The 72,089-nt window shown below is 43.7% G+C and overlaps 1 pseudogene; it reads right to left on the reverse strand.

Moving 5' to 3' along the window:
- Positions 1 to 15,126: 15,126 nt before the first annotated feature.
- Positions 15,127 to 49,978, reverse strand: LOC136543886 (uncharacterized; annotated as a pseudogene).
- Positions 49,979 to 72,089: the final 22,111 nt, after the last annotated feature.

The raw sequence follows: 72,089 nt of genomic DNA on the forward strand, positions 1-72,089 counted from the left end.
CTTGCCAGCTCCACCCCAAGTCAGACCATACCATGGAGAATTGCTGTGTTCTCAAGTCTATCTACACGTGTCAACAGGCTTCAGATATGTCCGACAAGCCTAACGACGCAGGGAACAACACAATGAAGACAATGATGATGAAGATGCAGATCCCTGTCACAAGTACGTCAAGCCAACCGATCGCGTCCACACCATCATTGGAGGCAAAGTGTCCATTGAGACCAAATAAGAACGCAAGCTGCTCGCCCATGCCTGCTTGAATGTGGCCAACACCGACAACCTCATCGCCGATCCGTGGCTCCCTCCTTGGTCTCACTGCGAGATCTCCTTCAGCAGAAAGGACCAATGGGTGGGAATACCTGAGCCAGGACGTTTTCCCCTGGTCCTCAATCCTTGTATCAACAAGGTTTAGTTCGATAGAGTGCTGATTGACAGCGGTAGTTCCATCGATATACTATTTAAGAATAGTCTACCAGCCCTGAAGATAACCCAGGCGGATCTCAAACCATACGAGGCACAGTTCTAGGGTGTTCTTCTCGGTTAGAGCTCTACACCTCTCGGGTAGATCACGCTACCTATGCAGTTTGGTACCCTAGACCACTTCCGCACTAACTACGTCAACTTCATGGTCGCTGACTTCGATGGCACCTACCATGCTATCCTTGGTCGACCATCGCTCACCAAGTTCATGGCCATACCTCACTACAAGTATTTGGTGCTCAAGATGCCTACCGATAAAGAAGTTCTAACTCTCAGGGGCAACGTATACGTAGCTTATACCTACGAGGACGACAACTTCAAAATAGCAGAGGCTCACGACCTCTCTATTCGCATGGTTGAGACCATGCTCGATGCCAAGAAGACCTTAGCCGACCACCTAGAGATCCCAGAGCTCGAGGCTCCACGCAAGAACATCAAGTCCAAGGAGCACAAGGTGATCCAGCTGGTCGATGGTGATCCTAGCAAAACAGCCCTTATTGGGGCCAACCTAGATCCCAAATAGGAAGACGTGCTCGTCAAGTTCTCGAGGAGCAACATGGATGTGTTCGCATGGAAACCTGCTGACATGCCCGGTGTACCTCGGTACTTGATCGAGCACTCCTTGAATGTCAATGGCAAGGCCGAACCTATCAAGCAGAAGCTACGATGGTTCACTCGCGACAAGAAGGAGGTGATTAGGGTAGAAGTTACACGAATTTTGGCAGCCGGATTTATCAGAGAAGTGTATCATCCGGAGTGGTTAGCCAACCTGGTTCTTGTATGCAAAAAGAATAATGAATAGAGAATGTGCGTTGATTACACTGATCTCAACAAACACTGCCCTAAGGACCCCTTCGACTTACCTCGCATAGACAAGGTCGTAGATTCAGCCGCCGATTGTGAGCTGCTTTCCTTTCTCGATTGCCACTCTGGTTATCACCAAATCGCTCTAAAAAAGGACGACCAGATCAAGACATCTTTTATCACGCCTTTCGGTGCCTACTGCTACACGACCATGTCGTTCGGGCTCAAGAACGCCGGGCCTACCTACCAACGCGCTATATAGGCCTGCCTCAAAGACGAGATAAAAGACAACCTCGTCGAGGCTTATGTTGATGATGTAGTTGTCAAAACCAAGGAAGCACATACCCTTATTGACAACCTAGAACGCACCTTTGCAGCCCTTAATACATTCTAATGGAAATTAAACCCAAAGAAGTGCATCTTTGGTGTTCCTTCTAGTATACTACTTGGCAATGTTGTTAGTTATGATGGCATACGCCCTAACCTAGAGAAAGTCAAAGCTGTCTTAGACATGAAGCCGCCCAAAAAGGTGAAGGATGTCCAGAAGCTTATCAGATGCATGGCTGCTCTCAGTCGTTTCATATCAAGATTAGGAGAAAAAGGACTACCGTTTTTCAAGCTGCTCAAAGCATCTAAGAAGTTTGAGTGATCGGAGGAAGCAGACGCTGCCTTCACACAGCTGAAACAATACCTTACATCACCTCTGGTCCTCACTGCTCCTAGAGAAGATGAAACTCTCCTACTTTACATTGCGGCAACTAATCGGGTGGTCTCCACTATCATGGTGGTCGAGCGTGACAAGCCTGGCCACGCCTACAAGGTACAACGACCAATTTATTTCATCAGTGAGGTACTCAATGAATCCAAGACCAGGTACCCATAAATTTAGAAACTGATCTACACCATATTGATAACATCCTAAAAGTTGAAACATTACTTCGACGGATATCGTGTGGTGGTCATGACTGAGTACCCTCTGGGAGACATCATTCGTAACAAGGATGCGAACGGGCGCATCGTCAAATGGGCAACAGAGCTATGCCCTTTCTCTTTGGAATTTTCAAGCCGTACTACAATCAAGTCTCAGGCACTCATCGATTTCATCGTCGAGTGGACAGACTTAAGCACACCTACCTCTCTGGGGCCCGATGAGTATTGGAAGATGTACTTCGATGGCTCTCTCAACATCGATGGCGTAGGAGCAGGAGTCCTTTTTGTGTCACCATCCAAGGAGCAGCTTCTGTACGTCCTCAGGATTCATTTCCCAACATCTAATAACGCCGCCGAGTACGAAGCATGCCTGCATGGTTTACGCATTGTGGTCGAGCTCAGTGTCAAATGTCTCTATGTCTATGGAGACTCGGCTCTGGTCATCAACTAGCTCAACAAGGACTAGGACACGACCAGCAAAAAGATGGATGCATACTGCAAATCAATCAAAAAGCTGGAAGACAAGTTCTACGGCATCAAGTACACACACGTGGTCTGGGACAAAAATCAAGCAGTAGATGCATTGTCAAAGTTAGGATTATCCTAAGCCAAAGTCCCACATGGCGTATTCATTCAAGACCTACTCACGCCTTCCATCGAAGAGGAAGATCCCACGGTCGACAAGCCTCTAGACCAGCTATTGGTGGCTATGGTTCCAGCGTCAAGCACCACCGAGCCACCTCCGACCACTAATAAGCCTGACTGGAGAGTACCTTTCATCAAGTACCTAATAGATGGCAGCGGTTACACCAATCGGATGGAAAACGAGCGCCTAATGCATCATAGTAAGCATTATCTGCTCGTCGATGGCAAATTATGGCGCAAGAACGCAAAGGAGGAAATCTTGATGAAGTGTATAACCCAAGAGGATGGCGAACATCTCCTGGACCAAATCCACTCTGGCTCCTGCGATAACCACGCGGCCTCGAGAACGCTGGTTGGCAAGGTTTTCCGTGCAGGGTTCTATTGGCCGTCAGCGGTAGCCGATGCAGAGAAGCTAGTCTGCCACTGTGAGGGTTATCAGTTCTTTGCCAAGAGAATCCACATACCAGCACACAAGATCCAGACAATACTAGCCTCTTGGCCCTTCACATGCTGGGGACTGGATATGATTGGGCCCTTCAAACCGGCCCCTAGGAAATTTACATGTGTCTTTGTGTTGATCGACAAATTTTCTAAGTGGATAGAGTACATGCCTCTGGTACAGGCATCCTCAGAAAATGCTGTCACGTTCATCGACCAGGTCATCCATCGCTTTGGCATACCCAACACCATCATCACTGATCTAGGTACTCAGTTCACCGGGAATGCTTTTTGGGACTTCTGCGATGAAAGGAGCATAGTAGTAAAATACGTCTCGGTGGCGCACCCTAGAGCTAATGGATAGGTCAAGCGAGCAAATGTTATGATCTTGGATGCACTGAAGAAGAGGATGTATAGAGAAAATGACAAAGCTCCCAAAAGATGGCTCAAAGAATTACCAGCCATGGTCTGGGGCCTCAGAACCCAGCCCAGTCGCAATACCGGCGTATCACCATACTTTATGGTTTACGGTGTTGAGGCAGTCCTCCCATCAGATATAGCCTTTAGATCAGCATGGGTAGAAAACTTCGACGAAGGCAAGGTCAATGAAGTGTGGGAGCTAGAAGTGAATAGTGTAGAAGAGAAGTAGCTTGATTCTTGCGTACATACAGCCAAATACCTTGCTGTTTTGTGCAGGTACTACAACAAGAACATTAAAGAGCGGTTCTTCATGGTCGGGGACCTGGTCCTAAAGTGGAAGATGAATTAGGCTGGTGTCCACAAACTCGCAACTCCATGGGAAGGGCCCTTCATGATCAAGGAAGTCACACAACCAACGTCTTATAGGTTAGCTCACCTAGATGGTACGAATGTACCCAATTCATGGCACATCGACAAGCTTAGGCATTTCTATGATTAACTACTAAGATATGTACTCCTCTTGTACTTTCGATTTAATTCAATAAAGCTATTATGATTTCTCCAACCACTCTAATGTGTCACTTCGAAGTCTATGGTTATTCTAACTCAACCAGTCAAAACCGACCACCATTCCTTCCTGGGTTTTCAGAGCAGGCCCTATCTCTGGTTCCTCCCAATGCGTGCATGGGATATGCTCTCTACGCTACGGGTGATCGGCAGGTCCCCTCTGGTTTGGCTTGTCTGTGTCTACGTGTGCATAGGCTATGCTTCTCACACTCCGACCATAGGACAAACCAGGGCCATACAAACCTGTTAGGATGACGTGTCGACTAAACTGGTACAACTAAACAGAACGCTAACATGTTCTCACTTAGTTACACCAACAAGAGATCCAAGCTTAAATACGTTTTCTACAAAACAAATAAGCTTATGATAATATACAGTTACGTTATTACAAGCTTGCCTGAAAAGGTCTAAGTTTACAATAACACAACTACATCTTCTTCTACAGCTATAGCCTATCCTATTGGCTGGTCGGGGCATGCGGCACCTACTGCTCGCTGGTCTTGACATCGTGCTCGAGTCTCAGGGACTCTTGTACTTGTCGAGCTGAAGAAGATGGCCCTACCGATGCCTGGCTAGTTGAGACCGCAGGCTTCGCTGGTTGGCTTAAAATTGATGGTGCTTTTAGCTGACTTGTTGATGGCGTACCCTATACAGGTGTTGTCCCACCTCCACACAGGTTAATGTCGCCAATTATTTTTGCCAACAAGTTTAGCTAGGTCATCCGAAGCTCCTCAGCCTTGTCTAGATTTTCCTCCTTCGGGTATCCAGCCTCTAGGCGTTTGAGATCGATCAAGGGGTAGTGAGCACGCACCATGCTTAGCACATGTGCGCCTGTGTACTCACCTGCCTCCTTCATGAACTCTTGGAACCATCCCCATGCCTTTCGGCATCTATCGACCAGTCCGAGCTGTGGCGTCCTTGGCACGTCCTTTGTAAGTGTCGGATCGATAAGGTTGAGGACCGACAAAATGCTCATTGCCACTTCATGACACCGATTTTTCCATGTGTCCCGATCCTCGGTGATCTCTTGGCACTGCGCCTTCTAGCCATCACGATCTTTTATCACGACCTCCAGATGCTTCTTGGCATTGACTTTTAAAACTACAAACCACACAAGACATTAAAATGTCATACCACGACAAGACAAGGTGGGCAACAAAAGTGAGCAAAGGGGTCTGGAACACTTACTTTTTAGTTCCTCTTTCATCTTGGTCATGTGGTCCTGGAGCTATGACTGGTCGTGCGCTAGTTTGCTGTTGTCCTCCTTCAGGCGATCACACTCTATGACCGCATGACTATTCTCCTCTCGGAGATGGACTACTTCGGCTTCTAAGCCTGCACTACGGCTGTTACTACCAACAACGCAACAACACTTGTCATGCAATCGTTGTGATAAAGTAAATACTTACTTGTTCTTTTTGTTACTGAGCTGGATGACCAGGTTCTGGTTCTGCGCCTCTTGCTCCGTCCTCTCATGGTTGATGGCTTCAAGTTGGTGGCTCAAGCGTTCCACTTTGGCCGCCAGTTCTTTATTGCTTGCTGTGATCCCCTCAATCTGGTCGAAGCATTTCTTGCGGTACCTTGCGGTCTTCATTAAGTCCTACATGCAAAAAGCTAAGTAAGATAGTATGACTAGATGGCAAGATCAGGTGGTCAAGCAAAGCATACCTGGACTTCCATCACCAGTCGTTTCGTTGCCCATTCAACTTTCATGGTCTCTTCGACCTCTAGGATTTCCTCATGAACAACCCATTGGTTGTTCCACCAGCACGACACATATACATGTTGTCGTCTGTCCTGTGGATGGCCCAGGACCTCTTCTACTTTGGCCTCTTCGGCCTCTTCTTCGGGTATTGGTGCTGGTCCGGAGTTAGCAGCTTCTGCGAGCACTATGGCCTTCGCATGGGCTGTAGCATCGACAAACATGCTCTATGCTCTTGCCTCCGTCCGCTGCTCCTCGGTCTGACCTATTACCCTTGGTGCTAAGGTATCACCCCCCGCAGGGTTGGTGCTTGGAGCATTTGTGTTTGGCTCGGCTCTTCCCTCGACCTCCTGCTCAGGGACTATTATCTGACTGCTAGTGGGCTGAGGCTCTAATGGTTTTTCTGCTATGGGTACCTCCATGGATGGCTGTTGCATAGTCTTCTCTACAATTGCTGCCAGAGCCACGCTGCTCCTGGCTAGTTGATTCGGATTTTTGGTGGACGCCGACCTAGTACAACCAAGATAAGTTCAGAAGGCAACCATATTCAATAAAATTGCAAGCTTACATCAAAGTTACAAATACTTACATGTTGGAAGCACAGAATGATGTGGCAAAGGCATGTCTCTTTGGCCGTGCTTGCTCCACATGCTGTGCGGGTGACACCTGGTCTCCCTCTACATCTAGCACTAACACCGAGGCTTGGTGCTCGACCCCTTCACTGCTTGTCCTCCGTGCTATAGTGGTCGGTGATGTGGGTCCCACCAGCACGGAGGAGCCACCTTGCTCCATCAACTCCAGTTGCCTCCTCCTCTTTCGAGGGACGAGTCGAAAGATGTCTGCATCCTCTGTGTCATCGTTCGACAGAGTAAAGATTGCCTAACAACGCTTGCTGGCCGCCGACCGCTTACCACTAGCTTTGGCCGCTGCCTCCTCCCCAACTCCGAGCATGGCCTAGTCGACGTCTTCGATCCCAGCGCTGGTCTGGGCGGTTGGACCGACAACTTACGGCCAATCTACACTAGGGGATGGAGACATGAACACTATTGCTCTATCCCGACCATTAATCTGGGAAACACAAAGGAGATAACATAGTAAGTTTCTCTTATAACATAAAACTATGGGTACAAGGCAGGATGATTTACCTTTGGGGGAGGTCGGGCGAGCTTGAAAGCATGCTCGATGTCGCTTAATCTGACATAATTTGGATAAGCTAAGTTAAATAGCTCTCCAATTCTGGCTCTGACTTCGATCTTGTCAAGCGCCTCTTGCCTTGTCCTCATTGGGTCTGCGCTACCTTGGTACTTGTAGCCGGGATGTACCCTCCTTTGGCAGGGCTAGATCCTTCGGCTGATGAAGTTCCTGACCATGCTCGGACCATCCAGTTTCTTCCATGGGATCATCCCATGTAGTTCTAGGATCTATTCTAGGTGCTCGGGCTTCTCCGACCAGCTGGTCCTCTTCTCCAAAATGAACCCCACGTCGCACAGTGTGACCGTGTTTGGCTCTTCGTGGATGTAGAACCACTTCTTGTACCAGTCATCAAGCGACATGTTCCAAGGGCAGTGTAGGTACTAGGCCTTCATCCAGTCACAAAGGTTGAGGTACACACCTCTGGCTATCTTCGAGCCACCGCTTCCTTTCTTCTGCAGACAGAAAAGATGGCGAAAGAAGTCGAAATGGGGCTAGATGCCGCCATATGCTTCGCAAAGATGAATGAAGGCAGAGACAAGAAGAATCGAGTTGGGATGCAGATTGCAAATCCCAATCTCGTAATACAGACAGAGCCCCTGAAGGAAAGGGTGCACTGGAACCCTAAAACCCCGCTTGAAGAAATCTTCGAAAACCACAATCTCACCTGGTTGTGGATCGGGGTACCCCACGCCCTCCGGCACGTGCCATCCTGCGAGTTCCTTATTGTGGAGTACTCCCATGATGACAAGGTCTTTGATGGTCTGCTCATTGCTTCTCGACTTCCACCACTCCTTCTCCATGACTCCGGCTTTCTTCTAGGCGTCACTTTTCGCCATGAATTCAGCCTTGCTGATGAAAGCGGATACGGTGGAGGAGTGATTGGTGATGATTTCAGAGGTATTAGGGTTGGCAAGAGGAAGAAGGTTGCAGCGGCGAATGGTAATGGGGTTTGGTAAAAAGTAACTTACCAATTCTATACTATATTTAACCATGAGTTCCACCGTTCCGTCTGCCCGAGATTTTTGAGAGACGTGCGCACGCGCCGCAGACGGTTGTTTTCACAACCTCAAGATCTATGCCAATATATGCACCTCTTCGTTATTAGTGTATGCGCCTCTTCGTTACCAGTGTGAGAGGGCCCACACTGATGCACCTCCTTACAGGTGCTAAGTGACTATTTGCTTGAAAGGACAAGAAGGCAGTATGATGTGTTATACCTGTCTACTTTTTTGACCAGACATGTCAGATTGGACTGGACAGAGTAAGAAGATAAATAAATACACCAAATAATAGTACAAGTGGCATTTGTTTCTTTGTCGCACGTCTCGTGCTCAGGGATGGTCCAGACCACTATCATGCTTGGGGACTGCCCAGACCACTACCATGCTCGGGGACTGTCCAGACCACTACCATACTCAGGGACTGCCCAGACCACTACCATGCTCGGGAACTGTCTAGACCACTACCATACTCGGGGACTACCTAGACCACTACCGTGCTCAGGGACTGTCCAGACCACTACCATGCTCGGGGACTGCTTCGACCACTACCGTGCTCAGGGATTGTTCCGACCACTGCTCGGAGACCGCTCTCCTCGGCTACATGTGATTTGTACTTACATACAGTCGAGAGGCATTTATTTGGACCTTGCTACAAGGCTTATACTTTGCCTTCTAGTAGGCTCGGGGACTACATCGGTACGATGCACCTACCGGTGCATCCCGTATTGCTTGTACGACGATTGGATTCTTAACTTCAGTGGAAATTCTTTTTAGACCCTAGCACCACGTGCCTATGTCACCTACTATCAGGCTCGGGGACTAAGTGGGCACACTTCACCTTGCGGTGAATGTGTTTATCTTATTGACCCTTACACTTTGACTGATTGCCAGAATTACTATTGTCCAAGGGTCACTTACATTTCTTTTCAGAAATACAAGTTGGCACACTTGATAAGGAAAGAAATCTTTTTCTTTTTTTCTTTAAGAGCACCATGCATTCTTCGGACAACCAGAATCTTCGGCTATAATCGTGGTCTACTACTCTCTATTCTAACTAGAATGCTGGCACATTCGGTTGGTCAATGTTTCAATCAGTTGGAGATGATATGAAGATGGATTGCATTAGTCGAAGAAGATCAAATGGCGTGTCGCAGCTTAATACATGGTGCTTGGGGACTAGCTGTGGGGGTATTAACCCCTATACCCTTACGGCTAGGCTTGGGCCGGCCCGGATCAGGGGGTCCGGTCCACTAGAAGACGACACGTGGCCCAGCCAACCTGTTCGGAATCCCGCGCAAGGAATCAAGGCAGATTTGAAGATCAAGCAAGATCCTGGTCGGTTAGAATAGGAATCCTTGTCTGACCACCTATGGCAATTGTAACTAGCTAGGATTAGTTTCTAGATCTGTAACCCTGCCCCTCAGACTATATAAGGTGGGCAGGGGACCCCTCTAAAAAACATCTCTCATTGATATACAGCAATATAATCAGACGCAGGACATAGGTATTACGCCTTCGCGGTGGCCGAACCTGGATAAAACCTCGTGTCTATCTTACGTCACCATCTTGTTTGTGGCTTGTGCATCTGTCTGCCAACAATCTACTACCTTGGGCATACCCCTAGGTAGACTGCCGACCATATTTCATCGACACCCCCCAATTTTGGGATAAAAGTAATTTTATTCCAAAATTATCATGCCTGTACCCCCGATAGGTCTGTGTTCATGGGTAGAGAATCTTGATTTGGGGTCTACTATCTATCACCGTCTTTGCCAGCTGATGAGCCCATGCTTCAAAATTTTACAAGAGCATCATTGCTTCATGGGCGCTTGGATCCATCTTTTAGGCCAACTATAAAATGTCTATCTGACTCTCTTGATAGCAATTCAACAACTTAGTTATGTTTCTCTTCTGCCCGCTTTCTCGAGTGCCTCTGGCTCGGCTAGACCCTCCTGGTCAGATTCCTTGCTATGAGGATCTTGAGTGGTTAGAAGAATTCTTGTGCATAGGGTGATTGTGTCGCTCATCTTAGCGCCTTGTCAAGCAAGAGGATCAGCTACTACGGTTAGAAAAATTCTTGTGATATCACGTAAGTCTTCTCTCCATGATTATAGAGTTGTTCTAGTGTTTGCAAGGGCTAAAATGTGTGGACACCTTCTCCTTGTTCACTCCATCAAATGCCTGTCAAGGAAACCACAAACTTCTTTCCCATAGTTTTCCAGCCACTGAGAAATGGGCATCTTTTAGTAGGCGGCTTTCTTTCCCATTGTTTCCCAGTCATCGAGAAATGAGTTGGGCATTTGTTAAGCAGGCAGCCTTTCCCATTCTCCTGATGCAATTTTATCAATGGGCCGATGTGACTCGATTCATGATGACCTTCAGCCTCATTGGGATCCGGACTCCCTTCAATCCAAACAAGCCTTGGCGGGTTGATCGCTTGGTCAATGTAAACCTTTCATATCCATCCCATGATATTTTGTGATTATGGGAAGCAACAAGTCTGAATCTATTATCTCTTCGTGATCCATCCCCTAAATTTCCAGAGTGTCGATCCATTTCCATATCTGACTTTAATTTCATAACCCGGGTGAAATCTATCCTCTCACCTTCCCAGGCTATATATACGGGCCACGGCTGTGGATTGAAAAACAACCTGCTTTGTCCCAAACCTTTCATGTCTTTAGTGCAATTTCTGCTTTCCCATAGGTTTGAGATCATGGAGAACAATAAGAGGTCTGCTGAGGAGGCCCTCAATAGATCTGCGTCATCACACCAGCGCCTTCGTCATTAGGAGGGTGCAACTCATGATGCCCCCACCATCCTAGGGCATAGGGATGACTCCGTTCAGCCTTCAAGGTTATCATTATCAATAGCTCACTGCCAGCTCCCCTGCTATCTGAGGAGATGGATCAACAACAACAATCTGCTCGCCTCCATTGATCGAGCTAGCTAGAATCTTGCCGGCTGCCTCTCCCTCGTAGAATCAACTCTGGCCATGGTTCGATGCTGATCGCCCTCCAAGGCCGATCCAGTGGAGGATAGGCTGGTTGAGGCCGAGGCTAGAATCATGGGTGAGATGCCTACCACAACTTTCTGTCTCCTCTTAATTTTATCTTCAAGATCCTGATCACCTCTCCTTTGAATCTTTTTAGATCTATCGGCTTAGCTAGAAAGCCTTTGATTAGCTACGGAGTATGCAGTAGGATTTGTTAATGCCAGGGGCACCGTACCAGTGGTTTGCTTGCATGACATCCCAAACCATGTCAGGGAGGTCGCTCTTCATGGTGTTCATCATGGTGCTGCCATGGCGCTGGTTGCTGCACAGGCCCGCTCTAGCCACGAGCTTCGGTTTCTTCCCCATGGTTTTCCAGCCACCGAACACCCTAGGGATCATGAGCGCCTGGTTGAGGACTTCTTCGACACTGCCAACTCCATAGGCCTCACTACCCAGGCCGAGGACATAGTGAATAGGGTGTTCCCTGGCCTTTAGTTTGTAATAGGAGAAGCTAGCAAACAACTTATTCATTTTAATTGGTTGCTTGCACTTTTATTCCATGTTCCAATCTATGTCTGTTCTTGCTCTATAGACAATACATATCATACCAGCTTTTATCCCTTCGAGTAACCAAACAAATCGGCTGTCAAGTGTTAATCCAAACGCTAGGATAATATTTCTTTAGATATTTACCACTGATTGCTCTATCAAATTCCTCTCCTCCTCCTAGCATTTCTAAAATATAAGCATTGCTAGGCGCATAATGTTTAATCCGATAAGGTGCTTCCCAATTAGGTGACCATTTGCCGAACTTGCTGTCCTTTGATCCGATCGGAAATTTTACCTTCCAGACCAAGTCTCCTTCAGAAAATTGCTTGCTCTTGACCCTTTTGTTGTAATATTTTGCAACCCTCAGTTTATTGGCTTTGATATTCTCAAGAGCACGTAGCCGATGACAACTTAAGTCCTCCAAGTCGTCTATCATAAGATTCTTGTAGACTTTGGCTAACAAATCATTTTGCAATGTGATACACCTCGATCCAGTTTGAACCTCCTAAGGAAGGACTGCATTGTGACCATACACAAGTTCATAAGGGGATGTTTTAATCGATCCATGGCAGGCCATCCTATATGCCCATAGTGCCTCATTAAGCATCGAATGCCACTTCCTTGGCTATTCCTCAATCCTTTTCTTGATCAGCTTAATCATAATCTGATTGGATGCCTCTACCTGGCCATTAGCCTAAGCATAGTAAAGGGAAGAATTTAGTAGCTTAATTCCCATACTAGCAGCAAAATCTCTAAACTCTTTGGATGTGAACATTGTCCCCTGATCGGTAGTGATAGTTTGAGGAATCCTAAAATGATACACAATATGCTCCTTGACAAAATCAACCATGTTCTTTGAGGTTACCATCTTCAAAGGAATTGCCTCAACCCACTTAGTGAAGTAATCCATTGCTACCAATATGAACTTATGTCCTTTACTTGAGGGTAGAAAAATCTAGCCAATTAAATCAATTCCCCAGCCTCGAAACGACCTTGGTTTGATTATTGGATTCATAGCCGATGCAGGCGATTTTTGGACATTACCAAAATGTTGACAGTCCTGACACTCCTTATAATATTCAAAATAGTCTTCTAATATTGTTGGCCAAAAATATCCAGTTCCGCGAATAATCCATTTCATCTTATAAGCCGATTGATGAGCTCCACATATCCCTTCATGCACTTCGCCCATCAACACCTTAGCTTCCTCTTGGCTTAAGCACTTGAGCAACACCCCATCGACTGTTTTGTAATATAGCAGATCATCTAGTAAAACATACTTAGTCAATTTATACCTTAGCTTTCTGGTAACTTTCTATGATGGATTCCTAAGGTAATCGGCTATTTCAACTCTCCAATCATTATTAAAGGTTTCACTACTCAAGACTTTTTGAAACACTCAATAACCTAATGCACTTTGAGCTAAATGATTAGCCTCTTGATTCTATGCCCTCGGAATATGTTGAAAAGAGACATGAGGAAATTCCTTGAGCAACCTTTGGCACTCATCATAATATCCTCTTAGAGTATCTTCTTTGCACTCATATAGGCCGATCAACTGATTAATAATTAACTATGAATCTCCAAATACTTCAATTGCCTCGGCCTTTACTTCATGAAGAAGTTGAAGCCCCTTAAGAATAGACTCATATTTCACTTGGTTGTTGGTAATCATTGGTTCAGTTGGAAGAGCAAACTCAAAACTTGACGCCCGAGGTGAAATAATAACAATACCAATGCCACCACCTTACTTGCATGGTGACCCATCAAAGAACAACATCCAGGGTACTGGCTCCACATAGCCAACAACTGGCTTATGATGCTGGGTGACAAAATCAGCTATTATTTGTCCTTTGACTGCTTTAGCCGATTCGTACCTCAAGTCAAATTCTGACAATGCAAGAATCCACTTTCCCATTCTTCTATTCAATATTGGCATTGATAGCATGTGCTTGATCACATCAGTCATGGAGACAACTGTACACTCAGCCAACAACAAGTAATGTCATAACTTAGTGCAAGAGTATCACAATTAATATATACATATAAATCAGACTAGCAGATCTCACAAAAATGACATCACATTTCAAAATTATTCACTTAATAAGAACATAAATTGTTACTGATGTGTTCATCACACAAACAAATTAAACAGATTCATAGTAGCTCAAACCAAACAGATCAAGCACCCAAACACCCATACAAAGTCATGTGCCTATGATTCCAATGCATCTAAACAGCTGCTTTATGAAACTCACCTTTTTGGTCGATGATCTGTGACACAATGAACATGGCGATCTTCTCTCTAATGTCCTCTAAGTTGATTCGAGTGGTCAGCACTTCAAATTCCTGTAATGTAGCCATAAGATGATGCTGCATAATTAGTTTACGTGCATTGAAACATACATCTAAATACTATGGAAAAGGCTATTTATCTAGCACATAACTATATATTCAGACTAATATATACGCAACGATGATAGCAGCAACACATTAATTGTGCACAAGGCTATTCCAGCAGCAGCAGTAGTAGTAAACATCAGCACCAAACATCAATTTAGAGATTGTTATGGCGTCCTCAATGGGATGAAAGAATTTGCTAGCGACTTAAGCTCCAGAAACAATAAAAAAGGACATCGAAGTGTGAGACTAGATATTATTCCCTCTTGTCCTCTGTCTTCCTTTCGTCCAATAAAATCTCATTAGACTATCACTTTGGTCACCCTTTGGGAGACCCTTAAGTTTAGTCTCCTTACTTCAGTTTAGGCTCATCCAAGTTGTTCAGTTGACTTAGGGGTTCTTCTCAAAAATACTTCCTACGTGTTACTTACCTATTTAGATGCATGTTACCTACTAACACACATACACAGCCTAGCTAGCAGTGGTTAAACAACAACATAAGGTGGCTATGCTTTCTCCAAGACAAATGTATAGTACCATCTAGATCAGACCTAGCCAAAAGACAAGGATGTTGAGCCTTGGAGGTTCCAGCATTGGAGGATCCTAGTGTCACAATCAACGTCAAACAACAACTAATAAGTAAATATATATCTGTTGTACCTCAGGAGAATCCAATTTGGTCTGCCCCATCGCAAGCATCAAGTTGTGGGCCGTATAGAACCCACAAGTGTTGTCCAGAACTTGCTGCTGGCATTACAAACATATGAAACACATGGTAAGCTACGGAATTGAAACACTAATTCGATCACATTTGGAAATCAAGCACTACTTACTACAAATTTGGTGGCATGGGTCAACTTAACATTTTTCTGCCTATTCTTTGCTTTGGGTATGGATTTGCCAAAAGCCCTACATAGACATGAGTTTTTATCACATTTTTTTGACTTTGAATAACATAATTAACAAAGAAACACATGTGTAAATAGTAGGTTAGAAAACACTCACTCATCTATCACAGATTTCAACCCACTCAAATATGTCTTCCTGCCTCCATTAGAGTCGAGGTACAACACCTTCTGCCACATGGAAATGATGATGACAGCAATCTAGTGCACACCATAGTTATGCGCAAACGTCACATAGTCTTTCTTGGCATGTTTCTTTAGGCTTTCTTCCAGGTATGACATGCTAAAACCTCTATCCCTGGTCATGATGTCAATTGATAATGGATTTGGATAAAGAAGGCCAACAGACATAGACGTGTCCCTAGCTTCTACAATCCAGCATCTAGGAATAAAGAAGCATACAAAAGCAATTTAGCAAGGAAATATATGAAGAGCATCCCTACATAACAATGAACGAGTCTAAAATATAAGAAATTGTACTTACAGTGTCAAGCAGCAAAGAATGGACATATCCAATGCATCTAGTGTGAAGAGGTCAAACAAATCATCTAATCCCACAACAAAAGGCTCAGTTTCTAAATCACGCCCAAAATGTTGGAGCTTCAACATACCGACTATTCCATCCGTTCTATTCTTTGAACATGCTTTCATGTAGTAGGCATGAAGAGCAACACACCTAGGTCTTGCCTTCTCAACATCTATTGCTGATAGAATTGGCTATCCAAATTGGAACATAGGGTTGGCCTTTATCCATAAAGTTCCATGTAACACCTCGGGTGTTAGCCTTGCATAACTTGACTTGCATAGCATGAGCATGATCATAAAGCATTCATATATAAGCTTTGACACTTGAAACATTTGATTGAAACATATGTAACATTCTTATTATCTCTTGTTTCCATGTGTATGTGCATATGATCATGAGTGTAAACATGTAGATGATTGTGTGACCTTGCAAATAGCTTAAACATGTTTAGAATATCATCATGAACAACTTTGGTATTTAGGGCTAGGGCTAATTTGGTCATTATGTCATAGTTTAAGTATGTACCATCTTTTGAATGTAGCTTGTTTGACCAAGTTTGAACTAGGTGTTAGAGACCTTGCATGGAGGTGATCACTAAAGCAAAGTTGTAGTATTTGACACAAGGAACAACTTTTATTTTTGGGTCATTGACTGATTTAGCTTCTAACATGCTTGAATTGGTCCCACAAAAGTTAGAAGAATCAAGACTTCAACACTTAACAAAATTTTTCTAAGTCTTGATCACTGACAGTGCTGTCAGCCCAACTTTGGATTGATTTTACTCGATGTTGGTTGGGAATTAGAACACGATTATTGAACAATAGTTGAAGCTGGTACATAGGTCTACCAATTCGGTTTAGGATGTTTGCACAATGGAGCCACGGATTCTCAGTTAACTCGATTGAAAAACTCGTTAGGCTCGGCCTTGCTTAACTGAACCGACTGAATCAAAATCTTCAGTGGCCGACACCGGCAGGAACCGCGCACCGCGTGGAGGTCGCAATGGCCGCACGTCGCCATTGCCCTAATCGCGCCAGCCACGATGCGCCTAAGCGTGGCATTATCACACCAGCACCCGCCCGCTCCTGTCCGTGCCCTCATTTTGCATTTCCTGGCTCTCCTTCATCACTAGCAGCGCCCGCAGCAATAGCCGAGCATCTCCTCGCCTCCACCGTCGCCTTAGCCGTGCGCAAGCTCACGACGAGCCGTCCATTCTTCACCGCAGCAGCACCACTAGCTCCCCAGCAACCTACTACCTCCTCCCGTGTCCGCTGGTAGCACTTGGTGAGCAACAGCGCCGTGCGCTAGCTCGTCGAAGCTCCACCGCTAGCCCCGTCTCCGTGGCCACGTCGCCACCATCCACCCTAGGCCACGATAGGGCGCTAGCTAGCTCCGCCATAGCTCAGTGATGCTCAGCGTAGCATTCGATCGAGCCACCATAGCCCCCACCGGCGTACCGCCATTGTCTCGCCTCGCCGATCCGCCATGGCCGCCACCGTCGTCACTGGCGTCAACCATAGGGCTGGCCAAGTGGTGCGATAGATGCGCTAGGTCAAGTAGGTCTTACCGCATAGACGTCACCGCCGGCAGACTCGCCGTCACGAGCTCCAGCCATGCAGCGTCAAGCGGTGCCGTCGTGCTCTATTTTGTCTCGCTGACCGGTGGGGTCAACTGACCAGTGGGCCCCGCGTGCCAGCGACTCCATGTTTTAAAGCTAGTTCATTTTGAATGCAGATTTCATATGTTTTGTAAATTTTTGTATCTTCAGTTTGGTAGCTTCAAAAATTGTGAAATAAATTTGTTAGTGTTCCTTAGGAAGTGTAGTATTTAGGAAAAATATGTTTTTAACATTTACAGTAGAAATTTTTGGAGATTTAAATAGGGATTTGAAATGTGCTTTTGAATGCATTCAAATTTGTTTATTTTATATCTAGAGTTCCTGTGCTCCAAAAATTATGAAATTTTTGTGGTAAGCTAATCTTAGCATATATGAACTCTGGTAAAAATTTGAGGACCAGTGCATGTGTAGATTTATAGTTATAGATTTTTCTTTTATGAATAGTTAATCCTTGCATGAATTTTTATAAATTATTTATGAATCCAAAATTCATGAAATTTGTTGGAGGTAATCCTAGTACCATATGGATGCTAAGAAAAATAGGAAATCTGTTGCTTGACACTTTTCAATAGGGTTTTCCATTTATGCTATTTCAAGCCTTGCTTCCTTTCCATTTTTGTATAGGATGTTCTACTTGGCAAAATGGCATGAAACTTTTACAGTCGTCCTTTGATAGCATTAGTAAGGCACTGCAAATTTTTGAGAATTTATGAAGTACATCTGGTATATGTTTATTATTTAACCTATGTATCCAAATAAAATAATAAAGGCATATAAATAATTAGTTTAGGCTTCACCATTATATTTTCTTGGATGTATTTGGTATGCTTAAACTATTGGTAGATTTTATGTTGTCAAATTTTGACTGATTACATGAAGTAGAAGTATTGTTACTTTGTATTGCAAATTGAATAGTTCCGGACAGATTCTGGAGTTTGATGAATTGCATGTTGAAAATGAAGTGTACTGTAAAAATGGTTAATAACAAAGTTGTAGAGAATTTGATAAGCTTTCCATAAAGTCCAGGATCACTACATTTGGATTAGTAGAACTCTAGTTATGAGTGAAACAAGTAGCTGATGTTTTGTGGTATAATCGATGCATTGTGGAAGTAGATAATTAAATAATCGAGAAGAGATATGCACCTACTCAATAAACATGATGCACTTATTAAACAGATATGCATTCATAATACTTATGCCATATTCATGCATCTAGGATCGGAGGAAGAGATAACGTTGCTGGAATTCGAAGAAGCAGAGGAAGGGGACCCACAGGAGAATCCGCAAGCCGCAGCTCCCGAAGGCGTGGAGCAGAACCCTGAAGAGCTTCCGGAGTGTCCTGACCACCGCCCTACCTCCTTTCTACGAGGCAAGCCCCGGAGCATTATAAGTCTCCTAGTAATTTACAAATATTTACTTAAGTACTTATGATTGATGCATTAGGTTATAAGAGTTGAATGGAACCACTTGATGCATATACATTCCTTGTCCAGATATTACACCTTTAACCGGTATAGGTCCAGGATCGAATATATGCTTAGCCATGCTTAGACTGGTAGAAGTTGGGTGATGTCCTGTCACCTGTGAGATATAGGTGGATACCAGAGCACGGTTGGCTATATCTGCTATTGTGGAACAGAACCATGGGGTAAAAGTAAATCAAGACCGGGCGGGAGATCGATAGAGAAGCAACAAGGCATGGAGGTCTTGGGTGTGGATCTACCCCCGTCTATGTCAATCAAGGACCGTACCGTTGTTGGAACTTCTGACAAGATTGAACGCATGCCTCTCACTTAGCTGGCCGGATAACTCGTTCCGATCGCGAAGCCGAGTAATTCAACTCAGGCCGGGACCCATTCTATTGTGCGCTCCTTTTGGGGAACGATCAGACTGAGCCTAAGGGCAGGCTTGGCCTAAGCATCCTGGCATCTAGTGTTCTAGATTGTGCGGCATGGTATGGACCCATGAAATGTGTACCTGAGCTGTACCAAAGGTGACCTAAGGCTATCGTGGTTGGTAGACCTGGGTTTGTGTTAGGAATAAATTCCCAACTGGTTGAAATCAATTCGAATCGCCATCTCTCTCGGATAGTGAGAAACTTGACTAGCTCCAACATCATAGCAACTGTGTTATGAAACATGATGGTTCGGATGAAAATGGAATTACAATACCTGCTATGGTTACTATTGTATGCTTTTAAATGATATACCACATGTTTGGCATAGGATAGTTGCTAATCTAGAAATGGATAGTCATAATTAACTCGATAAAGGAATCAAAATTTTACAATGAGTTAATTGCTTTTATGCAAAATGTTGTTGAGTTATGTCTACTTATACAGCCTTGCATAATCTTTGGAGTCATTTTATTTCTGGTTCGTGACGGGTAAGTCTAGCTAAGTACCTTCTCGTACTCAGGGTTTATTTTCCCATTGTTGCAGATGGCACTGTGTATCATGGTTATTGCAAGAGTTGCTTCTATCCCACTATGGATGAGGAGTAAGCCTTGGGCAGCCTTCTTTATTAATTCCTATCCTTGCTTTTGTGGACCATGATCCTACTTGGCACTGTATCAAACTATGTTGGAAACTTTATTTTTGAACTTAATTGCTTCCGCTTTATTTATCAAACTCGGTTTGTAATAACTTTTATTCATACTCTGATGATGAAATGTATCTGTGAACTTTATGTAATATGTGGCATGTATGTTGAATCCTGTACGATCTTGGTTGTTGTAAATCATTTATCAAGACCCGTCGTGGTACTCGACGGACTACCGGGTTTATATGGGTTCAAGTATGATAGTGCGACCGCTTGCGGGCTGCCATTGTACTTGTACTCTTATAAATTGGTCGGTTCTACGACATTCCAATAGGGGCACTCTTAGATGGTTTGGTGGGTTGCGCCTCCTGCTGCTTATGCTTGCCACCCACCTGCTGTTCTATGTCACTCTTTGCTTTTCTAGGGGCTGACGAAGGTGTCGTTGTAGCACGTGAGGACTTAGTTGGCTTCTTGTCTTCAACACTGGCACTCTTCGCTTTCCCATCTTGTGAGGATGAAACATTGGCTACCACATGGTCCTTTAGATTGCTTTTGGCTGACCCATGGCCATGCAGTGGAGGTCTTGGTGATCTTTGAGAAGAGAGCCCCTTTGGTGATACCACAATGCAACCCCTACTTCACTCGACCCTCTTGAATAGAGCCTCTCAAAGATTTGTTATCTTACCACTTGGGGACGAATTCAACACAATGCCCTCATGTTCCGGATATACAAAATCAACATGTACAATGGCATATCTATCTTGTCCATCCTGTACTAGAAGTGAATAGAGCTCATTTTGCTTTAGGAATACATGACCTATTGCTACTACCGCCATTTTATCTCTAGGGTTGATTACAAGTGTACATGTTGTTGGCTCTATAAGAACGTCCACAACATTTGGATCTAGAATTCCACCAAGTCCATCCAACTGTGCATTGCAAACTGCATCTGAGGTTGAGGCACAACTACTCTACCGACCACCTATAGAGGTAGGGGTGTTGGAAGGCGACCTCAAAGGCACTCCTTGTTCATGCAACATGTCCAAGATATCCTTAGTGACCTTCGCAGTAACTTCTTGTGTCACTTGGCTTCTAACTTTTTCTTTAATGGCTTCCACATCCACATTTGAATGCTTCCTCTTTCTATACATGCTGGTGCAATCCAGCCAATACTTCCACCAACATTAACTAGACACACCACGCACGCGCCCTATCTATTCTGGTTGGCCCAAGACCTCTGTGAGCACATCTCTTTCCCTGACCAAAGTGAGCCCTGAAGCTTGAAGTTCTGCTTCCTTCTCTAAAATTTGTCAAGCGACACTTTCAGCTATTTTTGTCGCCCAATGAATCTCAGTAGTACCTTCTGAAATAACTAATGGACTCTGTGCATGCAACCAATTCCTAGGTCAACCAGGAGGATATTTGTCCCAAGGATTACTTATGCCTACGGTGGCTAATTCCCTATCCTCCTACTCCCACTTTTCGGCCATCCCTATCACAGAACCGACCAATTTATAAGAGCACAAGTACAAAAACAATCGCTAGAACGATCAAATTCTCGCACTTGAGCCCATATAAACTCGGTAGTCAACTGAAACCTCAAAGGATTTCAAACCAACTTGCATACAACCAAGATCACAGTAATTCAACATAACATATCATACATTACAACATTTCATAGACGGTTTGCAAATAGATTGCATCACCTCAGAGTCATTGTTATTACAAAACAAGTGTTGTAAAGTACGCGGAAGCAAATAGTTTAACTTACACACTCGAGTTCAAATACAAATACTGGTTTGCTGATCACAACCCGCAAAAGCATTCAGATAAGAGAAACATAGATCATGCCCATGATCTAGTCTTCGTCACCCGTCGGGTGGAGACAATACTTACAAAAGCCCTGATATAGAAGGTCATCTGCAACAAGAGGGAATAAACCCTAAGTACGAGAATGTACTCAGCTAGACTTACCCGTCGGAAACCAAAACAAATGACACCAAGGATCATGCATAGCTTAATTTAGTGGATCTGGCTGACACTTTCTTTTTGTAGAAAAGCATAAGTAATAATGATCAACTATTAACCTGAGCTAGCAGTGACTTTTAGCCATTAACATGTCATCTATAATAGCACCTGTACTAAGCAATCATTTGATTAAGATGCAAACATTAATAACCATAGCAGGTATAAATCGTGGCAACATTATCATCATCATCCATTTAACCATATCGTTAAATTAATTGAATCTACGTTGTCGCTGCTCAGTCAAGCTCTCACTATCTAGGAGAGACGGCGATTCGAATCGATTCCTATCTAGCTGGAGGGGTATTCCTAACACAAACCTTGCTTCCCCCGTCTGGGTCGCAAACAAGTCACCTTTGGTACAATTTAGGAGTCATGAGTCCGATCAGTGCTGCAAAATTAGAGAACCACTCTGCCATGAGTGCTCGGTGACTTAACACGCCCTTGGGCTTACGCCAATGGCTCTTCGCACATCCTTACTTCCATCCAGATTGCGAACCCCTGCTCGTGTCCCTGGCCTAAATCGAGCTACTTAGCTTCACGGTCAGAACGAGTTATCTGGCCAGCTAAATGTTAGGCTGCGTTCAACATGACATAAGGACGTATATAGATCGGTCCTTAAACGATAGAGAGGGAGTCACCATGACCAAACCTACACAAGACTCCGCCCGGTCTTAATTCATTATTAACATGGTTCTTTTCCACGATAGCAAATATAACCAACTGTGATCCACCTCATCCTAAAGCTCGCAGGTGATAGGAAATCACCTGACTTCTACCGCACTAAGCATGGCTAAGCATTAAACCTGTTCCTGAACTTAAATAGGATTCAAGTATGATATCTGGACAAGGATGAATATATAATGCAACAATTGGTTCCAACAAATTCCTATACTTAATGCATCATCAACAATAAGAGATACTCAAGAGGTTTGTAAAAACATGGGAGACTTAATATGCTCCGGGGCTTGCCTTTCAAGAAAGAGGACGGTTGGTGGTTAGGGCACTCGGGCAAATCCTCCTCGACGGCTGCTTCATCGATTTCCTGCACCTCCGGCTCCTCCTCCTGGCTCGCTCCCTCGAATTCCAGCAGCGTCACTCCCTCCGGCACACCTATTGCATGTATGCGCACGATAAATATCATGGATGCACATGAACAAAGTTAGAAATGCTCGGGGAATACACATGCTTACTGCAGTCCGCATTTTCTGACTTAAGCTCTATTCAAATCACTTTAACTTACCAAGTTTATACAATCTAATGTACAATTGCTCATCTTCAGTTAAGGACCTAGCACCTGCACCTAAGCATGTTCTCAAGTAAGGTTAGCACCTAAACAATCAACAAGAACATTGCAACTGAGCACACACACAATCATTCATATTTCAGCAAAATAGGAACTTATTTAGCGGTATAGTAAACTGACCAAAACTGGAGATCTTCAAATCTAAATGATAGGCAACAAGACAATTTGGAAAGCTTATGAAATTTCCTACAATTCATTTTCAGACCTCAAGGCATGATTCCAAATTTTACCAGGTCCAATTTACAGAACCACATACTCAGGTCCAACAAGACAGAGAGCAAGCAAAACTGTGATCTAACTTTGAACAGCTGTAGCTCCTAAACTACTAGGCCAAATACCACCAAATTTTGACAGGAGCTAGATACATAAGTTATCTACAACTTTTGTATTCACCACATTCCCAGCAAACCAAAATATCATGGAGAACTTTGTAAAGTCCCGAGAACTGTCCGGAAAGACATAATGCCAGAAAATATTTATTAACTTATGTTGCAAACTAATAATTGGACAAAACCAACTCTACTCACTTATTACACATGTCACAAGAACACCAGAAAGTAAAGTGTTCACCACCAATTCATTTCTTTTAATGCCTTTCTTAATTTATTTAGTTAATTAAGAGAAATGATAAACATATATGAGAACTACCCCATTTAATCTACAAAAATTACAGTAGGTACTACATGCTCCAAGTAGACCGCTATAAAAATTTCACATCATTTGAGCAAGTATAACATCCTACATAAAAATGACAAGACATAATAGCTTAAAATGACATAATTAGGAAACCCTAGTGAAAAGTGTCAAGCAATAGATTCTATATTTTTCCTAGCATCCTTAAGGTACTAGGACATTCCCCACAAAATTTCATGGTCATAGGACTCATAGATAAATTACAAAAATTCACACAAGGATCATTCAATGATAAAAGGAAAAATCTATAACTCAAAAACCATACATGCAATTACTCAAATTTTTACCAGAGCTTCTACTAAGCAAGAATAGCTCACCAACAAAATTTCATAATTTTTGGAGCACAGGAACTCAAGATATAATTTAAACAAGTTTGCATGCAATTAAAAACACATTTCAAGTTTCAATTTAATGCCTCCAAAACTTCCACTACAAGTGTTCATGTTATATTTTTCCTAAATACTACACTTCCCTATGATTCTAACAAAATTGGAACCATCCAATTTGAAGCTACCAAACTCTAGATATAGAATTTACAAAATGGTTTCAAAACTGGAATAAATGAGCTATCCTATCACTCAATAGACGCTGACAGCTGGGGCCCTTCGGTCAGTGGGACCCAAGCGTCAGTGAAACGAAATAGAGGAGGCGGCTTGGGACGGCGCGGGACCGGCAGAGCTCACTGACGGCAGTGTCTTCGGTGACGGCGACGACACCAACATGACCGCCTCGGCCTCCCACGTTGAATGGTGCCCTAATCACGCTCTCTATCGACCTCTAAGTACTCCGGCCACGGAGCTTGGTGGCTCGGCCATGGCGCACGGCGGCGTGTGGCCACGTTCTGGCCTGACCGGACCAGCGAAGCTGGCTACATCATGACACGAGCAACGGTGAGTGATGGTGAAGCTAAGACGGAGGCTAGGGAAGGAAAAAGGGGAACCGTGCAGTGCTGGCCACGATGAGTGCCACTCCGGCGAGGTGACAGCAAGGGCGACAGCGGCAGAAATGGCCAAAGGCCCTCACCTACGGCTCGTCTGGCTCAGCGAGGGTGACGGCGAGGTACGTGGGGTGCTAGTGGAGCTTTGGGCGGACGCTTGCTGGCTGTGGTACTGCGGCAAGCATGCACAAGCGCGGCGGAGCCGGTGGCGACGACGACGGTCCGCTGCGGCCGCTGTGGGAGAGCAGAGGAAACAAGAAAGGAAATGTGGCGCTGGGGGGCTCTCGGTCACGTGCAGGGGCTTCATTTGGCGCATGGCAGCCCAACGTGGCCCGCGAGGTTAGGGCACTGGTGACGCATGGCGTACACGCGGTGGTGAAACTCTATTGCCAGTCGGACACTGTAGCTTTGATTCAGTCAAGACATCGATGCCTGACAGCGTTACTTGATGACCGTCAAACACCTAATCGGTGGCGAGTTAGCAAAACCTCCTTGAAGCAATCATGTAGAGCTATAATAGGGCTACAACATTGCTTTAGAAAGTATCAGCTAATTCTCAAAGAATCATGAGTTACATCAAGCCAAAGTCAGCCACAGTAATCGGTGAATGCAGTTAACACTTAGAAATTTTTCAGAGTTTCCAAATCAACCCTAAAACTGACTTGTGGGTCCCTTTAGAGCATCTTCTGCACATTTTCATGACTTGGCTCCTAAACAAAGTTTGTTCCTTATAAAATTTGCTACAACTTTGCTTTAGGTTACTCAGACATGCAAACAATCTAAGCTACACTTTTTAAATAGTCAAACTCAGGAGCTCTAGGGGTCCATAATAGTCAAACCATGACTTGGAAACCTAATTAGACAAAATGATCAACATGAACATTGTTCCTAATGAAATTCTAAGTATAACTAAGGTTCTTAGGAGAATAATTAGCCACACCACACATTGGTCACACCAAAATCAAGCATCACATGTACTGAAACAAGGACAAACAAGTGACTTTGTGACTTCTGTTTCCAAACCATGTTTCACTAAAGTTTGTGACATGTTTCAAGAGTGAGTTGTACATGTTGCACTTGAGTGTTACACACTAACCATTTCATAAAACACACACATGGAATATAAACATATGTTGCAATGTTTCAAAAGCATGTTTGATACAATTCTTACTCATGAATGGATGAATGATGCTCATGTTTATGAAATGCAAGTGCAAATGTGGAAGCCAAACACCAGGGGTGTTACAACCCTCCCCCCTTATAAAAATCTCATCCCGAGATTTGACAAGCATACCATTGTTGATAGAATTCCTTATAACCGTCCCTCAAATAATCTTCTCTTTCCCATGTTGCATCACGTTCACTACCCTGATTACTCCACATGACCTTGTAAAACCTGACCACCTGACTCCAAGTCACTCGCTCACGAGTGTCAATTACTCAGACTGGCTTTTCTTCAAAGGTCAAATCAGATTTTAACTCGATATCCCCCAGTGGAACTCTCTCTTTAGGGACGCGAAGACATTTCTTCAATTGGGATACGTGAAAGACATTGAAGATAGCACTCATCTCAGGAGGTAATTGGATTTTGTATGCTACCTTACCACTTTGTCCAATGATTTTAAACGGACCGACATATCTTGGCGCAAGCTTTCGCTTCACACCAAAGCATTGGACACTCTTCATGGGTGAGACTTTTAGATAAATAAAGTCTCCAACTTCGAACTCAATAGGTTTCCTACGACGATCAGCATAACTTTTCTGCCTAGCTTGAGCTGCGGCCATATGGGTTTGGATAGTACGGACTTGTTCTTTAGCTTCTTGAACAAAATCAATTCCATAATATCTCCTTTCACCGGCTTCAACCCAATTCATCAGGGTTCTACACTTCCGACCATACAACGCTTCAAACGGTGCCATCTTGATACTCTCTTGATAACTATTATTGTAAGAGAATTCAGCTAGGGGCAACCACTTTTCCCATGAACCCTTAGCCGAGATGACACATGCTCTCAGCATATCTTCTAAGATCTGATTCACTCATTCAGTTTGCCCATTGGTTTGCGGATAATGGGTAGAGCTTATTACTAACTTAGTTCCTAACAATCTGTGTAAGTGCTCCCAAAAGCAAGCAGTGAACTATGGTCCTCTATCAGAGACAATAGTGCAAGGTATCCCATGAAGTCGGACGATTTGATTAAAGTACAACTCTACATAGTCAGTTGGATGAAAATCTATATGGATAGGAATGAAGTGTGCAGACTTGGTTAGACGGTCTACAATCACCCAAATGGAGTTAAAATTTCTCTGAGTAGTAGGGAGTCCAACAATAAAATCCATACCCATTTCCAACTTGGAATAGAGAGTGGCTGAAGCAATCCAGCTTTCATGTGCACCGCTTTGACTCGACAACAAGTGTCACACCTAGCCACATAGGCAGCTATCTCTTTCTTCATTTTGGTCCACCAAAAGCGAGGCTTCAAATCATGATACATTTTGCTACTACCAGGATGAATAGACAATTTTGAGGAATGTGCTTCGAATAGGATTTGATTTCTAAGCTCTCTATCTTTCAGAACCACTAACCTATCTTTAAACCATAACACATCATTCTCATCTAATCGAAAATGCTTGGTTTCTTGCTCTTTCATCTTGCGCTTGATGTGGAACACACCTGAATCTGTCTTCTGTAGCTCGATAATTCGACTCTGTAGAGTACAATTGATAGTGATGTTGTGAAGGACTGCAGGATGTAGGAGTTTTGATAAATGGAAGTCACTTTCAATCAAAGAGTGGTAATGAGATTTCCTACTTAAGGCATCTGCAACGACGTTTGCCTTGCCAGGGTGATAGTGCACTTGGAGGTTATAATCCTTGATCAACTCAAGCCATCTTCTTTGACGCATATTCAACTTAGGTTGAGTGAAGATGTACTTAAGACTTTTATGATCAGTGTAGATGTTGCACACATTGCCGAGCAAATAATGTCTCTAGGCCTTCAAAGCATGAACAACTGCAGCGAGTTCTAAGTCATGCATCGGATAGTTCACCTCATGCTTCCAAAGTTGGCGAAAGGTATAAGCAATGAGTCCACCCTCCTGCATAAGAACACCTCCTAAACCTGTACCTGATGCATTGCAGAACACATCAAAAGGTTTCTCGATATCCGGTTGCGCCAAAACCAGAGCCGAAGTTAGAAGAGTTCGCAGGGTGTGAAAAGCCGCATCACACTCGGAAGTCTAGACAAACCTCATGTCTTTTTGCAGCAATAGAGTCATAGGCTTGGCTATTTTAGAGAAATCCAGGATGAAGCGATGATAATAGCTAGCCAATCCCAGAAAACTCAGAACCTCGTGCACCGAGGTGGGAGCCTTCCAGTCCAACACTTCTTGCACTTTGGTGGGATCCACCATAATTCCACCATCAGACAACACATGTCCGAGAAAAGGTACCTCACGAAGCCAGAATACACACTTGCTGAACTTTGCATAAAGCTTGTGTTCCCGCAAACTAGTGAGAGCCACTCGCAAATGTTCAACATGATCTTCTTCATTCTCAGAATAGACCAAGATATCATCTATAAATACCACCACAAATTTGTCCAACTTAGGCATAAACACCGAATTCATAAAATACATGAAGTGTGCAGGGGCATTGGTCAATCCAAAAGACATAACAAGATACTCATACAGACCGTATCTTGTAGAGAATGCAGTTTTTGGAACATCCTCGGGCTGAATTTTGATTTGATGATAACCAGATCTCAAATCAATCTTGAAAAAGACTTTTGCTTTAGACAACTAATCAAATAAGATATCTATGCATGGTAGAGGGTACTTATTCTTGATTGTGACTGCATTGAAAGGCCTATAATCTACACACATGCGTAGTGATTGATCCTTCTGCTTCACAAAGATAGCTGGGCACCCCCACCGAGATGAACTAGGATGGATAAGGCCTTTCTTTAGAAGTTCATTCAACTAGGTCTTAAGTTCGGCTAGTTCGTTGGGAGGCATCCTATAAGGCCTTCTAGAGATGGGCGCTGTACCGGGTAGCAACTCTATCTTGAACTCCACGTCTCGATCCGGGGGCAATCTAGGCAAATCATCGAGAGAAACATCCAGAAAATCACACATGACATGGATGTCTGCCATAGCCTTTGCTTGCACCGCATTAGCCGTACAAGAAAGATTGATGTCCCTGGGCAGCTGTACTAGAAAACCCTCCTGATTACAAGGATCTCTGAGCATGACTACTCTAGTCGATGTATCAATAAGCACTCCATGACTGCTCATCCAGTTCATTCCCAATATCACGTTGATACCTAGCCCTGGTAAAACTACCAGATCAACCTGATAACTTCGCCCCTCTATCTCAAATTGTACGTCCCCAACTACAAGCTTGGTTGGGATAGTACCACTGGCAGCCCTAATACAATAACCCTCACCCTCAATAGTGTATGTTTTCTACATAAACTTGGATGCAAATGTGGGACTAATAAAAGAATGCGAAGCACCCGAATCAAATAGTACAACTATGGGGTGTTGATCAACCAGGAACTTACCAGCAGTTACCACCTCTCCTGATAAAATATCAGCAATATTAGTGTGGTTCACCTATCCCTGACGGCCACCTTGGTAGTTATTCTTCTTAGGGTAAGGACACTTCCTCGCCCAGTGACCTGACTTGTTACAGTTCTAGCACGACATGTTGCTTGGCAGAACATTGGAACTGCCTTGACTGGTAGTGCCCTTGGGAAGAGCAACTATAAAAGCCTTGCGAAACCCAGTCTTGCCTGGATTCTTCTTTAGCGATGGGCGGAACCTAGCAGCTAATGCTAGAGGATGAAATGGAGCCCTTTGTGTGATTGAAGCCTTAGATTGTGAGGCACCCACCTCATAGGCCCTCTTACGATTCTTCGAAGCAGCATATAGAACATTGTTGTTCTCTTGCGATAAAGCATCACTCACAAACTCATTAAAATGAGCACACTTGCAATTTCCCATGGTCTTTATCAATTTGGGGCTAAGTCCCCGCTTGAAACTAGCGATCTTTTTGGCATCAGTGTCAACAAACTCAGTAGCATACCTTGCAAGGTTATTGAAAGCCTACAAGTATTCATTCAAGCTCTTGTTCCCCTGGGTCAGCTTCATGAACTCCGTATGTTTGATTGCCATGAGACCAGGAGGAATATAATTTCCCCTGAAAGTAGACTTGAACTGATCCCAAGTGATTTGGGCATTAGCGGGCATGGTGGACTGATGATGACTCCACCAAATACCAGCTAGCCCATGCAGTTGGTGAGAAGCATATTCAGTCTTTAGCACTTTTGTCAAGCGAAGCAGACAGAATTTCTGCTCAAGAGTGTTCAACCACTCATCAGCTTGGAGGGGCTCTTCAGCCTCCTTGAAGATCGGTGGTTTAGTGTTAAGGAAATCTTTGAAGTCGCTATACTGATTTGGTTCTGGTCCTTGGCGTGCACCACGACCATCACAATTTGCAATCGTGTGGAGAGCCTCAGCCATAGTGCATTGTCGTTCCGCAAGAATTGCCATCAATTCCGTTGGTGTGGGTGGTGGTGGCGGTGGGAGATCATCATCATCACCAGCCACACCAGTGGAACGAGTGCGAGGCATCTACAACAATGCGCAACTAGCATTATTGGTGATGTCAGCACATTGGAGAGGAACAATGTAATTACGCCAAACTGAATTTACTAGAGAGAATGAAAACTTCATACAATAAACAGAGGCAATAATTCATTCTCCAATCACCACATCATCAATTAGATTACTAGCGCCATACACAGTGCATTCCAACATGACAAGTTTTAAACTTAATCAACAAGGTACGCATCCCGAAGGGAGCAGATTAAAGTACATTATATGCCAAGTTCAAATTTAAAAGGTACATCCAACATCAGTCATAGGACTAAGTCCATTACACCAATGACTACAAAAGCTTAAACTATTGAGACTTGCTAACCAACTACTCATCGAAGTGATCGTTGTCCACATTGGAGACGTCTTGGACTTCTTCCGGATCTTCCTCTTCTTCTTCATTTGTAGGTTCAGCTACATTGTCATCCATCTGCACGTCCTCTTCTTCTTCATCAGCCTCAATCACTTGAGGTCCACCCCCATTAGGATACCTTGGTATGGGGTGAGGAATAGGAAATAGATGGTTGTTCAGTTGATGGTGCTCAACCTGAAGCTCTTCAAGCTGCTCTTGGAGTTCTTGCTCCCTTTGGAAAGCATTGTGGTTAGCCATGATCTAGCCCTGACGTCTTTCTTCTGCCAACTCTAAGGTTGCATCTCTATGACGGGTCACACGATCCAACTCTTGTGCTGCCTCATCTCTCTCTATGGTGAGGTTCATCATCTGGTTATGAAGCTTGTCTCTCTCGTGTTCTGTTTGACCCCACTGCTATAGGCGATAATTTGCAATACCTTGAATCTCATCTACTTCTTGCTGAGCTCACCCACATGCATCTGCCCTATGGTGATACTTGTGGGCACGTAACCTGAACTTGTGCTGGGCTACCATTGCCTTGCCAGCTTCTTCTAACACACTAGAAAGGGTGTCCTGCCTGACTCAACAAAGCTTCAAGACGGCCATCATAGCACTCATTCCAGCATTGTCGCTCTGAACATGTCCACCACGGCCTCGAACCAAAGCCTGACCAACTTCTTGAGTCCACTCAGCCTTAGTAGGAGCCACTCGATGAATGGATGAAGCTGGTCCACCCACTAACTGATCCCCGAAGCTCTGTGCTATATCCATTAGCACATCAAGGGCAGCCACTTGAGCGGCTTCCCATGGGCTTTGTCCATCAGTCTCAATGCTCCACCCATGCCACAATGGTCTCATGGGGTTCTACGGCACTATAAAGGTCACAACGTACCATGGTACATCTCCCAATGGTATCGCCTGCCTCCACGTGTAGCGGGGTGCCTCTGGGTACCCAACTGAACTAAGCACCCTCCAGAGCAAGGTGGGCGTACCAAACTAGTCCAAAAAGGTGCTGCTACTAGTAGAAAACACGGACACGGCCATCTATATGAAAAAGGGATGCAACTCACGTGAGAGGATTATTTTGTTGAGAGATTGAACTTAATACTTGGGATAAGCAATTATAAGGGAGGGAGTAATGCAATATGAATGACATGAGTGAATATGATGCATGCTCGTTCCGTACGTCCTCACAAACCTAAGAAAAGTTAAGTTTTAGCGGAATATACGGTGGCATACATATGTTCTCTCAATTAACTAGTCGATCTACACGGTCTCAATTAACTAGTCGATCTACATGGTGCGTTGTTAGCATACCTGCAGAAAACTTCATTACAGCCCAACCCAACAAGATATAATGCTAATAATGAAAGTAGCAACTAAGATACTCTCCATATATACATCCCTAGATATATATACTTTGGTATCCAAACTACCCAACAGATGTACCCACAATTAAGTACCTTCATATATACATGTATGCAACATGTAAATACTCCAGTAACCACAACTAACTCTCCCCTAGTCCGACAGTTGGACGGTCATGCTCTCACTGTTCACACTTACCTTAGCGTAGCGGCGATTGATCCATACATTACCATTCAAGCGAATGGCACCCATGCAATAGCACGCCGCATGGACGATGAAATAGAAACAATCAATTTCCCCCAAGTTAGTAATTATATATAGGCCACCTAGAAGTCCTTAAGTGGGCTACAAGGGATGTGATCACCAGTACACCATAATTTTTATGATTTTTGAACACTTATATATAACTATAAGTTGGAAAACTGTTTTCACAACAAAAGCTTTTGTTTTTAAATACCCGTATGACATGTTTAGTGTTGAATCTAGCTCTGATGCCAGCTGTCACAGAACTGACCAATTTATAAGAGCACAAGTACAAAAACAATCGCCGAAATGATCAAATTCTCGCACTTGAGCCCATATAAACCCGGTAGTCAACTGAAACCTCGAAGGATTTCAAACCAACTTGCATACAACCAAGATCACAGTAATTCAACATAATATATCATACGTTACAACATTTCATAGATGGTTTGCAAATAGATTACATCACCTCAGAGTCATCGTTATTACAAAACAAGTGTTGTAAAGTATGCGAAAGCAAATTGTTTAACTTACACACCCGAGTTCAAATACAAATACTGGTTTGCTGATCACAACCCGCAAAAGCATTCGGATAAGAGAAACAGAGATCATGCCCATGATCTAGTCTTCGTCACCTACCGGGTGGAGACAATACTTATAGAAGCCTTGATATAGAAGGTCATCTGCAACAAGAGGGAATAAACCCTGAGTATGAGAATGTACTTAGCTAGACTTACCCGTTGGAAACCAAAACAAATGACACCAAGGATCATGCATAGCTTAATTTAGTGGATCTAGCTGACACTTTCTTTTTGCGGAAAAGCATAAGTAATAATGATCAACTATTAACCTGAGCTAGCAGTGACTTTTAGCCATTAACCTGTCATCTATATTAGCACCTGTACTAAGCAATCATTTGATTAAGATGCAAACATTAATAACCATAGCAGGTATAAATCATGGCAACATTATCATCATCATCCATTTAACCATATCGTTAAATTAATTGAATCTACATTGCCGCTGCTCAGTCAAGTTCTCACTATCCAGGAGAGATGGTGATTCGAATCGATTCTTATCTAGCTAGAGGGCTATTCCTAACACAAACCTTGCTTCTCCCGTCAGGGTCGTAAACAAGTCACCTTTGGTACAATTCAGGAGTTGCGAGTCTAATCAGTGCTGCAAAATCAGAGAACCACTCTGCCATGAGTGCTCGGTGACTTAACCTGCCCTTGGGCTTACACCAATGGCTCTCCGCACATCCTTAATTCCATCCAGATTGCGAACCCCTGCTCGCGTCCCCGGCCAGAATCGAGCTACTAGGCTTCGCGGTCGGAACAAGTTATCCGGCCAGCTAAATGTTAGGCTATGTTCAACATGACATAAGGACGTACAGCGTATCGGTCCTTAAACGACATAGACAGAGTCACTATGTCCAAACCTACACAAGACTCCGCCCGGTCTCAATTCATTATTGACATGGTTCTTTTCCACGATAGCAAATATAGCCAACCATGATTCACCTCATCCTAAAGCTCGCAAGTGACAGGAAATCACCTGACTTCTACCGCACTAAGCATGGCTAAGCATTTAACCCATTCCTAAACTTAAATAGGATTCAAGTACGATATCTAGACAAGGATGAATATATAATGCAACAATTGGTTCCAACAAATTCCTATACTTAATGCATCATCAACAATAAGAGATACTCAAGAGGTTTGTAAAAATATGGGAGACTTAATATGCTCCGGGGCTTGCCTTTCAAGAAAGAGGACGGTTGGTGGTCAGGGCACTCGGGCAAATCTTCCTCGACGGCTGCTTCGTCGATTTCCTACACCTCGGGCTCCTCCTCCTGGCTCGCTCCCTTGACTTCCAGCAGCGTCACTCCCTCCTGCACACCTATTGCATGTATGCGCATGATAAATATCATGGATGCACATGAACGAAGTTAGAAATGCTCAGGGAATACACATGCTTACTGCAGTCCGCATTTTCCGACTTAAGCTCTATTCAAATCACTTTAACTTACCAAGTTTATACAATCTAATGTATAATTGCTCATCTTCAGTTAAGGACCTAGCACCTGCACCTAAGCATGTTCTCAAGTTAGGCTAGCACCTAAACAATCAACAAGAACATCGCAACTGAGCACACACACAATCATTCATATTTCAGCAAAACAGGAACTTATTTAGCAGTATAGTAAACTGACCAAAACTAGAGATCTACAAATCTAAATGACAGGCAACAAGACAATTTGGAAAGCTTATGAAATTGCCTACAATTCATTTTCAGACGTCAAGGCATGATTCCAACTTTTACCAGGTTGAATTTACAGAGCCACATACTCAGGCCCAACAAGACAGAGAGCAAGCAAAACTGTGATCTAACTTTGAACAGCTGTAGCTCCTAAACTACTAGGCCAAATGCCACCAAAGTTTGATAGGAGCTAGATACATAAGTTATCTACAACTTTTGTATTCACCACATTCCCAGAAAACCAAAATATCATGGGGAACTTTGTAAAGTCCCGAGAACTGTCCAGAAAGACATAATGCCTGGAAATATTTATTAACTTATGTTGCAAACAAATAATTGGACAAACCCAACTCTACTCACTTATTACACATGTCACAAGAACACCAGAAAGTAAAGTGTTCACCATCAATTCATTTGTTTTAATGCATTTCTTAATTTATTTAATTAATTAAGAGAAATGATAAACATATATGAGAACTACCCCATTTAATCTACAAAAATTACAATAGGTACTACATGCTCCAAGTAGACCACTATAAAAATTTCACATCATTTGAGCAAGTGTAACATCCTACACAAAAATGACAAGACATAATAGCTTAAAATGACATAATTAGGAAACCCTAGTGAAAAGTGTCAAGCAATAGATTCTATATTTTTTCTAGCATCCTTAAGGTACTAGGACATTCCCCACAAAATTTCATGGTCATAGGATTCATAGATAAATTACAAAAATTCACACAAGGATCATTCAATGATAAAAGGAAAATCTATAACTCAAAAACCATACATGCAATGACTCAAATTTTTACCAGAGCTTCTACTAAGCAAGAATAGCTCACCAACAAAATTTCATAATTTTTGGAGCACAGGAACTCAAGATATAATTTAAACAAGTTTGCATGCAATTAAAAACACATTTCAAGTTTCAATTTAATTCCTCCAAAACTTCCACTACAAGTGTTCATGTTATATTTTTCCTAAATACTACACTTCCCTATGATTCTAACAAAATTGGAACATCCAATTTGAAGCTACCAAACTCTAGATATAGAATTTACAAAATGGCATCAAAATTGGAATAAATGAGCTATCCTATCACTCAATAGGCGCTGATAGCTGGGGCCCTTTGGTCAGTGGGACCCGAGCGTCAGTGAAACGAAATAGAGGAGGCAACTTGGGATGGTGCGGGACCGGTGGAGCTCGCTGACGGTGGTGTCTCCAGCGACGACGACGGCACCAACATGACCGCCTTGGCCTCTTGCGTTGAATGGTGCCCTAATCATGCTCTCTACCGACCTCTATGTACTCCGGCCACAGAGCTCGGTGGCTCGGCCATGGCGCATGGCAGCGCGCGGCCACGTTCTGGCCTAACCAGACCGGCAAAGCTAGCTACATCATGACATGAGCAACGATGAGTGATGGTGAAGCTAAGACGGAGGCTAGGGAAGGAAAAAGGGGAACCGTGTAGTGCTGGCCACGACGAGCGCCACTCCGGCGAGGTGACAACAAGGGCGATAGTGGTGGAAATGGCCAAAGGCCCTCACCTATGGCTCGTCTGGCTCAGCGAGGGTGACGGCGAGGTATGTGGGGTGCTAACGGAGCTTTGGGCGGATGCTTGCTGGCTATGGTACCGCAGCGAGCATGCACAAGCGCGGCGGAGCCGGTGACGACGACGACGGTCCGCTGCGGCTGCTGTGGAAGAGCGGAGGAAACAAGAAAGGAAATGTGGCGCTGGGGGGCTCTCGGTCGCGTGCAGGGGCTTCATTTGGCGTGCGGCAGCCTGACGTGGCCTACGCAGTTAGTGCACCGGCGATGCGCAGCGTACACGCGGCAGTGAAACTCTATTGCCAGTCGGGCATTGTAGCTTCGATTCAGTCAAGACATCGATGCCTGACAGCGTTACTTGATGACCGTCAAACGCCTAATCGGTGGTGAGTTAGCAAAACCTCCTTGAAGCAATCATGTAGAGCTATAATAGGGCTACAACATTGCTTTAGAAAGTATTAGCTAATTCTCAAAGAATCATGAGTTACATCAAGCCAAAGTCAGCCACAGTAATCGGTGAATGCAGTTAACACTTAGAAATTTTTCAGAGTTTCCAAATCAACCCTAAAACTGACTTGTGGGTCCCTTTAGAGCATCTTCTGCACATTTTCATGACTTGGCTCCTAAACAAAGTTTGTTCCTTATAAAATTTGCTACAACTTTGCTTTAGGTTGCTCAGACATGCAAACAATCTAAGCTACACTTTTTAAACAGTCAAACTCAGGAGCTCTAGGGGTCCATAATAGTCAAACCATGACTTGGAAACCTAATTAGACAAAATGATCAACATGAACATTGTTCCTAATGACATTCTAAGTATAACTAAGGTTCTTAGGAGAATAATTAGCCACACCACACATTGGTCACACCAAAATCAAGCATCACATGTACTGAAACAAGGACAAACAAGTGACTTTGTGACTTCTGTTTCAAAACCATGTTTCACTAAAGTATGTGACATGTTTCAGAGTGAGTTGTACATGTTGCACTTGAGTGTTACACACTACCCATTTCATAAAACACACACATGGAATATAAACATATGTTGCAATGTTTCAAAAGCATGTTTCATACAATTCTTACTCATGAAGGGATGAATGATGCTCATGTTTATGAAATGCAAGTGCCAATGTGGAAGCCAAACACCAGGGGTGTTACAATCCCAGCATACCCTCTTGTCCCCAGGCAGTGGTCGTGCTTGCTCCTCTCCTGAAGCTTCTTGTATTTCTCACTTATTTCCTTTGCTTCTTCGCTCTCCTTTAGTTCCACAATTTTTTCCCAAACTTGACATGGAATGTATGGGTGCTTCACCATGGCATCCAACCCTTTCCTAATGAAACAACATACTAGCTTGCTTTTGTGGGTTCTCCAACTTTTGGCTACCATCTGCATCATCATCTTAAACGCCCTATCCTTCAATGCAACTGGAAACTCCAATCTAGGATGGACACACTCATCAAATAATGACCACTTGTCCTCTTCACTTAGGTCATTGAATGAAGGCAACATCAAGGATATCCTTTGTCTAGCAATCAGACCAGCAAGCTTCCTCATTCTTATCTGGGCCTTCTTCTCAGTGGGCATCCTAGTTGGAGTAAGCTTCGTGACAACTATAGTGTCCTCTGGCAACTGTGCGACTATACTCTTTCTACGGTGGCGACACGGAGGTTCAGATGTCTGCCCCTCTTCAGTAACATCTCTCCCCCCTCTACAGTAACATCTATATGTTGGTCCTCTGCACTAGCATATCTCTCTTCCTCCTCTACACTTGTTTCATCTTCAGTTGATGATTCACATTCCTTATCAGCCTATAAAACAAATTTTAGTAAGGTTAATTAGTGACTAGGATAGAGCTCTGCCATCTAACAGTAAGTAGTGTTAGTATATCAAAGCTAAAGCTTACCATTCTGATAGGGATCTGTACGTAGTCAACAGCTAGCACTCACAAGACACAACTAACACCAATGATTAGCCTTTGTTCGTTGCCAGATTCCTAGAAATAGCAAGTAAAAGTAGTAGTGCAACAGTCGTAGTAGTACTTGGTAAAAGAATATGACCTGTCTAGAAATCTTTGTTTCTATTATCTAAATGGATAGTCTGTCCTAGAACAGAATAGAATTTTCCTAGTCTGACCAATAAAAGCAGACATGCTACCCCACCTAAGTTATTAGTTCGGCTGTTTTATTGTCCACATAAAGCAGGAACATTTTGATCAGAGGAAACTGAACTTATTGATAACAATAGCTTAGACTTCATTATATGGTATATCATGGTATATCTAATACTAAAATATCAAATCCAAAGTGTCTATAGGATTGGCAAAGCGTTCCTATGGCCCAATTGATATCTCCTTTGTGTTAATAAATAACATGGAAGCAAGATAACCAAATTAATAAGCACCAAACTAGAATTAAAGAACAACCTAACACAAATATGGGTTACTCCAAACAAGAGTAAGTTCAATAATGACTGCACTTTGGGCATTTGTTCTTAAGTCTAATAAACAAAACTAACTCATTAATCTTTTAAACATGAACCCTCTAAATGAAGAAGTCTGAGACGTGCAGCATAAATACTCGAAATATCACTCATAATCAATATATGAAGCTATATGATCATGCCTTTGAAAGCACACCTACAACTATGTATATAAGAATTTACATATAAGTTACAAAAATAGAGCACGACAATATCACCTCAGTTGCCGTCGGTTTGGATATCCAAGCACATGGCTGTAAACTTTTAGAGCACAAGGATGGATAGAATACATAAATGTATAAGCAGTGTTTATAATGATAATATAAGCATAAGCTAGATCACAAGGGTCATAATATGAAATTATTGACTAAAAGAATCACAACTATGCCTATTAAGGCTAGAACAAGTGTTGAGCAAGAAGTACAAGTTAGATGCCAACATATAATAATTTTACTATTATAAGTGGAATCTCAAGATATATATGCAGACACCATATAGTACTTTATTAGAGCACATATATATAGCAGCTTTTCAATAAGCTTAATTCTTATGATTAAAGCTGGAAATATAATAATGCACTTAAGAATTATAGCTACTTTGTTATCTACTGAATTGTTATAGCTAGTAAGAATTTATCAAATCCATGAAAAAATATAGCTACTTGATCGTTACAACTTGAGATAAATCATCACCAATAGCTAACTGATGAATAGGATGTTTCCTAAAGCTAAATATAGCTATTAATTATTAATTGCTCTTAGTTGTGATAGTGATAGCTGCTAGCACCTAGCAGCTAGCAGTAGAATGCCTGTACTCCCAGTAATAGAAACATAAGATCTCCCAAAATGTTACTTAATCTGCCACTTCTAGTATGCATACTCTGTAAATTTTATACACTGAAGAATGAGGAAGGAAAAAAGATAGAAGAATCAACAAGACTCAGACGACGCAGAGCAACATACAGAGCAACATAAGCAAAGTCAACAGACTAATGGCTGAGCTGAGCGGTGGGAACACAACTAACCGATTGTTATGTCTATGTGTGGCTGCTGGCTGTTTTGGGACCTAGCAGATCATTGGTGATTCAGTCACTAGCAGATACAGATCTAGTGCAGGGACAGGGAGACACGCATGGACAGAGAACGGAGTAGCAGAGACTTGTGCAAATCATAGAGGCAAGGGGGGCCTGAGCCTAGCTTGGCCCCCATGTAGCTCCATCCATGTGTACTTCTACTAGTATCTATCACTACAACTACTCATGTATTAGTTTCAGTTCATAGCTCAACTGCTACTTGTAGTATTGTGATGTGCATTCTAAAAATAAAGCTCACAAAAGCATTGGCCTTAACCTAACCAACCTCTCCATACAAAGCTCTTTGATCTAAATTCATTTAAGGCACCACGAATGTGTTTTGTTGCAGCAACAGCATGATTTAATTGTCACAAAGGAGAAAGCTATTTCATTATGTAAAGAAACTATAAGAGACATAGTATCAGCTCTTTCACAGACCACAGAAAAATAATTGCTCCTTCATTTTCAGTAAACTACTAGTAAAATAATTTCCTGCCTACTATGAATAACAATACTGCAGTTTTAGGATATTAAAAACTGGAGTGAGCAACCTAAAATACTTTAGGCTAAGAGCAGATCATCACTATTGTTCGTATGGCAGCTGACGGCTTATTGGAACAACAAACCAGATGATAATCCATATTGAAAGAACAAAGAATAGAGGGAAAGAAGTCTAATACCTACGGCGTTGACCTTGGAGTAGTGGCGGCGGCAGCACAACCCTAGGCACGTGGAGGCGAGCTTGGAGCAGTGGTGGGGCACCCAACGGCGGGGTCCTAGCATGCGAAGAGGTCGAGGTCGGAAGGGATTAAAGAGGGGACACTGGGCCTCCATCGACACCTCCTCGCCAGATCAGGTCGCCTCCTAGCCAGAACTGACCTCCTTGGCTGACATTCATCGGGGAGTGTGGCTGGAGGATGGCAGCGGATGGAGTTTGAGACGAAGGCGAGTGTACGGTGGTGCGTGTATGGTGACGGCGGTTGTGGTATGTGGCGGTGGCGGTGGTTGACGGCGGGTAGCCATGCGATGGGTGGATGTGCTTGGATACTGGTGGAACCCTAGAATCTCTGGCGTGGGGACTTGGACAAAAAAATGTGCTGAAGGAATGCCAGTGAGCTTCTAGCCTTAGCAAAACAGGGCACGCAAAAAGAAGAAGGATGAAGACGTGTCTATAATAATAACACCAAAAGAAAAAGGACGAAGACGCGTCTATAATAACAAAAAATGAGCAAAAATTTGTGTTACTGCCCATGATCAAACCTGATACCTCTGGGTCCACAAGTTCGTGTGTTACCATTGCGCTATGTTCATGAGTTCCAACAAGTGGCGGTTTTAATTGTAAAAAAGTGAAAATAATAACACACATCTGTGAGAATAAACAATATATACTATCCCTTTGGATCCTCCTTCGGTCTCTCTCAATCACATCCCTCTCTCTATAGCTACTCCTCTCACTCTCTCCCCCCTCTACTGTTGCCTACGCCCTCCACTATCGATCTCCTCCATGGCGCAGCACACCGGCCCGGGCCCGAATTAGCGCATGCTTCACCTCTCTCTCATCATATGCTCGGATTGCAGGCGACGAAGGGTGGTGCGGCAGGTTTCAACGCAGGAGCACAGCCAAAATCAAGTTTTTTACTGTTGCTCTTCCATAAGGTAAGTTAGGGTTTTGAAAGTTTGATTCTTGATTGCTACTGAGCTGCATCTGGATCTTGATTTCATTTTGGCTTTAGAGGAATTTAGGCTGTCCTTTTTTCTTCTGGGAAGATGAATATGAGGTGCATCTGAGGACCTTGGCTAGGCAAGGATAGTTGACTACATTGTTGGCTGGTGATAGAGACCAGAGCACTGGAGGTCCCAAAGTAGAGGCAGTAGATCCTACTAAAGAAGTCAAAGCAGTTGCAGAAGAGCTCAATGGCGATCTGAAACTCAAGATGTGTCAGTTGAAGCTAGAGATGTGTGAGATGATGGTCTAGCTTTGTGAAATGATGGTCACGATCATGGAAGCGAAGGAAGAGATCAAGGAAGAGATTGCTAAGGGAAACAAGTCTCCACTAGTGTTTACTTGTTAGATTAGTTAGGTCTAGGTCTCAGCGCTGTCAATTTAGTTGGCATTATCATGGTTTGGTCATGTGATGTAAGTAGCCGTTATCTAAATGTGGCTGTTATCTGAATGTAGTTGTTAATAAATGTGTCTGTTATCTGAATGTACTTGTTAATGAATGTTATTGACATGTTTTTGACAAGCTTATCTTGAGAAGATTGTCTCTAGTTAGCACATCATTATTAGTCATGAACCTAGAGAAATATTTGATTTTTGAGGGATTTTACCCATCCATATTTGTTGGTTCAACATTATTTCTGGTTAAAGCATTATGCATTGTTGATTTCACTGAAAATTTCCTATTCAGTGAGCCATGAATGAAATTTGGGTCTTCCTATTCTTTACATTTGCCATCTCCTGAATGTAATGTGGGTCTTCCTATTCTTTACATTTGCAAAAGTTACCTCACATATGGGTTTGTCATATAACCATGGGTCAGACCAAAATCTAGGTTTCTGTCCATTCTTGATTTTAATACTTCTACCCTGATTAAGGTATAAATCCTTCACCTTGAGTAGGTCATACCAAATGGGAGAATCATTTGCTTTTGAGTTACAGAGAAGATGGATTTCAAAAAATTTCTACCACAAATCTGATCAATGCAGCAAGGATGACTAAACTAATAATTTTCAAACCTAAAAATATTTTCCTTTGGGATGCTTGTGTCAATTTGGATTTTGTAGGGAAGGTGGTCAGAGGTAATCCTAGCAAGAGGGAGGACAACAGTAAGGGGATACTGATTTGTCCAAGCAACTGACATGAAGAACCAATCAACTTGCTCAAGAAGTGAGGTGTCTTGCATATTACTCCAAGTATAACTTTGACCCTTGATAGGTAATTCTATGAGCCCCAGATCACTGATGATATTATTAAAGATGACTAAATCATTAAAATTGCCTCTTGGTCTATTTCTATTTTTAGTAGATCTATAGAAATTAAAATCCCCAATTAATAATCAACCAAACATCATGATGAGTATAGGCCCGATCTTCCGAGAGGTAGCCGGTAAGTTTGATTTGTGGAGATCTCAATGTTGGCAATCCGGCTTCAAATCAGACGCGATTCGAACCATGCAACTGTTACACCACTGCTCCATTGGTTATCAACCAAGCACAACTTGATTGACCTCGCCAAGAAGGCTTTTCCTGCAAGCAAATCAAAGAGCACAAGCAAGAAGGTAAAACATGCAATCTGAAATTGCAAATATGAATGACGCGAATATCAATAAAGGATTCAAGAACTCGGTTCCAAAGGAATAATCGACATAGTAGAGGAGATCAAGAACGGGGGCCCTAGATCACTGTAAAAGGATTTGTCACCACAGTTACAATGAACGATTCAGTTTCTCGATGGAAAACTAAACTCTAAACAAAACCCAATTGTGTAGCAGCGGTGGCGACTGTGTTTATAGTCTAAGACTCGACCTAGGGTTGGGGACGGCCAGGGGTTGGGCGCCCACAACTTGGGCTTAAGGCCCGACACGATACATGGCCAAGTTGGCCCAAATAGGTGATGCAGCACCTTGCCGTGGTCACATAGAATGATCCACGGACCTTCTAGAGCTGGAACCAGATCCAAAACGACGGCATCGTCATCCCCTTTCCAACGCATCCAAGAACGGCCCGTTTTGATGTTGTATGAGAAAGTTATGACCGAAACAATGACGCCGTGTCTGCTGAATCCGAGGGCAACGTGGCAGCTGAGTTGGGAACAAATTGCAACTTGGGGAAGACCATGGCGTCGGTGTGTCTAGTGTGGCGATGTTCTCATCATCCTCCCCTTCTCGAATTGGAGTCATCCTCGACTCCATCTTGGCGATGTCCTCATCATCCCCTCCTTCTAGAATTGGAGTCGTCCTCGACTCCATCCCATCATCAGGGAACTCCTGCAAAAGGTTAGTGACAGTAGGCAATGCACTAGACATAAAAGGTTGACAAAACATAGTATAACATGGCGCATCAGGATTATCACATAACTCAGCAGTAGCAGAAGTTGTAGCAAGAAAAGCAACTCCTTTTAACTTAATCCCATTATTTTTAGCAATGTCTGTTGGAGGTTTATTTTTAATCTCATTAGCATGTTTAATAATATCCGTAGGAGACAAAGGTAGCAATGTAATTTTCTTGTCCTTATGTATGATAGTGTATGTATTAGTTCTACCATGGTGTAAAGCATCATTATCGAATTCCCATGAGTGACCTAACAAAATGGAACAAGCTTGCATAGGGACAACATCAAAATCAGCAGTATCATGATAAGAGCCTATGAAAAAGCTAATGCGTGCTGATTTAGTTACCTTAGTCTTACCACTATTATTGAACCATTGAAGTTTATATGGATACGAATGTTGTCGTGTGGTCAAGCCAAGCTTGTCAACCAAATCTGAACTCACCAAGTTGTTGCAACTCCCGCTATCAATGATAGTGAGAACACGACAACCCTGCACAATGAGATACATGTGGAACAAATTGTGGCATTGGATCTTCATCTCTTCTTCCTATCCCACACGTGTACTCAACACATGCTGCACAAGAAGGCTAGGGTAGTCCATGGCAGCAGCCACGGAGTCAATGGTGATGGCCTCCTTGTCTTGATCGCCCTCGGCGGGATCTGCATCAATGTTAGCAGCAAGGGCTAAATCATCTTCAACATCACTAGCACTTACATATCCATCCTTGGTAGCAATGAAAGCATGACGACTAGGGCAATCCTTCATGACATGTCCTATGCCTTTGCATCGGTGGCAAATGATTTTAGAGCTGGACGAGGAGGAGCTAGTAGAAGCACCCAGAGTGCCACCTTTCTTCAGCTGTGGAAACTGCACATTAGACAATTTACTTACCCCGGAAGAAAATGGAGGTGTAGATGGCTATGGTGCAATAGGAAGCTTGGGCGTCTCCGGCTCAGAATGCTGCTGAAAATTCCTCCCATTGTTAGACCTGAAAGGCTATTGTTGTTTGCGTCCCTGTACTTCTCATTCTGCCTTAATAGTAAGATGATACAATTGGGAAAAATTGCGCCATTCTTTGTAATCAAGTATGTTCTGTATATCATGGTTTAAACCACCAAAAAATCTAGCACTAGCATCATGATCATCTTCATTTATACCACAACATGCTAAACCAATAAGCAATTCTTGATAGTATGCTTCTACTCCTTTATCACCTTGTTTTAAAGTTTGTAGTTTCAAACATAAATCACGTTGGTAATAAGGAGGAACAAAACGAGATTTCATATGTTGCTTTAAAACATTCCAAGTTTGAGACACAGGAGCAGCATTATTAGCATTGCAAAGATCACTCCACCAGAACAAAGCAAAATTAGTAAACTCACTAGTAGCAAGTCTAACTCTATGCTCAGCAGGAACATTATGAGAATCAAATTTTTGTTGAACAGCAAGATCCCAATCTAAATATGCCTCTGGATCAACATTACCAGCAAAAGGAGGTAGACTAAATTTAATTTTAGCAAAATGATCATTATTACCATGATTATTACCTTCCATACCATGACGATTGAAGTTGAGGCGACGACGGGCACCACCGTCAGCATATGCATCTTCATCACCAAAAGCATCTGCATCTTCATCATCAGCACGATAAGGTGGAGGGCGTTGCTCAAGCTATTCAATGCGGGTGACTAGATTGTTCATGTTGCGCGTCAGCTCGGTCATAAGATTGCGTTGTTCAGTCATGAACGTTGTAAGCTCGCCCTTGGACACGCACTCATTGGAGTCCGTCGGAGTTCCTGCCATGGTTAGAAGATAGAAAAAGACAACACCAAAGTATTATCCCTATCAACTAAAAGGAAACAAGTGGTGGTGGTGGTGAAAGTGGAATGCAAAATCACAAGCGGCTTACCACCGTCTTGCCTGTATTCTTACCAACGCCAAACATGAGCAAAACCAAAGTGGCGAAGCAATCTATTGTTGAGCGTGGGTAACAGTTGCAAGATGAACCTGTGCTGACAGAAGAATATATGGAGCTATAGGTAGGCACACAATATGACAGCAAGGATTAGCAACTAACGAGTGCAGAGTAGCGATTGTTCAATCCGGATCCAAAGTACAAATCACAGGTGCTGGCTAAGACGTGTCGAGACGTAGCGCAACAAGGTGAAAACAAAGGACGATTGAAAGAACTCACAGAACAAGCAAATAGCCCGGACTTCTCCTTTTTTCCTGAATTTTTTTCTCGGATTTTTCCAAAAGGCACTAGTAGGAAACAAACTTTTTTTATTTTTTTCCACTATTGTTTTATATACTTTTCTCTGAACAAGGATCACAAAAGATGCAACCACAAAAATTGGCACCTACAACTGAGGTGGGATGTGGTCTATAGAAATTCAGCACGTGCTCTGAAAAGCGCGCAAAAACTTTGACATTTTTTTTTCTATATTTTCCCAAATTTTCTTGGCAATTCTGATGAAACCAAATAGGGCGAAGCCGAGTTTGGGTCAGCTCCAAATGGTGTCCAGAAGCTGCTAAAAAAATTCAGATTTTTCTGATAAACGAGCGAAAAGTTATGCCTGTTTTACCGAAGGTATCTCAAAGTATGTTTTCTGGGAGGCACAACACAGCGGCGGCAGTTAGGGCAAAGCGTCCCTAAACTCTATCACCGATCACAGGATCGTCACTGTGACTAACAGCAATAGGTATTCGCCTGATGATGTAAGGAGGGCTACGATGCAGGCAAAATAAGAGTGGCTGGCAACCTATCTAGGGTTTACGCGGCGGCGAGAAGTTACACAAGGCGGCTAGCGGGGCAAGTCGAGTAATGTGGTGGCTTCGATTTGTTGTTTGGGAACGGTGGATGGGATAGCGGCGGAAAACAAAAATCATAGCAACGGGCGATTGAACTACGACCACGAACACAATCCTAAACCAGCAACAAGACTCGACCACGGACACAAACTCAACAACACGAATCTGAAACAAAATTGCAAAGGCACAAAGGGCGATAGGACAGTGGAAATTGAAATATTTTTGGGTTTTTTGTGGACTCTAGGTAATGAACAAATATGAATCTAAGGCAAACGAGATTATACCTCACGGTAAACCTGAAATATCTGATACCAATTGATGAGTACAGGCCTGATCTTCCGAGAGGTAGCCGGTAAGTTCGATTTGTCGAGATCTCGACGTTGGCGATCCGGCTTCAAATCAGACGCGATTCGAACCCTGCAACCATTACACCACTGCTCCATTGGTTATCAACCAAGCACAACTTGATTGACCTCGCCAAGAAGGCTTTTCCTACAAGTAAATCGAAGAGCACAAGCAAGAAGGTAAAACACGCAATCTGAAATTGCAAATATGAATGACGTGAATATCAATAAAGGATTCAAGAACTCGGTTCCAAAGGACTAATCGACACAGTGGAGGAGATCAAGAACGGGGGTCCTGGATCACTGTAAAAGGATTTGTCACCACAGTTACAATGAACAATTCAGTTTCTCGATGGAAAACTAAACTCTAAACAAAACCCAATTGTGTAGCAGCGGCGGCGGCTGTGTTTATAGTCTAAGACTCGACCTAGGGTTGGGGACAGCCAGGGGTTGGGTGCCCACAACTTGGGCTTAAGGCCCAACATGATACATGGCCAAGTTGGCCCAAATAGGTGATGCAGCACCTTGCCGTGGTCACATAGAATGATCCACGGACCTTCTAGAGCTGGAACTAGATCCAAAACGACGGCGTCGTCGTCCCCTTTCCAACGCATCTAAGAATGGCCCGTTTTGATGTCGTATGAGAAAGTTATGACCGAAACAGTGACGACGTGTCTGCTGAATCCGAGGGCAACGTGGCAGCTGAGTTGGGAACAAATTGCAACTTGGGGAAGACCATGGCGTCGGTGTGTCCAGCGTGGCGATGTCCTCATCACATCATCATCTTTAATATTCAAGCTATATACCCAGCTAACAAAATTCTCTCTAGCAAGTTATCTACAAGGGCCATACATTACAACAAGGGTCCAGGCTTAGCAATAGTAACAACAAAGTGTGAAGAGAGCCCATCAACAAACCAAGATCCCCCCAGATGCACCCTCAGAGGGGCAAAACTCAAATTTTATCAAAACGCTTAGGAGCAAACTTACGAATGAAAATTGCAAATCAAAATTCTCTTTCTTGGTTTCCTGAAGGCAGAAAATATTTGCACTACTCTCAATCTTGTTTCTTATAGGGTCCCACTTATCACTATCATTAAGCCCCCTAATATTCCAGCACAAGATATTCCAATCATGAGAATCACTATTCGTTGAGACAAAATAGAGTAGCATATAGATAACATATGGTTATATAACCACCACTTACAAAGTTTTACAATACTGAAAACAACTGTCAAAGCATAAAAAACAAGATAGACAACAAAATAAGAAAATATATAGCCACCCCTAGTCCTCCATTTCTTTTGGTATTGCTCCATTGATCATTCTTGAGTGCTTGGGTCTAGAGTATGCTTCTCAGCCCAATCTTTCTTGAATATGGAGCTTCTCTTGTCCTCATCATCAATAATAGGGGTCATTTCCTTTGCTTTCCTCTTCTTTCTCCCATGAGGAGTAGCTTCCACCATTATTTCATCTTCTTCCTGGCCCTCAGTTGATTCCTCAGGAGCCATGTTGACATCTTCATTAAGAGGTGGCACCACATAAACATAGCTGTCAGTAGACATACCAATATCCTAGGGAGCAGGGTTATGGGTTAAGGGATGGAGATGCTCCAAAATCTACTATAGAGCAAACTCCTGGTTGTAGACAACAATCTCTTTATTCTCTTCCATTCTTGGGGCTTCAATTTTAGGTGAAGTATCAGAGAAAGCTTGAATGAGCTGTAACTTGAGCCTCTTGTATCTAGAGGATGTGGATGCCTCTACATTGTTTCCCCAGTTTGGATTATCAAGAGCAAGATCCCAGGAGTCCAGTGCAGGGCTATTAGGCCAAAAGTTGATAACTGGGTTTTTCATAGGAAGAAGTAACTAGGTCGCCTGAGCCTTCTAGGCCAATTTAGTCAAAAACATCTCCACTAAAGGGACTGGACCAAAAGGCATATGCAGCCCAAGATTAGCTACCATTTCTCTGACCTGAATGTCACTCAAAAACATGCACATTGTTTGAAGAGATCACTAGTGCCCTCTCTGCCAAAACTCTGTCTGTAGAATCAGGAAGAGGCAATTCAAGAGTGATTGGGGGCCCCTAGGCTCTGAAGAATTCTCTGGTTTCTAAAGACAATGAAGCACTATCTTGAGGTTGATTGGGGTGCTGCATAACTCCATTGGCAACAGCAGTATCTGCAAAGGTTGTTCACTTCTACAAGCTCATTCTCATCAACTAAGTCCCCTTCTTGTTGAAGCTAGGGTCCCCAGCCATTGTTGATATTTTGAGCTGCTAGGGGAGGAGGCGCCTCCTAGCCCTGATCCACATTTTCCTATTGAACTTCAGCAAGATCACCCACATCCTCAAAGAAGCCAGGGAACTGTTTATTCTAATTTTTATTAAGAAAATGTGCATCCTCTAGATGTGGATTGCCATTTGGAGGGATTTTATCCTCATTAGCACCAAATTCATCAGCGAACTAAGTCGGGCCCAATACAAAGTCTAGGACTATCCATGAGGAGCCATTATTGCCCCCAACGTTTCCTTCATAGACTAGGAGACTCCTTGGAATTCTACTCACCAAGGTAACCTTGCACCTTAATAGAAGCCTAGACTTACACCTGGAGTTGCTGGTCTAGGTGATGATTGTTCCAAAGTGCCATGTTGCCTAAGTGATGATGTCTCTAGTTTGGAAATCCAACAGAAAAGCAAGAAACACAACCCAACATGTTCTAGTGAAAGGATAGTTTCTCAGATTGATTCCTCTATCATGCTCTTGTACCACAATCTCATGAAAAACATCTAATTGATGAGGACTTAAGTTGACCATAGCTTGTCTAGCAACCGGTGAATGAAACTGAATCAAACAGAGCCCAAGCAGAGACAAGCAACTAGAAAGAACTCTAACATGACACTCTTCCTCAAAGTAATTCACAACCTCATCCATAGCATCATACAGATTGTGCTGTTTAGGGGGAGGGAGAACTGTAATGATAGTGTACTCTTCGTCACGGCGAGGTGGGGTGCCACCGATGATGATCCTTCCATGCACAGGTTGTGCCCAGTCTTCAATCTCAAGGCCATCGAGCACGAATGGAGCAGGGTTGACAACAAAGTTGGCCATGTCAATCCACCGCTGCGTGGCCTAATCTTCCAACAAGATTGATCAAGAAGTACTAGAAAGCATGATGTAGATGGATGTATATGTTTGAGGCAAGTGATTGATTGAGTGGCAGAGTGCAAACTATCAAGTGATGAAGCAACTACTAATGGGGGAGTAGAACTGGCCTAGAGACGAGAAGCAACTGCTAGCTTGCACCAGCCTCTTCCCTCCCACGCATTAAGGGACGTGACGTATAACTGGAGATGATCGGCTAGCTTGCACATCGGCCTCTTAATTCCCTTCATTTTCCAAAGATGGGCTTCTCACTAATTTGTGCTAGCTAATTGGGCCTCTAAAAGCCAACTCGGAATGGCAGTTAGTATTAGGTTATTTCGACAATTGCAAATATTTGACAGAAATTGAGCTTCAACATTGCAGTGCCAAAAGCATACATCATGTGAAGAAGCCTACTAGGAGTGACTAGAACCCCCAAGTATTTTGATAGGACAAAAGCCAACTAGGCAATTGAAGATATCAGCATAAAGAGACCCAGTTATTATCATCATTAATCATCACCACTTCACTCTAGTTGATAGACAATCAAGTTTTAGAGCAAGAAAATGCTAACTACATACAAACAACCAAATCTGAGCACAACCAACCATATCAATAGATTATATCACAACAAAATATCCCAAGCTATTCACATTAAGGTAGCTAGCTAGATTAGGACCTAGCTAGGTTAAAAGCCAACATACTTAGAGAAGTTCACTAGAGAGAGCAAATTCTAGCCATAAATGACACTATACTAGAGAGCTAATTCTGGCCATAGTCTTGACCATTAGTACACACAGAAGTTCATACATAGGGCCACAACATATAGTTGCAAAATAATGTTTTGGCCATTGCATTACATATATTCCATAGAAATCATCAAAAGCATTCCCCAATAGCTGGCACTTGCATCAGTTGCACTTTCCTCCTTTTCTTTTCTTCACTTTGCTTGGAAGTTGTTTCATGTCATCTTCTTGGCAGGCTGCACAACCATGTTTAGTCACAAGTCTTGTGGAACATGATAAGGCAATATTCATCATTTTTAGCACATTTTTGTCACCACAAATAAGGCCCTGTGGAACATGAAGGCAAACAACCACGCCAATTGAAACGGTGGCACCAAACAGATAACAAAACATGCATCATAAATTCACATACAAGAGTGGCATCAAGTTTGATGGCAAGAAGAAGAAGTTCTTCACTAGCTCTAGAAGGAAGCCAATCTCTGAGATGGATTGCTACAATTGTGGAGAACTTGGTCATCTAGCACACCAATGCACCCTGCCCAAGAAAGGCAAGTTCAAGAACAAGTACAAGGGCAAGAAAGATGACTCAAGTAATGAAGAAGAAGATGAGAAGAAGAAAAACAAGCCATACTAGAGGAGAGATGGCAAGAAGGACTTCCACAAGAAGAAGAAAAGTGGAAAGGCATACATCGTCGGTGATTGGCTCACGGACATTGATTCATCTAGTGGCTCATCCGATGATGATAGTGACAACGAGAAGGTGGCTGCCATTGTTATTGACTCTTTATCATTTTCACTACCACCACCATCATCATCTTCTACACACCTATGCCTTATGGCCAAGGGTGATCGCAACGTATCAAATGATGATAGTAGTGGCGATGAACATGCTAGCAATGATGATAGCAATAGTGATGATGATGAATATGAATCACCTTCTTATGATGATCTTATTAAATTGCTAAATCAATACACTAAGATCATTAGAAAGAGTAGAGCTAAGAATGAAAAACTAGAAGCTAAGAATGATTCTCTTTTAGCTAAATGTGATATAGCCAAAAAGACTAGTGTTGATATTAGAGAAGCAAATGATGCTATATCATCCAAACTCAAGGAGCTCAAATCTTCTAAGAAAGAGCTTAAAGATAAACATGATAAACTTGAGAGGATATACAATGAGCTCGTCACTAGCCACAACATGCTAAAAGAAGAATATACTACTCTTAAGATTAATTATGATAATCTTGTCATTGCTCAAGAATATTTATCCAATGAGCCACATGATGCTACTAATAATGTTGTTAAGATTAATATAGCTACATCATGTGATGATTTGATCATTGAGAGTATTGAGCAAAGTTCTAGTAGAAAGGGCAAGCAAGTGGTTGAGACCGATAGTTATGATGAGTATGTCAAGCTCAAGAATGACAATGAAAAGCTCAAGAAAGATCTTGAAGAGATCAAAATCCACAACATTATTGTGATAGAAACTCATGATTATGATGGTGATTTGATTCTTCAAAATGAGGAGCTCAAAGAAGAAAATAAGAAGCTCAAGGAAGAGAAAAACAATGATGCACTCAAAGAAGAGAACAAGAAGCTCAAGTTGGAGAAAGAGCATCTTAAGATTGGATTGACCAAGTTCACAAGAGACAAGCATCTTCAAAATGAGCTACTAATGAACACCATCATGAAGATGGATATAAGTGGCATTGGGTACTAGGCAAACCAAGAGAAGAAGGCTCAAGCTCAACAACAACACAAGTCAAAGCCAAAGCCAAAGAGATGTTTTGAGTGTGGACAAGAAGGTCACTTTGCCCATGAGTGCCAAACTCCACCACCACAACCCTTGCCCAAGCATGCTAGACCTTTTGCCTTCAATGCTCATTACATGCTTAGAAAGGATTCAAGTGGAAAGATGAAAGTCATATTCTTAGGACCTCCAAACAAGAATATGCCTAAGAAAATTTGGGTAGCAAAGTCACTTGTTGAGAAGGTGAAGGGCCCTCAATAAGTTTGGGTTCCTAAAGCTTGATCTCTTGTGTGTAGGTGAACTACAAGACCGGTGGAAGTCATTGGGTTATTGATAGTGGTTGCACACAACATATGACCGGTGATCCTCGTATGTTCACCTCACTAGATGAAGAAGTAGATGGACAAGAAAGAATCACATTTAGAGATAATTCAAAGGGCAAGGTTAAAGGATTGGGCAAAGTGGCAATATCAAATGATCATTCTATCTCAAATGTGCTATATGTTGCTTCATTGAGCTTCAACTTGCTATCCATTGGACAATTGTGTGATCTTGGCTTCTAATGCTTGTTACCGAGAAGGAAGTTGGTGTATCTAAGAAGGATGATGATCAAGTGATATTCAAAGGATTTAGATACAACAACCTATATCTAGTGGACTTTACCTCTGAAGATGCTAATTTGAAGACTTGCCTATTCACCAAAACAACTCTTGGGTGGCTATGGCATAGAGGACTTGCTCATGTTGGGATGAGCTCACTCAAGAAGCTAATGAAGAATGATTTGGTAAGAGGGTTGAAGGATGTGAAGTTTGAGAAGGACAAGCTTTGTAGTGCATGTTAAGCCAGCAAGCAAGTTGCAAATACTCATCCAACAAAAGCTTTCATGTCAACTACAAGAGTGCTAGAACTCCATCACATGGACTTATTTGGACCAACAACATACAAGAGTTTGGGAGGAAATATTTATTGCCTTGTGATTGTTGATGACTATTCAAGATACACATGGGTATTCTTCCTTCATGACAAATCCAAAGTTGCATCATGCTTCAAGAAGTTTGCCAAGAGAGCACAAAATGAATTTGAAGTGAAGCTCAAGAAGATTAGAAGTGACAACGGCAAAGAATTTGATAACACAAACATAGAAGCCTATTGTGATGAAGTTGGGATCAAGCATGAGGTCTCCGCAACATATACTCCTCAACAAAATGGTGTAGTTGAGAGGAAGAACTGGACATTGATCACTCTTGCAAGAACAATGCTTGATGAGTACAACACTCCCAAAGCTCTATGGGCGGAAGCTATCAACACCACATGCTATGCATCCAACCGCCTATTCCTTCAAAAGTTTCTTGGCAAGACACCTTATGAGTTGCTCAATGGGAAGAAGCCGAACGTCTCCTTCTTTAGGGTGTTTGGTTGCAAATGCTACATCTACAAGAAGCAGCAACACCTAGGGAAGTTTCAAAGACATGATATTGGTTTTCTTGTTTGTTACTCATCAAAGTCCAAAGCATATAAGAGTATTTAATCATGCCACCGGCTTGGTTGAAGAAACATATGATGTGGAATTTGATGAATCTAACGGCTCCCAAGGAGCACATGAGAATCTTGATGATATAGGTGATGAACCATTGAGGGAGGCCATGAAGAATATTTTGGTTGGAGACATCAAGCCTATTGATGATGAAGATGATGTACAAGTGATCAATCCACCTTCTTCATCAAGTGTGCCACAAGATGGTGAAAAAGATGGGACAGTAGAAAATAAAGACACTCATGTCTCCCATGAGCAAATGGTGACACAAGCACATGATGTTGATGCTCCACAACCCCCCCTCAAGTGGTTGATAGAAGAAATTCACCTCTACTACAAGCTCATCCACAAGATCTCATCATAGGGAGTAATGACTCATTCTCAAAAGCTTGCTTCATTCATTGAACATCACTTTTTTGTCTCTTGTTTTGAGCCTACCAAGGTAGAAGAAGCTCTTCAAGATCCAGATTGGATCAATGGCATGCATGAAGAGTTGAACAACTTCACTTGTAATGAAGTTTGGACTCTTAAAGAGCGACCAAAAGGTGCAAGAGTCATTGGAACAAAGTGGGTGTTCTACAACAAGCAAGATGATCAAGGCATTGTTGTGAGGAACAAGGCAAGACTAGTTACAAAGGGGTTCTCTCAAGTTGAAGGTTTGGATTTTGGAGACCTTTGCACCGGTTGCAAGACTAGAAGCCATCCATATCCTCCTTGCATATGCATCACATCATGACATGAAACTATATCAAATCGATGTGAAAAGTGCATTTTTAAATGGCTTTATTAATGAACTAGTCTATGTTGATCAACCTCCTAGGTTTGAAGACCCTAGATATCCTAATCATATTTATAGGTTGTCCAAGGAGTTATATGGGCTTAAGAAAGCCCCAATAGCTTGGTATGAGCCCCTTCGAGACTTCCTCATTGAGAAGGGCTTCACCATTGGGAAGGTCGACACCACACTAATCACCAAGAAGCTTGATGGATATATCTTCATTTGCCAAGTGTATGCTGATGATATCATCTTTGGATCATCAAATGAAGATTCTTGCAAAGAGTTTGGTGAATTGATGTCAAAGGAGTTTGAGATGTCAATGATTGGAGAGCTTACATTCTTTCTTGGTTTTCAAGTCAAGCAAATGAGAGAAGGGATTTTTATCTCTCAAGAGAAATATACAAATGATATTCTTAAGAGATTCAAGATGGATGAATGTAAGCCAATCAAGACACCAATGCCAACTAATGGGCATCTCGATCTAGATGAGGGAGGTAACATGGTTGATCAAACTCTCTACCACTCTATGATTGGTAGCTTGTTATATTTAACCGCATCTAGGCCCGACATCATGTTTAGTGTGTGTATGTGTGCTAGATTTCAAGCTAATCCTAAGGAAACTCATTTGATTGTCGTTAAAAGAATCCTTAGGTATCTTAAGCATACACCAGGCATTGGTCTTTGGTATCTCAAAGGAGCTATATTTGAATTAGTTGGCTCTTCCGATTCGGATTATGCTGGTTGCAAAGTTGATAGAAAAAGCACATCCGGAGGGTGCTATTTGCTTGGTAGATCACTTGTGTCTTGGTCCTCCAAGAAATAAAATAGTGTGTCTTTGTCCACCGCCAAAGCAGAATACATTGCCGCGGGTGCTTGTTGTGCACAATTTCTTTATATGAAACAAACTTTGCTAGACTATGGTATAGTTCTAGAAAAAGTACCTCTTTTGTGCGACAATGAAAGTGCAGTAAAACTTGCTAATAATCTAGTTCAACACTCTCGCTCCAAGCACATAGATATCCATCATCACTTTCTTAGAGATCATGTTGCAAAGAATGATATATCATTAGAAGGTGTGAGGCCTGAGGATCAATTGGCAGATATCTTTACTAAACCGCTAGATGAGGCGACTTTTTGTCTATTGCGGAATGAGCTCAATGTGCTTGATTTTAGTAACTTCACTAAAAATGAGCTTGTGTTGTCTCTTGCATTGCATTGTAATATACAACATGTTTACTTTATGTAATGCTCTTAGGGCTTGTCTAACATGGTTAAGATAACCGCCGAAAAGCGAGTGAAGAAGCTTAACCTTAGATCAAACTTGACAAGCAACTAGATTTACTTTCAAGTATTGCATTGCATATGCATGAATGTTGCTTTGTCATTTATCTTCAATTGCCCTCTTATTGCCTTATTCTTAAAAAGAATTATAGCCTAAGGCAAAATATTTTGAAAAATTTGAGGGTTTGAGAGAGGTCACTCATATCAGTCCCAATTGGTGTTTATTTGGATCTCCTTGAAGTTGGCACTTGATTGGGAATAGGTAGTACAAAGAACTTTGAAGATTTGCTGGAAAAAGAGTGACCGAACGCTGCACCAGACTTTGATGTCCAGCGTCCGGTCAGTTCATAGGAGGTGAACCTACTACGATAGAGTGACCGGACTCTGCTGTTCAGCGTCTGGTCAGATGGTGGTTCAACGTCCGGTCGATCGAAGATGAAGGAGATAGGTTGCATCAGACTCTGGCTACGTCCGGTCAATGGTGATCGGACATGTCTGGTCATGATTCTAGGGGTTTTGGACCTCTCTAGAATCGACCGAACTCTGGGTGGCAACGTCCGGTCGTTGCCACCGAAGCGTCCGATCAGTTGAAATCGTGCAGGTTTAGGACTTCTTCTCTGTTTCCTTTTCTGTCTTGTCGGGGGACTTCTTGTAACCCAATCCGCCATGTCATTTGACCTAATCTTCATCGCGCACCGCGCTGACAACGCCGCTGCACCCTAGTCGCTGACTCAGCAAGCTCGCCGCGCCGCCCAACTCGCGAGCCGTGCCGCCCAGCTTTTGAGTCGTGCTGCCCTACTCCCGCACCCTCGCCACCATGCCCGTGCACAGCTGCTCTAGCGCGCCACCTCCAGCCTGCGCCATCCATGCCTGCGTCTTCTTCGCGTCGCCGTGCCCTGTGCTAGAGCCGTCGCCGTGTCCTGCGCCAGTGCCGCCGTTGTGCCCGTGCTCTGCTTCAGCACCATCGTCGTGCCTTCACCGGAGCTACGCCACAGCACCAGTCACTTGCAGCTCAACAGCGCCACCAGAGCCTTCTCTTGCACCTACTTCACCAATCCAGTGCTCACTGCCTCGCTGGAATCCCAACCCTAACCGATCCGGTGGTTCCCTGATTTGTTCCTCTTCTCATCGATTCGCCGGTTTGTCAGGTAGCAAGCCCTCATTTCCAATTTTGTATCTATTGCTTGCTTCTTAGGGTTTCGTATCTCTAGATATGTTTTAATTATTTATAAATCCAATCTATTCTAATGTGCAGCGAGTCAGTGTTTCTAAGGTCTCATTGGTAGTTGTCAGTCAACTCGGGGCCAAGCTTGCGAGTACGGATCAAGGCCAAGCCTCAGAAGCGACAGTTGGACGTTGATCTTTGTCATCGATAGTTATTCTTTTCAGATCCATTAGATGACTCATGTCAAGAATGTTGGAGGAGGTCCCAGTGATGAGGATCCGAGGCCCTCACCTCGCCAGCCTACAGATGTAAAAGGCAAGGCGACGAAGAACCTAGCGACAAAGAAGCGCAAATAACCTGACGTAGATACGACAAGAGCAGCCGTAGTTGTAGAGGCCACAGAGCGCATAGAGAGAGGAGGTGCACGAAGTGGTGTTGTTATTGCAGATCAGCTTTCTCCATCTATGAGGGCTGCACTTGAGCAAGGTGAGCGCCGTCATGGTGGTCCAGCTAGGACTGTCATGGTTGGAGGACGGCATGTGGCTATTGATGAGAGTCAGCCTCAGGGGGAGTCATAGCAGTAGCCATAGTCAGTAGAGCAGAATCAGGAGGGAGAGCAGGCTAAGGAGATGGAGCAGGCACCTCAGCCATAGCTTCACCGCTCTGGTCATACCCGTGCTCTAGTCACACCGAGGTCAGAGACATAGCGGAGGGGTTCACGTCCACCGCCTAGACCACAGGGTCCTCCTCTAGTGACTCACTTGGATTTGAGAGCCACCATGGTCAAGCAGGTGCAGTAGCTCAGATTTGTGGACTTTGAGCAGTGGTTTCTGCCGAGGAGGGATGACCGAGCTTTAGAGGGTTTCTACACACCACTATAGGATGATTTTTATAATGCATATCTTAACAGTGGGGCAGTATTCAGATCTCAGAGGGTGTGCAACATTGAGTCCATTATAGCAGCAGCTGGAGAGCATATTCGCCCTTACCTAGCTTACCTACCAAGGCTGACAGATTTACTTGGATGGATAGGCTTATATGTTCCATCTTGGGTCTGTGAGTTCTATGCTACACTTTGGATTGACCCGCTGCACAGATTCATTCACTTTTCTTTCAGAGGCAGAGATTATAGGCTGATGAGCTCTAGGGTCAGAGAGATACTTAGACTTCAGGAGCAGCCCATCCGGCTGCATGAGGTTTGCTATGGACAAACATTGCCTCCAAGACGCCCTCACGGCACTCTTGTTCCCCCTATAGATCTGGTCCGCCATTACTTCGCAGAGCCTTTCGGCAAGGGGTCGAGCAGGACACCCAGTGATCTTACTCCTACTGCTAGAGTGCTTGATGCTATTATGAGGAGGACACTGCTTCTGAGGATGGGGTATCACGAGGGCTTGACTCACATACATCTATGGCTACTAAACTCTCTGATCCAGTAGACTGTGCTTAACATTTGGGATCTCCTTCTATTAGAGATGGAGGATACTATTGCAGAGGGATTCAGGGGTCATAGGCAACTGCCATATGCTGACTAGATTACATTCTTGATCCACAGGCCCGTTACTGTGAGGCCACCTGAGATGATGGCAGAGTATAGTGGTGCTACTACAAAGTTCCCTGCATACAACATGACTCAGATGATCCACCATAGTGCAGTAAGGACACCCAGCTAGCCGCGCCATCGTCCAAAGGTGCTAGAGACTGTAGCCCAGCAGGATGAGACCATTAGGGGCATAGCAGCTACTAAGGAGGAGCAGTTAGATGCTCAGCAGGAGGGGATGGTCGAGAACAACCCCAGTGACAGCTTAGATGATGACTACTGTGATATCCCTCAGATGCCTCCACGATGACATGACCATGAGGCTGGTAGCTCCAGTTTAGCTCCACCTGCACCGCAGACAGACCCCGCTCTACTTGCCATACTTGAGCGGATGAGGCAGGATCAGGCTCACCAGGCTTAGGAGACCGCTGCTACATTTTCACAGTTTTAGACTCGACAGGATGAGTTCCAGCGATAGCAGTAGGCGATCCAGCAGTAGCAGCAGGCCATGCATCAGCAGCAGCTTCTCATGCAGTAGCAGCTACTTGGGTTTATGCGGCATATTGTGATAGCTATTGGGGTTCCACCGCCATAGCCTTCACCCTAGCTTGGTCACCTTCCACCACTTCTATGACTCCAGCTTTATAGTCCAGTGGGCTTCAGGGTTAGGGACCACCAGCACCATAGTTTCCTTCACCTATAGAGTAGGTGTCCTAGTGGTTTGCTTCGCCAGTGCTAGCCCCACAGTTCACTCCTCTTCATATGGGCTTTACTCTGCCTCAGAGTTCGTTAGTGCTCATCCCAGTTTTTAGGAGCCTTGGTGCTTCATTCAGTGAGTTGATAGGGCAGCCTACTCTGCTAGAGCTACATGTCCTAGGTCCTTCCACAGTTGCACCTATTACCGGGACTATAGAGACGCTCCCTTCTTTAGTTGCATCATCAGAGCCACCTGCTACAGTCATACCTATAGTCTTAGGCCGCACCTATCCCTGATCCGACCCAGACCGCTTCAGCATCGCTTCTAGCTATAGAGGGTCAGATTGCTCAGAGCTCAGGATTAGATGATGATGACACACAGTTCCAGCTCGCTCCTCGCACCTCAATGCCTGACTCATCCGCTGTAGCCCCACCGACTAACCCTTAGGTTTTGGTGTTTGACGCCAAGGTGGGAGAGGGATTGAGTATGTTAGTCTTAGGGGGAGCGATACTTTTAGGGGGAGTATATCTATTAGCTTATAGCTTATCTATTACATTTGGAGTTTTATGTGTGATACATTATGCATTCATGTTTACTATTATGCATTGAACTACTTAAGTGTGATCGTAATCATGATATTAATGTGATCGTGATATTTATGTGATATGTGACATGTGTGCTCTCTACTTTGAATTATTTATATGTCATATCACTTGTGTTATGCTCATTTGCTTTGCTTTCGCATTTTACATCGATGCAAATGAGCTTTATCACTTGTACTCTTGCTTATTTCATATCTTTTGAGTACATCATGTTGGCTTGGGTCATATAAGCTTGCCTAACACTTTTGTTCTTATTGTCAAAAGCTTATATGAACCAAGCATGTTAAAAACCTCATCTATTTCATATACTCGAGGTGGTATTGTCATCAATCACCAAAAAGGGGGAGATTGAAAGCATCTAGGCCCCTAGTTGGGTTTCAGTGATTAATGACAATACGTGATTACTATGAGTAACATGTGTTTTGCAGAAGCAATTAAGTTAGGTCACGATAATGGAGATCGATTGGGCTATCATGGTGGTCATGCCCCTACGATGGAAATCATTTTGGTTTTCAAAGGATGGACAACAAGGTTAAGGATGGACTAGTTCTAAGTGCCGTTTGGTGTTGAAGAGACACTTAGAGTAGTTTAGGACTTTGTTTTTTCTTTGGCCATACTATTAAGGGGGTATGGACGGGTAGCTTGACCTAGGTGAGTCTAGTGAGTTAGGTGTGGTGCACACTTGCTAAATCTAGCACTAGGTATCTCCTAAAAAGCCCTTAGATCCATTGGAGCAAACTTCATTCACGTATGATCAAGAGTTGGAAGTGAATGAATGGTCAAATGCTGATCGGACGCTGGTTCTGGAGTGACCGGATGTTGGCGCAGAGTCCGGTCAGTTCATTTGATCAAGCTAATTTTGTCTGGTGTGATTGGATGCTGAGAGGTGAGTGACTGGACGCTAGGTGCCAGCATCCGGTCGACTCTAGTAAGGTTCCAGAGAGGGAAAATCGTGACCAGACGCGTCCGGTCAGTGCTGACCGGACGCTGTCCAGCATCCGGTCATCCCGCAGAGGCACATAACGGTTCAGGTTATAAATACTTCCTCCATTCATGTGAGGGGGTACTTTTGCTCATTCCAACTGCTGAGAAACACCTTTAAGAGTGCCAAGAAGAGCAAGGTCCTAGTGAGGTGATTGAGATTTGAGAATCTCAAAGAGAGCCCTCATTAGTGAAAGCAAGAGTAGCAAAGTTTGCATCCACCCTTCTCATTAGGCTTGTCGTGGTCAAGTGAGAGTTCATGCTTGTTACTCTTAGTGATCGTCATCACCTAGACGGCTTGATGGTGATTGGGAGCTTGGTGATCATCCGGCGGAGCTTGTGGATGACCCAACTCAAGTTGTGAGCGGTTGTGAGTGATTCACCGTGACGGAGTGTCGAAGAATCAACCCGTAGAGAGCACTTGATTCTTGCGCGGATCAAGGGGGAGCTACACCCTTGCGCGGGTGCTTCAACGAGAACTAGTGGGGAGTGGCGACTCTCCGATACCTCGGTAAAACATCGCCACGTTCCTCCTTCTCTCTTTACTTTAAGCATTTACTTTGAGCAATTCAATTCTTGTCATTTACATTCATAGAATTGCCATGCTAGAGTAGGATTGGAACATAGGTTGCTAAACTTTTGTGCGGTAGATCAATAGAAACACTTTCTAGGCACAAGGGGTTAATTGGGCTAACCATAGGACTTAATTATTGCAAAGAATTTTAAAAGTAGCCTAATTCACCCTTCTCTTGGGCATCTTGATCCTTTCACGTAGGTTGTTGAAGAAAGATTGGGCACATATATATAAAAGAGCATTTTTAAAAGAAGCTTAGCAATTGGAAGGGGAAGCTTTTGTCGTCAGGAGGTAGGCTGGTCTTAATCAATTCATTTTTGTCCAGACTACCAATGTATATGTTGTCCTTTCTACCGATTCCTAAAGGAATAATTAAAAAATTAGATTATTATAGATCCAGATTTTTTTGGCGGTGCGACGAACACAAGAAAAAGTACAGACTTGCCAAGTGGGACATCCTGTGTCAACCAAAATGTTTGGGTGGCCTAGGTATTTTAAACCTTGAAGTCCAAAATTTGTGTCTACTCAGTAAATGGTTATTCAAGCTTTTGAATGAGGATGGCCTTTGGCAAAAGGTTCTAAGAAACAAGTATTTAAAAAATAACAAATGCTTGTCTCAGGTGAATAAGCAACCAGGAGACTCACACTTCTGGATAGGTCTCATGGATGTTAAAGATCTATTTCTAGAAAAGAGAAAGTTTAAAGTCAACAATGGAAACCAAACTAGATTTTGGGAAGATCTTTGGAGTTTACAATTTCTAGGTCTATATAGAATAGCAAGAAGGAAGAATGTTTCGGTGGCCAATGTACTAGGGACAACTCCCCTTAACATGGCGTTTAGGAGGGCACTGCTAGGGGAGAAACTGCGAGACTGGTTTAGACTAGTTGCTCTAGTACTTCCAATCAAGTTGAATGAGAATGAAGATGTTTTTTCTTTGGCGGCTAAGTAAAAATGGTCTCTTTTCAACTCAGTCTTTATATAAAGACATCATGGGGAGGGCTAGAAATCTAGGGAAGTGTTCTTTTTGGAAGGCTAAATTGCCTTTAAAAATTAAAATCTTTCTATGGTATCTAAAAAGGAAGGTGGTCTTAACAAAAGATAATCTGTTAAAAAGAGGCTGGAAAGGGGAAACCAAGTGCAGCTTTTGTGACATGGCAGAAACCATACAACACCTCTTTTTAGAATGTCATGTCGCTAAGGGGGTATGGAATTCTTTGTTCTTAGGGTTTAATAATAAACTACCTAAGGATACAAGCCACATGTTTGGTTCTTGGCTAAGAAGCTTCCCTCCGAGCCTAAGAAATCAAATAATAGTGGGGGTAGCAGCTTTGTGTTGGGCGATATGGTTAAGCAGAAATGATGTTGTGTTTAGCAAAACGACGACTAACTCTTTCTCGCAGGTGATTTTCAGAGGGACGTACTGGATCAAACTTTGGTCGCAGCTGTCTAAAGAGAAAGAGGGAAGACAAATGAAGGAAGCTTGTCATTTACTGTAAATTTTGATGTTGGAAGTCTTCGGAAAGCATTGGTGGATACATCTAAAGAGGATGAAAACTTAAGGGCCGTGTATTTTAGCATCCGCTCTTAGAGGAGTTGTTCTGCTTTACTTAGTTTCGGTTGTTCTGGATTGTGTAACCGGGTTTGGCCTTAGTGATGTTTCTGTATCATGTGGCTGTACACATTCACTTGCTGAATGTTGGAGGCCGGGTGTTTCTTCCTTAATCTAAAAAAAATCATGTAGGGACGACCTCTCTCTCTCTCTCTCTCTCTCTATATATATATATATATATATATATATATATATATATATATATTTTAACTATACATATATATATATATTTAACTATACATATAAAATAACTCTGATCCCTTCAATGGTCAAAGGAAGAAGCTACGCAAAGGTGTACAAAATTAAACGAGAGATTTGAAGAAGAAGAAGAAGAAGGCACCACCGACAGATTAGGCCACAGTTGGGCAGCTGGTTCGCCGCCGCTTACGTAACGTGTAGAATTTCTGCACCTCCCGTCCTAAAGAACGCTTATCATCAAAGTAAAAGTGATGAAATGCTGTTGCTGACAGAAGCCAGACGATTGTAAGGAACTCGCCACCGCCACTGTTGAGCTGCCTGGCGTGGGACTCCCTGCTGCAATGGTGTGCTGCGTAGCACAGCATCTCCACCCAAACCCCAAACAGCATCTTTAGCACCACTAGCCGCCTGCTGCGATTTCCGTATAGTAGCTCGTTACCAAGGGTTGCTCCACGGACAAGGATCGGTGGAAGGCTATGGTAGTCACGACTCCTGATCAGCCTCATCCGTTTGTTCCAGATTGACTTGTATGCAAACCTTCTCCTTAGTTCTTCCAGGGTACTTTTTTTTCTCGAACAGCGCAGGAGAACTACGCGTCATTTCATTAAGGTAGAGAAAAAATTATAAAGGTCCAAGTGACCCAACACACACACCCCACTCCTCAGAACTAGGTTACAGACTCGCCACACAAAAAAGGAAAAAAGGACGACCAAACTTCTCCAAGCATTAAGCTCCAGAAGGCATCAACCTGAAAACCAGCTCCTGGAGTTTGGAGGCCCCGGCCGAGCACCAGAGCCCACCCTCCGAGCTAATAGCCCTAAGGACTTCCTGAACACTTGGCCTCTTTTTATCAAAGACACAAGAATTGCGATGCTTCCAAATCTCCCAAGCCACCAAAATTATCAAGGAGTTGAGGCCTTTATGCAAATCCTTAGGGACAGCCGCGGTTGTTCTCTTCCACCACCCTGAGAAATGAATCACAGTGTGGTGCCAACTGTAGCATTCCCAACTAATGCAAAACCAGGGCCCAAATTTGCCGGGCAAAAACACAGCCCACTAGCAAATGGTTTATTGTTTCATCCTCTTGATCACATAATGGGTAAGCCTCAGGATGGGGCAGACTCCTCCTTGCAACCCTATCGGCTGTCCAAACCCAGTTGTGAAATACCAACCAGATGAAGAACTTGCAACACGGAGGAGCCCAAGTTTTCCGGATCCTTCTCCAAGACCCAAACTTGATGGTTCCCTCAAAGAAGGCTGCATAAGCTGATTTACTGGTGTAGAAACCATCCTGAGTTAATTTCCATCTATATTGATCTGGAATCTCCGGATGCAAAATAAATCCATCCACAATGTCCCAAATACGAAGGTACTCAAGCATGACCACAACTGTACGTGCTCCTTTAATATCCTGAACCCAACTATTATGATGCAAGACTTGCGCCACCGTCCTTCTCTTGGCTGTTCAATTTGGGACTGCCTTGAACAGGTTAGGAGCTATTTCAGCCATGGTATGCCCCCAGCCATCTATCTTTCCAGAACCATATCTCCTCTCCATTTCCTACTATGGCATCGACTACAACATTGAAGAGAGCCTCGGCTTTATGAGGAACAGAGATAGGAAGGCCGACCCAAGGCCTTTCAGCATCTGTCTTTTGCGCCCACAGCCACCGAATCTTCAGTGCACATCCCAGAAGTTCAAGATTATGAATCCCAAGACCTCCATACTCAAGTGGTCTTTGCACCTTTTCCCAAGCTACTAGGCAATTGCCACCATTGGCCTGCTGGTGACCCTTCCAAAGGAAGGCTCGCCGTTTTTTGTCAATAGCCTTAATCACACATTTTTGAAGGTCCAGGGCAGTTAAAAGGTATATTGGGACAGCAGTCAGCACAACCTTCACCATGACTAGCCGCCCAGCTCTGTTCATAAGAGAAGCCTTCCATCCAGGGAGATAATCTGCCACTTTATCAACTAAAGGTAACAACACCTCTTTAGTTGGTTTTCCAATTGAGAGCGGGAGGCCAAGATACATGCAGGGAAAAAACTTTATAGAACATGAGAGGATGTCTACCGTGAGAGCCAATTCCTCATCAGTACAGTGTCTTCCAGGGTACTTGTATGTAGTCGATGGCGAACAGGGCTAGGCAGCATGTAGGGACGTTCCACAAGGAGGAACATCATGTAGCTGGAGAGTGAATTGGTTGCCTCCACAAGGGTTATTATTCCTACATTTTCATTTTGGTCCCCTTGGTCCTCCACAAGGAAGAATAGGAACATGTTGGTGGAGAAGTGCCAGACAAAAATACTCTCGTCGAACTCAACGCCAGTGCTCCATTTGAGATCTAGGAATGGTTCGTCACATAGCCTCAGTGCACACTGACCCCGATAGCTCCACAACACCTCCTCTTCACCTTGACATGCTCCCACCATTCTGAATATCTCTTTCAGCACCAACTCCTTTGTACAGGTCGAAATCACAGTGCTTCCATCCTCCCAGAATGAAACCATGATGCTTGTTAGGCTTGTAACGCTGGTGCAGGAGTCGACCAGGTTGTGCTGCCCAATGGAACCTGACCATCTCTTGGACAGTGCTGCCCTGAAACGCAGGCGAAGAGATAAAAGCAGTCTGTGCAGCGTACTGCACCTTCTAGCTCGCAATAACGAGCAGGTCCATGTTGATAATGTTGCCCTTAGCAAAGATGCAATCTCCAGGAAGGAAGCCCCGACCAGCAGTATGTAGGTGACAATGGCATCAACTCCTTTGTAACCACCATGTTTTCCAGCGCTGAAATGGAAGAGGAAGAGCGATCCAAGCGTGGCTAGAAATGTGACCACCCGGAGGCAGCGTCCATACCACGTGTGGATCACCATTGCCTTGGTGTAGAAGATGTCATACATCAAGGATAGTTGAAACTCAATGAACTCATTGAAAGATTATCAGAGGGCTTGAAGCGTGCACTTTGTCACGTGCCACCTGCATGTTAATATAGGCCAGGAATAGTCCTTGGCGTGGCTTACAGAGAGGGAACGACACATGCTAGGAAGGATCGCGAATCATCACGTCCTAGCGCAAATAACGGCTCCAGCTCCTTCTAGGTTGTTGCCGTGATCATAGATTACATGGTTCCTATCTTTGGCCATCCTAACTATGGCAACAACCTGAGGCCCACCATATACTTTACAAGTATAACAGATTTGTCTAATACTCCCCCTCAATCACAACTTCCCTAAGTTGAGATGGTACTTGAAATTTTCCAGCTTGCGTACACTTAGTGCCTTAGTAAATCCATCTGCCACTTGATCCTCTGAAGGAACGAAGTCGATATGCAGGAGCTTGTTATTTACCCTTTCTCTGACAAAATGAAAGTCAACTTCAATATGCTTCGTTCTGGCATGGAACACAGGATTGGATACAAGATACTTGGCGCCCATGTTATCACACCACAGTCGTGCAACAGGTGCACTTGCCACCTTCAATTCCTTTAGTAACGTCTGGATCCACATAACCTCAGCAGTTGCATTTGCCAAAGCTTTATATTCAGATTCAGTGCTTGACCTTGATACTGTAGCTTGCTTCTTGGCATGCCATGACACAAGATTATTTCCAATAAAAACTGCAAATCCACCAGTTGATCTTCTATCATCAGCATCTGAATATGCACTTACTAAAAAGGACCTTAATCTATTAATTCTTAGACCAAGTTTGACACAAGATTTTAGATACCTTAATATCCTTTTTACTGCCGCCCAGTGAACAGTTGTTGGTGCATGAAGAAACTAACAAACCTTATTTACAGAGAAGGCAATATCTGGTCTTGTCAATGTAAGATACTGAAGGGCGCCCACTATACTTCTGTATCTCGTCATATCTTCAGGACCTAGCGGAACTCCTTCATAGATCGAAAGCTTCTCACTAGTGGACAAGGGTGTACTTACAGGTTTGCAATCAGCCATATTTACTCTTCTCAACAAATCATTCACATATTTTTCTTGTGTAAGAATAATTCCATTCGAGGTTTCACTTACTTCAATACCAAGAAAATAGTGTAAGTTGCCCAAGTCCTTTAGAGGAAATTCACTATGAAGATCCTGAAGAAGAACTGTTACTGCTTCCGGTCTTGAACTTACCATAATTATGTCATCAACGTAAATCAGCATAAACATAATGACATCTCCTTTAATGTAGTAGAACAGAGATGTATCTGCCTTAGAACCTTTAAAACCAAGATCACAAAGTTTCTTACTGAGCCTTGAGAACCAAGCTCTTGGTGCCTGTTTCAATCCATACAGCGCCTTGTCTAGCTTGCATACATAGTCTCGTCGAGTTGGATCTTCATACCCAGGAGGCTATTTCATATACACCTCCTCTTCAAGTAGACCATGTAGGAAAGCATTATGTACATCCAATTGCCTAAGAGTCCACCCCCTGTATACAACAATAGAAAGAACAACTCGAATGGTAGCAGCTTTAACAACAAGACTGAAAGTATCCTCATAATCAATGCCATATCTTTGCTTAAACCCCTTTGCAACAAGACGAGCTTTATACCTGTCCAAGCTGCCATCTTGTTTATGCTTAATTTTATATACCCATTTGCAGTCAATAATATTCCGCCCTTTCTGAGGAGGAACTAGGTGCCAAGTATTATTTTTCATGAGAGCATTATATTCAGTATCCATTGCCTGTTTCCAGTTGCTATCTTCTAGAGCTTCCACTATGTTGCAAGGTTCGCCAGTAGAGGAGAGAAGAGAATATTTGACTGTACCATCAGTATAAACCTTCTCCTTGTGAATGCCGCTTTGCAAACGGGTCCTGGGGCGCTGGATTCGCTGAACTTCTCCCCCTACCGAGGGAGCCATAGAAGCTCCAGACTCCTGCGGCACATGATCCAAAGCGGATCCGGTCGGCACCTGTGCTGGGTCCCGTGCAGCAGATGAGCCCCGTGGGATGTCGTCCGCACGCGTGGACGTAGGCGGTTGGCTGGGCCCAGAGTTTCGAGCGGATCCGCCTGACCCGCTTGACGCCATGGATGCGCCTGCCACATCCGTTGCAGGTGCGGGAGGATCGGCCTCGAGGAGGGCGCCCAAGGATGCTGCGCCATGTGCACCTTCTTGTGTTGGCATGTCTTCCTGCATTTCTTCATCAACTGCACAGATATTGCTAGCAGGATTATTTGGAAAACCAGTCGCATGATCAGTCAAGTTACTAGCCCCTATATTAGTCGTGAGAGGATTAAGCAAAAAAGATGGCAGGAGATTAATGTCTTCCTGAAAACGACGGCCAGCATTAGGGCCAAGATTCTGGAAAGGAAAAAGGGACTCATCAAATGTGATGTCACGAGAGATATATACTCTACCAGAATCCAGGTCAAGACACTTGAAACCCTTGTGAAAAGGACTATATCCGAGGAAGGTGCACTGTTTTGATCGAAATTGGAGTTTGTGATTGTTATATGGTCGTAGGTTGGGCCAGCACGCACATCCAAAAGTACAAAAAAGTGAATAATCTGGCTGTTTTTGAAATAGGTGATTTAGAGGCGTGTCATAAGAGAGCACCTTGCTGGGGATGCGGTTAATTAAATATGTGGCTGAGATGAAAGCATCCCCCCAGAATTTTAGTGGCATAAAGGCGTGTGCAAGAAGAGCAAGCCCAACCTCGACGATGTGGCGATGCTTATGCTCAGCTACGCCATTCTGCTGATGCGTGTGAGGGCAGGAAATATGGTTTATGATGTCGACTTGAGCAAAGAAAGGATGGAGTTTCTGATACTCGCCCCCCCTAGTCTGTCTACATAGTGATGATTTTTCGGTTAAAGAGGCGCTCAACAAGGGATTGAAATTCTTGAAACTTTGAAAAAAACTTCAGATTTAAACTTAAGGAGATATATCCAGGTGAACTTACTATAATCATCAATGAAACTCACATAATATTTGTGTCCACCAACAGAATTTGGTGTTGGGCCCCACACATCAGAGTGAACAAGTTCTAAAGGATGCTGTGAAACACTACTAGAATTAGGAAAAGGCAACATATGACTTTTAGCCTTCTGACATGCATCACACACCGAATGTTTATTTGAATCCAATGAAACAGGAAGATTAAATTGTCTAATGACTTTCTCCACGATCGGAGTAGCCGGATGACCTAAACGATGATGCCATCTATCAAAGGAAACTTTTGTAGCACTATAGGCTTGCTTTATTTGGCGCCCAGCAGGAAGAGGATAGAGCCCATGATCACACTGTCCTCTAAGCAGAAGTTTCTTCGTTGCCTGATCCTTAATCAAAAAGAAATCTGGGTGAAATTCTATAAAAGCTGAATTGTCAGAGGTGAGGCAATGAACAGAGACAAGATTTTTGTTGGCTTTAGGAACATAGAGGACATTTTTTAGATGAAGATCACAACTAGGGGTTGTAACAATAGAATGACCACTGCGACTAATTTCCATACCTGCCCCACTAGCCATGTGGATCTGATCATGGCCCTTGTACCTGTCATGAACTGACAGTTTCTCCAGGTTGCTAGTAATGCTGTCTGTGGCGCCGGAGTCCATGTACCAGTTGGTGTCTACTCCATAGGATGTAGTTGCACCTGCATATTTTTCATCTGGTACAAACTCTTCATCAAATTTGTACCAACAAATGTCAGCCTCGTGGCCCTTCTTTTTGCAAACCTGACACCTGGCCTGTTGTCTGGCCCATGTGTGTTGTTGTTAGCGCCATTAGGGGTGCCATGTTGTGGACGAGGTGGCCTGCTGGAGCGCCCGTGCCCGCGACCAGAAGACCCACCGCGCAAGCGCCCTCCACCACCGCGTCCTCGTGATGTGCCGTGCCCCCTGCTGGCCGAAGTGACGGAGGAACGCCCGTCGGATTGTAGCAGATCAATTCGCTTCTCGAATGCGAGTAGTTGGGAGTACGCCTCTCCCACGCTGAGTGGTTCGATCCTGGCGGTGAGGGACGTGATGATCAGGTTGTAGTCGTAGTCGAGCCCGGTGAGGATGTAGGAGACCAGTTCGTCGTCGTTGATGGTCTCCCCAGTAGATGTGATCTCATTAGCGAGAGACCACATCTTGCCGACATATTCGGCCATGGAGAGGTTGCCCTTCTTCATCGTGGCGAGCGCAATTCTGGTGTTGACGGCACGCGCTTGAGTCATCGAGGAGAACATCCCCTCGATGGCTCTCCATGTTTCAGCAGCAGTCTTGCAGGCGGTTAGCTGAGACCGAATAGAACTTGACTTATTTGAAATTAAATACCCTAGGACCTGTTGATCCGTAGCAACCCACTCTTCATAGGCGGGATTGGAGACCTCCACTTCTTTGCCATCCTTCGTCTCCTTGATCATGGTTGTGGGGGCATTTGCTGCACCTATGAGGAAACCCTCCAGGCGCGTGCCCCTCATGGCTGCGAGAACTTGCATGCACCATAGCGCGAAGTTGGTCTTCGTTAGCTTCTCGGAGACCCCTTGGCCGGCCAGGGGATTGATGGCGATGGTGGAATAGGATGTTGACATGGTGGGGGTTTGATTGGATTGGATCTAAGTGTAGGCTCTGATACCATGAAAGATTATCAGAGGGCTTGAAGCGTGCACTTTGTCTCGTGCCGCCTGCATGTTAATATAGGCCAGAAATAGCCCCTAGCGTGGCTTACAGAGAGGGAACAATGCATGCTAGGAAGGATCGCGAATCATCACGTCCTAGCGCAAATAACGGCGATGACTCCTTCCAGGTTATTGCCATGATCACAGATTACACGGTTCCTATCTTTGGCCATCCTAACTATGGCAACAACCTGAGGCCCACCATATACTTTACAAGTATAACAGATTTGTCTAATACTCATAGATTCTTTTGTTGTCATAAAATAGGCTCGAGGTATCATGCTGCAATGTGTGTCGGAAGACCAGGTAGTCCACAAATTGGCAGACACAAATGTAGAGCATGTCATGGGCACCTTGTAGGACCATTTCAGCATTCAACCCCTTCTCATTATCGACCAACTGCCTGGTGCTGCAGCCAGCAGAGGAAGGCCCGATCTCCTCGATATTAGCGCTGTTGATGATGCTGTCTAGGTTGGAGGACTTGAGCGCCCACACCCTTTCTCCGTACTTGATAATGCCAACGGCAAACAGCAGCGTCGCCGCTGTGATGAGCAGCGTCTCGCTCGGGCCGATGTACTTGTAGAGGACATAGGCTGCTCCAAGGGCCTGCACGGCGAGGGTGAGCAGGTGGCGCAGCCACAGCTGGTTGTCCTCCATGGCGTAGGCGCTGATGTTGTCCTGACCACCGAGATGAATGAGGAGGAACGGTGCCTAGAACGCCATGAGAGGCCTGTGCTCACCTGGCTTACAACCGAGGGACATGTGACCGATGGTATAGGTTGCGGTCAAGTCGGCCAGCTGGTACAGTAACCAGAGGAGGATCCTCAGCAAGCGGGAAATGTTGTGCCGACGCTTCCCTGCAAACATGAGCAGACACTTGCAGCGTGAAGCTTAAAAGGACCAGGATTTGGACCTCCCATTCATTCCATAGATGCAGCAACCCTCCAACCAGCACTGATCGCTTCATCATGAATTAATTACTCAATACACCACTGAAATAAAGATGAGGATCATTATG

Source organism: Miscanthus floridulus, chromosome 3, assembly GCF_019320115.1.
Source record: "Miscanthus floridulus cultivar M001 chromosome 3, ASM1932011v1, whole genome shotgun sequence".
Taxonomy (NCBI): Eukaryota; Viridiplantae; Streptophyta; class Magnoliopsida; order Poales; family Poaceae; genus Miscanthus; species Miscanthus floridulus.